The following is a 70,891-nucleotide window of genomic DNA, read 5'->3' on the forward strand; positions in this document are numbered from 1 at the left end:
TTTTTTCAGGACGCAACAGGAACCAAACCTGGGACCTCCCATGAGGGAGGTGGGCACTCAAGTGCTTGAGTCACATCCACTCCTCCGAGCAATCAATTTAACCAAGGAAGTACAAGACCTATATGCAGAAAACTACAAAACAATGCTAAAAGAAATCAGTGAAGGCCTAAACAAATGGAAAGACATTCCATGTTCATGGATTGGAAGATTAAATATCATGAAGATGTCAGTCCTACCCAAACTGATTTATAGATTCAATACAATACCAATCAAAATGCCAACAACCTACTCTTTACAGAAATAGAAAAGGCAATTACCAAATTCATTTGGAAGGGAAAGTACACCTGAATAGCTAAAAGTATCCTAAAAAATTAGAGCGATGTGGGCGGACTTTCACAACCTGACCTTGAAATATATTACAAAGCTATAGGGGTCAAAACAGCATGGTACTGGCATAAAGATGGACACCTCAATCAGTGGAATTGAATTGAGAGTTCAGAAATAAACCCTCACCTCTACAGTCAACTTGTTTTTGACAAACCTACCAAGTCCATGTTAACAGTATAGAAGAGCCTCTTCAACAAATGGTGCTGGAAGAACTGTGTATCTAAAACCAAAAAAGGGAAACGGATTTTGGCCCAGTGGTTAGGGCGTCCGTCTACCATATGGGAGGTCCGCGGTTCAAACCCCGGGCCTCCTTGACCCGTGTGGAGCTGGCCATGCGCAGTGCTGATGCGCGCAAGGAGTGCCGTGACACACAAGGGTGTCCCCCGCATGGGGGAGCCCCACGCGCAAGGAGTGCGCCCATGAGGAGAGCCGCCCAGCGTGAAAAGAAAGAGCAGCCTGCCCAGGAATGGCGCCGCCCACACTTCCCGTGCCGCTGACAACAACAGAAGCGGACAAAGAAACAAGACGCAGCAAATAGACACCAAGAACAGACAACCAGGGGAGGGGGGGGAATTAAATAAATAAATCTTTAAAAAAAATAAAAAATAAAAAAATAAAACCGAAAGAATGGAAGAGGACCCCTATCTCACTCCCTGTACAAGAATCAACTCAAAATGGATCAAAGACCTAAATATGAAAGCCAGGACCATAAAACTACTAGAAGAAAATGTAGGGAAATATCTTCAAGACTTTGTGTAGGCATTGGTTTCTTGGACCTTATACCCAAAGCATGTGCAATAAAAGAAAAAATCAATAAATGGGACCTCCTCAAAATTAAACACTTTTGTACCTCACAGGACTTTGTCAAAAGGGGGCCAATTCAATGGGAGAAAATATTTGAAAATCACATCTCAGATAAGGGTTTACTATCCACGATATATAAAGAGATGTTACAACTCAACAATAAAAAAACAAACGACCTGATTTAAAAATTGGGCAGGGAAGCAGATGTGGCTCATGCCATTGAGCTCCTGCCTCCTATATGGGAGGTCCCGGTTTGGTTCCTGGTGTCTCCAGAAAAAACAAAAATGAAGAATTGGGCAAGGAAAAAGATGTGGCTCAAGCAGTTGAGCACCTGCTTTCCACATGGGAGGTCCTAGGTTTGGTTCCCAATGCCTCCTAAAAAACAAACAAACAAGCAAAAAAAAACAGTGAACAAAAGAAAACAACTCAGGGGAGCTGATGTGTCTTAGTAGATGAGCACTGGCTTTCCACATACAAGGTCCCAGGTTCAATCTCCGGCTCTGGTACCTCAAAAAAAGAAAAAAAATAGGCTAAAGACTTGAATAGGCATTTGTCCAAAGAAGAAATACAAATGGCAAAAAACAGATGAAAAAATGTTCAACATCATTAATGATTAGGGAAATGCAAATCAAAACTACAATGAGATATTTCATACTTATCAGAACGGCCACTATTAAGAAGATAGAGAACCACAGATGTTGGAGAAATAGGAACACTTATTCACTGTTGGTGGGAATGTAGAATGGTACAGCCACTGTGGAGGACTGTTTGGCAGTTCCTAAAGAAGTTGAATATAGATTTGCCACATTATCCTCCAACACCACCACTGGGTATACACCCAGAGGAACTGAGAGTAGTGACACAAGCAGACATTTGCATACCAATATTCACAGCAGCATTATTCACAATTGCCAAAAGCTGGAAACAACCCACGTGTCCATCAACCAATGAGTGGATAAACAAACTGGTGTATTCACACAAAGGAATATTACACAGCTGTAAGAAGAAATGAGGATAGGGAAGCAGATGTGGCTCAAGCAGTTGGGTGCCTGCCTCCCACACGGGAGGTCCTAGGTTCAGGTCCCAGTGCCTCCTAAAGAAGACAAGCAGACGAGGGAGCCGTCTCGGGGAAAGGGGTGTTTAAAAAATATTTTTTTTAAATGAGGCATAAAGCATATTACAATATGGATGAACCTGGAGGACATTATGTTGAGTGAAGGAAGCCAGAAACAAAAGGACAAATACAATATGATTGGGCTACTATGAACTAAATAAATTATGTAATATATGATATGATTTTGTTTATATAAAATGTAAAAATAAATCAATGTATAAAGATGAAATTGGATTAGTGGTTATGTAGGGCTGGGGAAGGCATGCTAAGAGGTATGGAGATTTTCTTTTTGGAGTAATGAAATGGTTCTAAAATTTTTTATGGTGATAAATGCACAACACTGTGTTTATACTAAAAGCCATTGATTATATACTGTGGACAGATAATATGGTATGTGAATATATCTCAATAAAACTGCTTAATAAATACACAATTGTATAAGAATAGCTAGAAATAGCAATGAGGCACAGCAGGAAAAACAGAAAGATTGAGAGGTAAAGAATTTTCTTGTTTGTCTGGTTTTTTGTTTATTATTATTATTATTGAAATAATGAAAATGCTCTAATAATGATAGAAGTGATGAATGCACAACTATGTGATTATACCAAATACCATTGCTTGTACACTCTGGATGAATTGTAGGCTTTATTAATATGTATCAATAAATTGATTCTTTTTTTTTTGGTAAAGATTTATTTTTATTTATTTCTCTCCCCTTCCCCCCATTGTCTGCTCTTTGTATCCATTCGCTGTGTGTTCTTCTGTGTTCGTTTGCATTCTTGTAGTGCAGGACCAGGAAACTGTGTTGCTTTTTTGTTGCATCATCTTGCTGTGTCAGCTCTCCATGTGTGCGGCGCCACTCCTGGGTGAGCTGCACTTTTTTCGCATGGGGTGACTCTCCTTGTGGGACGCACTCCTTGAGAGTGGGGCTCCCCTACACGGGGGACACCCCTGTGTGGCACGGCACTCCTTGTGCGCAGTAGCACTGCCTATGGGCCAGCTCACCACTGGGGTCAGGAGGCCCTGGGTATCAAACCCTGGACCCTCCATAAGGTAGGCGGATGCTCTATCAGTTGAGCCACAACTGCTTCCCAAAAAATTGATTTAAAAAAAAAAATGGGGAAAAAAAGAAAGTCCTTTACAGGGGAACGGGTGTAGCTCAGTGGTTTGAACACCTGTTTTTCCCGAATGAGGTTTCGGGTTCAATCCCTAGTACCTCCTGGGGGAAAAAAATCTGGACATGTTGATGAGGGTTAGGGTGGTTGTAATGGACGCTGTTGGTGCCCCACCCAGATTCTCTTTACCAGACGTTGCTCACCCATCCTCCAGCTGCTGTGAGTATTGGCTGAAAACCAATACTCACAAGAGAACTGCCCGTGGTCAAACAGCAGCCAGCTAGCCACAGAAACTATTCCTCACTCCCTACTCCCCTAGATTGTGCCCATGACTGACAGCACAGGGGTTCAAGGCTAGACTGCTTGCCTCAAGGTGGGACCAATTCTGTGGTGCGTGCGGTTTGTGCTCCAGAGCTCCCTGGGGGATCAGGCTGAAGCCAGTCTCCAGCTGAAACCACATCCTCTCTTAGCCTTTTCTTTCCTGCTTTCCCTCCGCCAGTCTCTTCCTCCTCAAAACACTCCCCCAACAAAGAGCTTAAACAAAAATCACCAACTCTAGCTCTGCTTCTAGGGAACGTTATCTAAGATAGTTCAGTTGATCATCACAATCTAGAGAGTGGAAAGGGCTCTACTGATTACTAGACCAGGACAAAAGATGTAAACCATGATTGTTCTGCCCAAACCAGGATGCAGCAACACCTTAACTGACCATGTGCTGGCTGTTGCTTCTTTATATCCAGCTCATCTTCTCTCCTGTTCCCCCGGGACACACACCTAGTTTTTTGTTTTTTGTTATTGTTATTGTTGATTTTTCAAAATATTTAAAGGCCCTGTGGTCCATGAAGACTACAAAAACAGTAAATATTCACACAGAGTTTTACTTCTTTCATGCCCATTTTCACACGGGGATCAAGGACATCGGGTCACCTGGGCTCCTTAGCAGATGATCTATTGGTGACCCGGGCCTGCAGCCTGATTTCTGAAACAACCCAGTGAAAAGGCCCTGAGGTTGAACTATACCTCCTACAAATAAAGACATCCTCCTATGTCGGCATTTTTTCCAAATAAAATGTACATGGGAATCCCCTGAAGATGGTGTTAAAATGCAGATATTGATTCAGTAGGTCAGGGGTGAAGCCTGAGATTCTGGATTTCTTCTAGGCTCCCAGGCAGTGTCGATGCTGCTAGTCTGCGGCCCACACCTTGAACAGCAAGGTCCTATGGAACCACAATGCCATTATCACGCCCAAGAGCTTCTACATTTGTGCAATAATGTTATCTAATCAATAGTCCACAGTCAAATTTCCCCACTGATCAGAAATTTTTTATTATAGCTTCTTATAAGTTGAATTGTGTCCCCCAAGAAAACACATCAGAGTCCTAACCCCAGTGCTGCAACTCTGACCTTACTTGGAAATAGAATCTTTGACTATGCTATTAGTTATTCCGAAGAAAATTTGTGCATCTATATTCGTAAGGGATAGTCATTGTAATTCTCTTTCCTTGTGTTGTCTTTCTCTGGCTTTGGTATCAGAGTAATGCTAGCCTCACAGAAAGAGTCAGGAAGAAATCCCTTCTCTGTTTTTTTGAAGCATTTGAGAAAGACCAATGTTAAAGTTTCTTTATATGTTTGGTAGAATTCAGCAGTGAAATCATCTAATCCTGGGCTTTTCTATTTCTTCTTAAATCAGATTAGGTAATTTGTATGTTCCTAGGAATTTATCTGTTTAGTCTAGGTTTTCTGAATTCTTGGCATATAATTGTTCTTAACATCCTCTTATAATCCTTTCTATTTCTGTAAGGTCAGTAGTAATGTCCCACTTTCATTCCTGGTTTTAGTTATTTATGTCCTCTCTCTCGTTTTCTTTGTCAGTCTAGCTAGAAGTTCGCCAATTTTATTGATCTTTTCAAAAAAACCAACTCTTTGGAAGAGGCCCTGCTCCCGCTGTGGGCTACTGGATTCCCCAGCAAGGGCCTGCCCTGAGGGCCCCCTGGCACAGGTGAACATGGCATGGCAGCTGGCAGGGAGCGCAGGGACCACGCACGTGGGACAGTACGTGTTTCCGCCCCCAGATTATTTGAAAGATGCCCCAAAAAAGATCAAAAGTGGGCCTATGTTTGTAAAATTGGTTAACCTGTGTACAGGGGAAGGCACCATTTACTGCTCGATATGTGTCAACTGCAGCAGTTTGAAATAAAAGTTTTCAAGGAAAAACTCCATCCTTGTTTATAAATCAATCTGTTCAATCAGAAGGTCATCTCCACTTAGCCACACCAATGGATCCCTTATTTCTTTCTTTTTTTTTAAAGATTTATTTATTTCTCTCCCTTTCCCCCCACCCCGGTTGTGTGTTCTTTGTGTCTATTTGCTGCATCTTCTTTGTCCGCTTCTGTTGTTGTCAGAGGCACGGGAATCTGTGTTTCTTTTTTGTTCCGTCATCTTGTGTCAGCTCTCCGTGTGGGTGGCGCCATTCCTGGGCAGGCTGCACTTTCTTTCACGTTGGGCGGCTCTCCTTACGGGGCGCACTCCTTGAGTGTGGGGCTCTCCTACGCGGGGACACCCCTGCGTGGCAGGGCACTCCTTGTGCGCGTCAGCACTGCGCATGGGCCAGCTCCACACGGGTCAAGGAAGCCCAGGGTTTGAACCGTGGACCTCCCATGTGGTAGACAGACACCCTAACCACTGGGCCAAGTCCACTTCCCATGGATCCCTTATTTCTGATTCTCCATTGTCTTAAAAAGGTTGATAAAAATGGAAAGTTTCCACCTCCAGATCATCCAATGGTGGATGACGTTTTTCTAAATTGCAGCTTGTTGCTGATAAGTTACTTCACCATGTGACAGAGGAAAAAGAAATAGCAAGTAATATAAAAAATACAGCAAAGAAAAGACATTAAAGTGGCTGGAAAAAAGGTTAATCAGACTGCAAAAGCATTAAAAGTCAGTAACTGTCAATGGTGGAGTGTGGGTATAGTCGGCTGCATTTTTGTCTGGTGACAGGTTTCCAGTGATAAGGAAGAGATTTATACTCATTATGCCCATAGTCTGGCATCTGAATACATTCCTAAAGAATTAAGTGATGACTTAGCTAAATACTTAAAGCTTCCAGAACTTTTTACTTCATTGCCAAACCCTCCATCAAAGGAAATTAAGTTACCGGATAAACCTGTAGAAGCAAAGGAAGATTACACTAAATTTAACACTAAAGATTTAAAGATGGAAAAGAAAAATAGCAAACCAACTGCTGCTCAGAAGGCTTTGGCTAAAGTTGACAAGCATGGAATGAAAAGCATCAACACCTTTTTTGGTGAAAAATTTTTTTTAAAAATTCGAAAAGATTTGAAACTTTGAAAATGAAATCCAGCAAAATTTATTTTTGCTTTTTATATGTTCCATCTTCATACTTCTTCTATGCCACTGTACTTCCTGAGCCCTAATTGCCACTTTTTGAGGGGGAAAAGGTAATAAATGCTCAAGAAAGATGCTGAAGGGCAATTTTCAAATTAAAATAAAACAAACAACAACTTTTGGTTTTGTTGATTTTCTCTATTGTTCTTCTATTCTCTATTTCATTTATCTTTGCTCTAACCCTTACTACTTCCTTCCTTCTAACTTTGGGTTTAGTTTGCTCTTTCAGTTCTAGTTCCTTTAGGTGCGAAGTTGGCTTCTTGATTTATGATCTTCTTTTTTATTGTCTTTATTTTTTTAATATTACATTCAAAAAATATGAGGTCCCCCTATTCCCCCCACCCTCCTCACCCCACTCCTCCCCCCATAACAAAAATCTCCTTCATCATCATGAGACATTCATTGCATTTGGTGAGTACATCTCAGAGCACCACTGCACCTCATGGTCAATGGTCCACATCATAGTCCACACTCTACCACGTTCCACCCAGTGGGCCATGGGAGGACATATAATGTCCGGTAACTGTCCCTACAGCATCACCCAGGACAACTCCAAGTCCCGAAAACACCTCCACATTTCATCTCTTCCTCCCATTCCCTACCCTCAGCAACCACCATGGCCACTTTCTCCACACCAATGCCACATTGTCTTCGATTACTACTAATCACAATAGTTCATGAATAGATTATCAGTAAGTCCACTCTAATCCATACTCTATTCCACCATCCTGTGGACCTTGGAATGGTTGTGTCCACTCCACATCTGTAACAAGAGGGGGCTTAGATTCCACATGGATGCAATCCTTCTGCTTTCAGTTGTAGGCACTCTTGGCTCCATGGTGTGGTGGTTGACCTTCTTCAACTCCAAGTTAGCTGAGTGGGGTAAGTCCAATAAGCCAGAGTGTAGGATCTTCTTTTTTAATATAATGTTTAAAGTTATATTCCTGAGCATTGTCTTTCGTGTATCCCATACATTTTCGTTTTCATTCATCTAAAGATATTTCCTAAATTTTCTTGTAATTTCTTCTTTTTTTTTTTTTTAAAGATTTATTTATTTATTCAATTTCCCCCCCTCCCCTGGTTGTCTGTTCTTGGTGTCTATTTGCTGCGTCTTGTTTCTTTGTCCGCTTCTGTTGTTGTCAGCGGCACGGGAAGTGTGGGCGGCGCCATTCCTGGGCAGGCTGCTCTTTCTTTTCACGCTGGGCGGCTCTCCTCACGGGCGCACTCTTTGCGCGTGGGGCTCCCGCACGCGGGGGACACCCCTGCGTGGCACGGCACTCCTTGCGCGCATCAGCACTGCGCATGGCCAGCTCCACACGGGTCAAGGAGGTCCGGGGTTTGAACCGCGGACCTCCCATATGGTAGACGGACGCCCTAACCACTGGGCCAAAGTCCATTTCCCTGTAATTTCTTCTTGACCCAATAGTTGTTTAAAAGTGTGTTGTTTAATTTCCACGTGTTTGTATATTTCCAGCTTTTCTTCTGTAATTGATTTCTTGCTTTATTCAGTTGCGGTCTGAGAAGATATTTGGTATGATTTCAATATTTTTAAATGTATTAAGATTTGATTTGTGGGCTAACATGTGGTCTATCCTGAAAAATGTTCCATGTGCACTTGAGAAGAATGATGAAATAACATTCTGCAGTTGTTGGGTGGTGTGTCCTATATATGTCCTTTAGGTCTAATTGGTTAACAATGTTGTTCGAGTCCTCTATTTCCTTACTGAGCTGCTTAGATATTCTATCAATTATTGAAAGTAGTGTATTGAAGTCTCCAACTATTACTGTAAAACTCTTTCTCCCTCCAGTTCTGTCAATTTTTTTTAAAGATTTATTTATTTCTCTCCCCTCCAACCTCCACCCACCCTGGTTGTCTGTTCTCTGTGTCTATTTGCTGCGTCTTCTTTGTCCGCTTCTGTTGTTGTCAGTGGCACGGGAATCTGTATTTCTTTTTCTTGTGTCATCTTGTTGTGTCAGCTCTCCGTGTGCGCGGCACCATTCCTGGGCAGGCTGCACTTTCTTTCGCGCTGGGCAGCTCTCCTTACAGGGCGCACTCCTTGCGCATGGGGCTCCCCTACGCGGGGCACACCCTTGCGTGGCACGGGACTCCTTGCGCGCATCAGCACTGCGCATGGGCCAGCTCCACACGGGTCAAGGAGGCCCGGGGTTTGAACCGCGGACCTCCCATGTGGTAGACGGACGCCCTAACCACTGGGCCAAATCTGCTTCCCTGTTCTGTCAATTTTTGATTCATTTATGTTTGGCCTTCATTGTGAGGTGGAAATGTTTATAATCATTATATCTACTTGCTGGATTGAACCTTTTATCAATTTATAATATCCCTATTTGTCTCATAATATTTTTTACCTATAGTCTGTTTTGTCCAAAAATTATATCCAAACAGACTCCAGCTGTCTGTTGATTATTGTTTGCATGGAATATCTTTTCCCACCCTTTTACTTTCAACCTATTTGTGTCTTTTTACCTGCAGTAATTTCTTCAATAAGTATCTATCTCTGTTTAGCATGCTATATGCTAACATCCTATAGACTTTATATTTTATTATTTATCTTGTTCATTCTATTAATTGTCTTCTCCCTCATCCCACCGCAGCAAAATGTAAGCGTCATGAAGGTAGGAATGAATATGTGCCTGTATTCATCCCAGTGTCCATAGAGCCAGAAGAATATCTTGTGTAGAGTGGAACCTTCAATAAATATGAAAGGAGTGAATAAAGGATTGAATATTGGGTGAGTGCATGCATAACTAAACAAATTCTTAGAATGAGAATTTGTGGAGGGTGGACTGGGACCGGGGGATAGGGTCCTCAGGTGTCCCTCGTAATTGATACTCAACGCAGTGGTCCAGAGTTCTTTCCCGACCCACTAGCTAGTTGCTTAGCAACCACTACCCCGCCCTCGGTCACCACTAGAGGGCGAGCGGGAGGGGGGCGGTGAACCGGGACGCGCGCGCGTGTGCGTACAGCGTGCACTGCTCGGGCCGGCGTGTGGGGTACGTCACTTCCTGTTGCTTTAGGGGAACGTGGCTTTCCCCGCAGCTCCGGTCTGCGTTTGGGTGTCTGCTGCAGAGCCCGGAACTGGAGTCGGACCCTGAGCGCAGCCTCGCCATGGACCCGGCCCTCAGCGACCCGCATAACGGCAGCGCCGAGGCAGGCAGCCAGACCAACGGCACGACGCGGCCGCCCTCCACTCCCGAGGGCATCGCGCTGGCCTACGGCAGTCTCCTGCTCATGGCGCTGCTGCCCATCTTCTTCGGCGCCCTCCGCTCCGTGCGCTGCGCCCGCGGCAAGGTAGGGTCAGCGGCAGCGGCAAAACCGGGCGCTTTCCACCTCTCACCTTGGGACTGACACGAACCTATTAACCCCAACCCTCGGACACCGACCCCTCCCAGCCTTGATCACCAAAGCCCCGCGCTCAGGCCTGCATCCGAGAGCTGGCCTTTGAGCTCCGGAAACTGGCACCTTCCCCCAAAAGGGTATGGACACATTCCCCAAATTGGGATTGGCTTCTACCCCAACACGGACCCTGACACACCCCTCCAGGCATCAGGTACGCAGCTGGGTACACTGTCAGCTGAGCCTCGCACTGGGATTTCGGCATTGATGGTTTGGAGCTTACTGGACCCAGCCAGACCAGCCCCACCCCTGGCTCTGAGGCAACCAGATCTGTGTTTGATGGGACACAGGTCGCTGAGAGCTCCTGAATGGTCCCTGTCATTCCTCAGTTAGGAACCCTGCCTCAGCCCACCCCAGGGTTTATTCTGACATCCAGACCCACCCTTAGACCCTGACTCTTGGCTAGCTGGAATCTGTGGCCTGTTGTGTGCGGCCCTGGACTCAAATCACGCTCCTGCCCCTGTCTCAAAAAAATTAACCCAGGAATATAGCCCAAGCTCAGCCCCCAATAAGGCAGCTCCTCAGAGCCTGACCCCATGATGCCTCTTTTTTTTAACCAGGCACAGACCCCCTTATTTTATGGTTTCCTCTCCCTAACCACTGCCCAGCCTTGGACCTTGCCTCTTGCTCCAGCCAGAGCCCAGACCCTGTTCCTAATCCCTCATTCCCACCCCAGCCCCTGACTCTGCCTCAAAGTGGCCTTTCTCCCCATCCCACCTAAGACAGTCCTTCCACCAAATTGGACCTAGCTGCTGGGTCACTGAGCTGCTGTTGACCTCTCTTGTGAGACTGGGCCAGGCACACAGTCTCACAAAAGAGACTGTGGGATGCCTAAGACCTCAGTACCTTCCCTCTCCTGCCTTCCCCACTTCTCTATATTAAGCCCTCTCCAGCCCATTGTACCAATGGCAGCTTCTCCCCTCCTCCACAACCTGCTGATCTGATCCTCCACCCCCACCCAGAGCTTCAGGCCCAAGCGGAAGCTGTCTTGCCTATAGAGGGCAGGCCCACAAAGCAACTGCCACTTTTGAAACTGCTCAAACCTGGGTTCTGGAAACATTACCTAGTTTGAGCAATGACTGAGGCCTGCCACATTCCCTCCCCAAGAGCAGAGAACTTGTTGCTGGCTCACTCGGTGATCAAACACAAAGGGGAATAGTCAGGCAGGGCTTATGCCAAGAGACTGAGCAGTAACCCCGTTCTCCTTTCTCTTGTGCCCCTCCTAAGCAGGATCAGGTGGCTTTAAGCCTCCTTGCCATGTCTATCAGGAAGACACTTGGGGCAAGGAGAAGTTCTGAAATAGACCAGACAAAGAGAATGAAGGGGAAGCATGGCATAAGACTGTGGGGGCAGCTTGGGCTGAGTGGCTTCCAGAACTGTCTGAGGAACTCTCCTTGACATCTCTATACATGGATCAGTAATCTCTTCAGAAAACTTCTAGGCAACAGAATTTCCTCAACACCCACTGCTGTCTGGGTGTGTCAGAGCCCTGTCACTGACAAATTTAGGAGTCTGGGTGAGGGAGAAATAATTAGATCTGTGATGTAATACAGATAATGTCTTGGAGTTTAGGGAAAAAGATTGAGCATATCTGGGGCAAGCAGAGAGGCTTTGTGTTGGAAGGGAGCTGGAACTTTGGTACAGAAGCAGAATTTCAGCCAGAAGAAGACTTCTAGGCAGAGGAAACCAGTTAAGCAGAGGTGCAGGAGCAAGACGTACAAGGCAATTCAGGAGATAACGGGAGGTCTAGTGTGACTGAAGCAGAGGGGATGCATAGAAGAGAGCATAAGATCCACTGTAGCCTCTAAGTACCTCCCTCCCAAGCAGCTCCTGTCTGGACAGATGGAAGGCTGCATGTGATGTTGCCAGCAGGGCCTAATTCTTAATAGCCTCCCACCACCAATAACCCTGATGCTCACTTTAAAAGCTTACAGAGCACTTCATTGGCCTTTGATCCTCACAGCAACTGAACATGTTAAGCAGAGCCAATTTTATTATCCCAGTTGTACAGAGAAAGAAACTGAGGGTCAAAGAAATAACTTCCCAAGATCACTGTGAATCAGGAGTAGAACCAGGTGTGCCTAGTCCAATTCCAGGGCTCTCTGCTTGATATCAGGTATCTCTAAAGATCCACACGCATGGCATTCTGCCTAGCAATTCCCTTTTCTACACTGGAGACAAGTTTCCCTTGTCAGATGAAAAGTTAGTGCAGGGACCCACAACTTCTGATTTCCCAGTAGTGTTAGACCCCAAAGCCAACTGAGAGAGGGCATATGAGGGCAGAATTCTCCCAGGAGCCAAGGAGTCCTATTCAGTAGGGGTCCATAGCAGGCAGGGCTAATTGTGAAGTCGTGGGGAGAGGAGGCCTTGGGAGGAGCCATCTCAGCACAGGACCTGTCCCTGCCAGACACCTATCTCTCTCAGAATTCTAGAACTCTGCCCAGATAGCTTGGGGAGAATAGACAAAGCACTGTCTCAATCACTCTTCCCCAAAGGGAGAAAATCCTGGTCCTAGCAGTAGCTGTACATCAGATTGGTCCACAGTCCCTGGGGCCTATGACCCAGAGGAACCCCTCGGCCAACAGGACTGGGTGCCTGCTCTGTGTCAGGCCCTGCGCTTGGGTACCAGGGGTACAGGGACAAACCACACCCTGTCCTCACAGAGCTCACAGTTACACAAGGAGAGGTGGACATGTGACCAGCCAACTAGAATATTGATACACTTCCTGCAGGAGGCAGCATTTGCCTTTGCAGGGATGGATAAGACTTCAGCAAGCAGACTAGGAAAAGGAGGAGGTGTGGGACCATCCGGGTGTTCGGGAAGGCAGTGAGTAGTGCGACATGGCCCCAAGACGAGGGCTTGGATGCAGTGGCAAGGCGCTTAGGGAGCCTGCAGCCTTTCTGAAGAACAGAATCCTGAAGGCAAAGCAACTGCTATCTTGATAGTTAGAAAAATACTACACACTTGTCTCCAGTGTGACAATTCCAAATACCAGCCATTCTAAAGCCTGAGTCACTTTGCCTAACAAGGTATTACCTCACTGAAGTTTTATGATAATCATTGCCTTGGTAGAGGAGTGCTACAATTTCTATAGACAATACAGAACAAATAATTTGTAAATTTGAATTGAGCCAGTTCTCTAATGAAATAGACATTGAAAAGAGCAAGTTGCAGAAAGTCAAATATAAGGTATCATTTATGTAAAATTTAAATTATTTATTGTTTGTGGCTTATATATGCAATAATTTTTTAATACATAGGAATAATAATATCTTCCTTAAATAGATATTCCCTCTGGAGGAAAGAGTGGGGAAGAGATGGAAATGGGCTTTAGTGATATCTGTGCCCTTTTATTTCACAAAAGCCAAATGAGCAGGTGTAGCTCAGTGGTTGAGCACCTGCTTCCCATGTACAAAGTTCCAGGTTCAATTACCTCCTTAAAAAAAAAAAAAAGCCAGCATGCACATTCTGAAGCAAATACGGCAAAATGTTAGTATCTGTTAAATATTGGGTTATTTCTCTGTATTCCTGAAATAACTTCTGTTTTAAAATTTTAAAGAGATAAATGACCAAATAAACTGAAAATACATTTTCTTAAATGCAAATAATGCAGGCATATAAAGGAAAAGCCTCCCCGGTACTAACCCCTAGAAGTAACCTGATTAGCTATTTGAAGTGTAACCTTCAGATCACGTGTAACCTACAAATATTATATATGTGCTTGTGTGTATATACTTACATGTTTTTATTTTTATAAAAATGGAATTATTCTGTACATGTTACTCTGCTGCTTGATTCTTTTTTCCTTTAACAATATGTCTTGGTATCAAGACAATGATCTACTTCATTCTTTTATGGCAGGGAGGGTAGGTAATGCATGACTTCAAAAGGTATGAAAGGATTCACAGTAAAAGTCCCACCCCAACTACCCGGTTTCTCTCCAGAGGCAGCTCCTGTTAACAAAGAGATTCTGTCTTTACATATAAATGTTTGCTTCCCCCCAATTTTGTTATATAACTTATATTTTGTACCACCCTTTTTTTGCACCTTGCTTTTTTCACCTAATACATGTTGGAGGTCAAACCATGTCAGTCTAGATAGAGTGTTTGTCTTCTTTCCTAACAGCTGTGTAATATCCCACCTGTCCCCCACAGTTTGTTTAAAGCAGTGATTCTCAAAGTGTAGTTCCTGGACCAGCAGTCTCAGCATCACCTGGGGACTTGTTAGAAATGCATATTCTGAATCAGAAACTCTGGGGTTGCCTATATGGATACTAATAAAATAAATTCCATTATATGTATTAGATCTTTAAGATGATGAAAATTCTAAGTTTGTGTTTAATGACATTAAGTTAGGGGAGCAGGTGTAGCTCAGTGGTTGAGCACCTGTTTCCTATGTACAAGGTCCCAGGTTCAATCCCCAGTGGGTAGAAGTTAAGTTAAAGAAGAGAGTGTAGATCTGCCCTAAAATGAAATAACTAGTTTTTCACAGAACAGAATTAGGGATGTAAGACAAGACTTAAATCGATATGGAAAAAAGTAAAAAGACTTGTAAAAGTAAAATTTGTTTGTTGCTGACTGTAATTTAATAAGCTTACTTAAAGGTGAAATTTGTCTTAACATGAAATAAATAGCCTATATGGTTATAAATGGTTATAAGAGGTTACAGGAAGTTATAGGTTGTAGGAAGTTTATAAAAGCCTTTTCTAAATTGAAGGATTTCAATGTAAATGGCTGATTTGGGGGAAGGCATTATTAAGTAGAAATCTATAAATTGATATTGATAACAAAGAACTTCATAACAGAGAAACCTGTCAGATGCCACCTCAATCTGCATATTAAGGTGGTGGTAGGGCAAATATAATCTTGATTCCATTGGAAATCTTAGGTTTTTGTAAAATAAGTGGGAAAATAGTTTTTTTCTTCTGTTAAAGTTTATTCATGAATAAAGGGAACAGCGTGGAAGCTGTTCATTTTAATCTAAAGTAAAATATCTGTTAACATAATCTTGGTAAACGTGTAAAAGTAAAATGAAACAAAACTTATGTAGTCTATAGTTAATGATTTCTAGAAACAGCTTTATTTAAAATACGCATAAGGAAATTAGGGCCTAGATTGTACATTGCTACAGCAGCCACATTTACTCCTGGGCTCTGATCTCTAATTGTTATTTCTAAATCCTGAGATGATTTACTCTTTGTGTATAACCTAATAGCTCCCTAGAATTTTTAGGTACCTATATGACACCTGGAACTCAGAACTAAAGCTATCCATCTCTAAAGGTGCTGAAGAAGAGAAGCCATAGAGGAGCTGCCATGGGGTGGCACCTGGGTAAAGCACTAGGCATCCGCATTAAATATTCTGACCTGGTTCATACTATACATGATTGTGAGGCTAGTTCATGGTTCATACTGCTTTCGGTGCCTTACAGCAGTGGGCATGTGCTCAAAACCAGCATAGACTTAGGGCCTGGCAAATAGAATCATACATTTAAACACTATCTTATTACCGCACATAGTGTCTCTCCATTTGAGTTACTGGCATTGCCAGTTAGTACAGCCCTTAAAACAATAAAGGTACCTGTACATCACCTGGCCATGCCTCCAAAGTGGATGCGAACACACTGCTGCTGAAGACTCCTGTGACTTTGCCAGCAGGTAATGGCTCAGTCTCCCTAGCCCTGCAGTGGACATTGCCTCCAGACTGGCTCTATTTTCATAGTACCAGAGAGTGCTATGCAACAGGCCAGTGGAATATTGGAGCCAGCCTTCCTGTTCTCAATACAGTGTGCCAAGTGCACGAAAGACATACCTATAGGGGCAGCAATTGTCAGAGTGGTGTGGGTAGAACCTAAAGAAACGCATTTGGCATTACAACCACTCCTTTGAAGGGTCAACGTGTGGTATTGTAAGCCCTGATGCTGCCTGCTCTCAGCAAAGGTCCTAGAGCCGATGGAAGAAAGTTCCTCTTACTTTACTCACCGGAAAAGACCTCCCCCTCCAGGTACCCACTAAACATTTTGGCTTGCACCCCTGAGCTTCTCTTTCTGGCTCATACTGCTTTGTCTAACGTCTTCCTTAACTGAGCTGTCACTGTGACAACAACCCACAATAAGTCGGATTGGGTGTGCAGATATGCACCAGCATCTGGCAGCTCTGGTCTCCCCTGGAATATCCTTCCATTATCTTTGACAAACTGGAGTAATTGACTAAAGACTGCAAATAAGAGCTGCCCTTGTAAGTGGCAACTCCCAGAGCCCACGAACTCCTATAATGACTAGTAGCCATTTGCATGTCTTGTTTATATTGTAGCCTTATATTACAGTACTACCATTTATAAACCCTCCATTCCATGCTCAGAGCTTCATGCAGAAGAGGTGGCAGAAAGATTGGAAAAGTTGTAGGATGGGATGGATTGTGGCATATGACTTTGTATTTTCTCCCCCAATTCTTCTAGTTCTTTCCCCTTCCAGTCGCAGCAACACTCCATTCCTAAGTAGTTAAAAAGCTAACCTTGGGAACTAGTTGTGAACTGGTGATTCATCAGTAAATATCACAACATTGCATTCTTTAGAAGTCCTGTCACCCCTCACAAACCTTCCCTATCTGCTCATAGACATGCATTATAAAAGACCCCTCTCATTTTGCAGCGGGGCAGATGATTGATCTCAGAAAATGGCTGTCTCTCTTTCCTGCCACCAGGGATGAGAACCCATGTAAGCTTAAATAAATGATCATTATTCACTAAAAAAGAGAGAGATTGAGGGTTCTGTGTGGGTTTTTAAAAAAAAAACAAATCAGTTTTATTGAGACATATTAAAGCTACAGTCCATCCAAAATTTACAATCAACGAGCAATCTGTTTTAACGAGCCCTCGTGGTGATTCTGATGCTTGTGTTTGAGGACCACTGCTTTAGAGTTCTCTTCGAGTTATTTAGGTTATGTCAGTCTTTTGCTATTAGAGACTGTGGCTGAAATTAATATCCTGACACATTTGTCATTTCACTTCTGTCTTTGCATGGTGTATTAGCCAAAGGGCTGCTGATGCAGAGTACCAGAAATCTATTGGCTTTTATAAAAGCTGTTTATTTGGGGTAAAAGCTTACAGTTACAAGGCCCTGAAGAGTCTACCTCAAGGCTGCCTTCTCACCAAAGTGTTGAAGCAAGATGGTGGGTGATCTCTGCCTGGCCTCTCCTTCCTTCTTCCTCTTAAGGCTCCATGGGCCCAGCTTCTTCAGATCTCAGCTGTAGGCTGGCATAGGGCTTATCAGGGCTTCCTATATCAGCCTAGCATAGGGCTCGTTTCTTTCCAGGCTTGCTCAGCTGCTCGCCTACAGTCAGGCAAATCGCTTATCCCTCCCTGGGGCTCCAGGATCAAAACTGACAAAGTTCTCTCTCTGTTCCATGTCTATGGAGCTCTCTCTCTTCCCATGTCTTCTTGAGTGAGTACCTGTTAATATCTGCCCACCAAGGGTTGAGGACTCAACCCTTAGTCATGGCCTACTGATGTGGTCTAATCAAAGCCCTAATCTTAACAGGTAATTTAATCAAGACATGTCAGCTGAATTTAATGCATTCAAAGGGTATCACACCCAGAGAAATAGATTAGTTTATAAACATAATCTCTCTTTTGGGGATTCATAAATAATATCAAACTGCCACACCTGGGTAGAATAAATTCCTGGAAATTGATTTGCTGGGTCAAAGACTTTGTTTTATTTAGGTAGATTTTTACCACATTGCCCACCATAGAAGTTATATCAGATTACTCTCCCACCAGCAATGATCTCAGTTGTTGTTTACTGGCCGCTTAGTAGTCCATTCATTCTCCAAAAGTTTTGTTGTTGTTTTAAGATTTATTTTTTATTTCTCTCCCCTTCCCCCAACCCCGCTTGTCTGTTCTCTGTGTCCATTTGCTTTGTATTCTTCTATGTCCACTTGTATTCTTGTCAGCTACACTGGGAATCTGTCTCTTTTAGTTGCGTAATCTTGCTGCATCAGCTCTCCGTGTGTGCGGCACCACTCCTGGGCAGGCTGCACTTTTCTTCACACGGGGTGGCTCTCCTTACGGGGCGCACTCCTTGCATGTGGAGCTTCCCTACACATGGGACACCCCTGTGTGGCATGGTACTCCTTACCCACATCAGCACTGCACATGGGCCAGCTCATCACCGGGTCAGGAGGCCCTGGGTTTAAACCCTGGACCTCCCATGTGGTAGGCAGACACCCTGTCAGTTGAGCCAAATCCACTTCCCTCTCCAAAAGTTTTTAAGCAGGCGTGTCATACAATCAGGATATGTAAACGCAGGAGGGAGAACAGCAAAGAGGCTGGTGCCATGATCTGGTGAAGACAGCAGTGGGAGCCAAAGGGTAGGGGCAGGAGAGGATTCAGGAGATGTTTAGGAAGCAGAATGGTGAGGAGTTAAGTCAGTGACTATGGTAGTGAAGGAAAGAGAGGCTGGAGTCTCCAGCTGGGGCAACATAACTGAATGGTCTGTAAATTCCAGATTGTTTCTAGGGAAGCAGTAATCCCAGAGCTCAAAATGAGCCAATGGCTTAAAGCCAGGTACCTGACTTCCCTTACTGCTTCTGCTTCCTCCCCAATAACTGAACATCCAGAGCATCATTGGAAGTTAAATTTATTTCTGGCATATGTGTCAGCTTTTTTCCCCTCTATAATTATGTTTTGTATTTCAGACCTGTTGCATTTGCATAAGTACATCAGGTTTTAAAAAATACAGATTGAATTGGTAGAGAATCCTAACTCACTTTTGTGCATCCAACTGAAATTTCCGCATAGAAAGCGTAGATAATTTAGAGAGTAGTAGCCAAGAGTTTGGGCTATGGAACCAGACTTCCTCAGTTTGACTCCTGACTGCCATTGCCAGCTGTGAGACCTTAAACAAGTTGTTTCACTTCTCTGAGCTTCAGTTTCCTTTTCCGTAAAATGGAGCTATTAAAAGTACATTCTTGGGAGTGGATGTGGCTCAGGCCCTTGAGTACCCACCCCCCACACAAGAGGTTTCTGGTACCTCCTGAAAAAAATAAAAGCAACCAGCAAAACAAGCAAAAAAACCTACTCAGGGAAGCCGATGTGGCTCAATGGTTGAGCGCTGACTTCCCACATACAAGGTCCCAGTTTCTATCCGCAGCCCCTAATACCTAAAAAACAAAAGGTACATTCTTGAGGTGTTCGTGAAAGCTCTTGGTGATGTTATTACTATATTTCAGTCAGGTTTCAAAAGTCTTTCACTCTTTGTATGGCAGCATAAGAGAAGAACAGGCCTCTTCCTTTATGATTCAAATATGATTAAGCCTCTTCCTACCCAGGGTACTGAGCTGGCTTGAAAGGAAAATGCAGAAATGAGCCGAAACACTGGTTTGTAGGTGAAACCACAAAGTCCCGTGTGTGCTGTCACACCCCTGCACCTCTGACTCCCTCTACCTGGTTCACACTTCCCTGCCTCGGACATAAAGCAAACGCCTCACCTCAGTCAGCATTTATCTGGCTCTCTCACGATCTGCCAGATCATGTTGGCCTTCAGGGCTTTGCCCCAAGTGACATCTGCCGTAACTGCCTCTGACATGCCCTACTTCTCTGTGTAAGCAGTGTCTTGTCTGCTCTCACACAATCCCCGTGTTCATAATCATAATGCACATAGCTTTTGCAGCTTGAGTGGCTTATTCTAGGCACAGTGCTAAATCTCAGGGCAAAAATTATAGAATCCTCACAATCCATTCTACAGCTGAGGAAATCAAGGCTCTGAGAGAGAAAGAACTTTCCCAAGGTCCCACAGCTGGGTAGAAGTAAAGCTAGGGGTCAGGTGAGCTTCCTGACATCAGAGCCCTCTCTCTACCATTTGGTACTCATACTGTGTGTCATACCTTTATACGTGTCTCTTATTTTGTCACGTGTCACCTGTGTCATAATACTCTGTTTACATGTCAAGTTCTTAGCCTGTGAACTCTTCAAGGTTGGGAGCTGTCAAATTCATCTTTGTACCCCCAGTACTGCTGCACAGGAGATATATTGAGTTTGTGAAGGTTCACAGAGTGGGTGAGAAACTTGCCCAAGACATACAACACACTGTTGCCTAAAACAGAAACCAAGGGCTGGGAGAGAGGAGGAAAGGAAGAAAACTCTGCCTCTCAGTGTCACTATTGCTTGCTCACCCCACCCCACCTCCCAGCAAAGCTGCCAGAGAGTGACTCACACAGAGCTACCTCTGATGGCTCCAGAGGGGAGGGTCTGCCTTCCTTCTAGCTCTGTGCCAGGGCTGCCTCTGCCCTGTTGTGGTTTGGTTCAGGGCTCCCTGTTCGCCTCTACTTGATAATCACAGCCCCTCAGACAGTGACGATACTTGACAGTGTGCCAGGCTCTTGTACATCCGTTTGGTTTGACCCCCTTGGCCCTTTTAGAGGTAAATACCTAGAGATTGCTATCCCATTTGCCCGATGAATAGACTGAGGCTCAGAGAGCAAACCTCAGTCACCCAGCAAGCCATTAGCAGAGCAGTGAATAACCTTAAGTATCCTTTACATACATCATTTTCCATGTATGTGAATTATGTCTGTAGGAAAAATTTCCAGAAGTAGAATTACTTCATCAAAGGGTCTGAGTGTTTATATGTGACTTTGGCATGTGTTGCCAGATTGCTGTCCACAGGAAGGCCAGTCACCCTCCTGTCAGCCGTGGAGGAGAGGACTTCTCCCCACAGCTTCATTTTTAGCAAGATAGATTTTTGCCATTCTCATAGGTAAAAAATGGAATCTCGGTGCACTCTTATTAAGAGTGAATCTGAGGAAGCAGATGTGGCTCAAGTGGTTGGGCTTCCATCTGCCATATGGGAGAACCCAGATTCAGTCCCTGGGGCCTCCTGGTAAAGGCATGCAAGATGATGACGCAACAAAAAAAAAAAGAGATGAAGGGGAGAGTCAAAGGCGAGAAGCAATAGAAACCAGGAACTGAGGTGGCACAAGTGACAGGGAACCTCTCTCTGCATCAGAGTTCCTCAGGATCGAATCCCGGTGAATCCTAGAGGAGAAAACGAGAAGAGAAGACAAAAAGAGAAGTAGACACCAAAGATCACACAACGAGTGGATACAAGCAAAAGATTTTTAAAAAAGAATGAATCTGGGGAAGCTGATGTGGCTCAAGCTATTGGGCTGCTGTCTACCGTATCGGAGGCCCAGGGTTCCGTTCCCAGGGCCTCCTGTTGAAGGCACACTGGCTGGCACACACAGTGCTGGCCTGCACAGTGAACTGGCCCGAGCGGAGTGCTGACCTACGCCGGAGTGCTAGCCCCCGAGGAAACTGGCCCACAGAAACTTGGTACAGCAAGATGACGCAACAAAAAGAGACAGAGGATAGACTACGAGAGATGCAGCAGACAAGGGAACTGAGGCGGCGCAAGAAATGAGGACCTCTCTCCCGCTCCAGAAGGTCCCAAGATCAGTTCCCGGTGCTACCTAAAGAGAAGACAAGCAGACACAGAAGAACGTACAGCAAATTGACACAGAGCAGACAACGAGGGAGGGGGAGAAATAAATAAATGGATAAATCTTTAAAAAAAAAAAAATCTGAAAATTTTTTTCCCTTTGATTAAGAGCCATTGATGGCTCCTGTTCTGTGAATGACAGTGATGGTCTTTTTGTATCTTTGGGCATGTGCACGTTACTATTTGATGCATCCTGTCCAATTGACCTCCCCAAAAGGCTGGACCACTTTGTGCTCAAGCCAGTGGTGCCTGCACATCCGTTCCCCACACCTCCATCTCCTCATGATGGTTTCCTGATCCTACTGCCCTGTGCCCCACCCCTTCCCTTTGGCACCCTTCTAAAACCCTGGGGGGCATCAGGGCCTCCCTAAGCCAATATCTACCTTTTCCCAGCAGCTTCCCCCTTGCACCTTTTTTCCTGTGAGGCCAGCTGTGAGCCAAAAATATGAGTGAACCTCTCCAGCTGAATATGCTATAACTCCAAGGGACTTTAACTCTCCAAAGGGGTGGGGTGATGTAGGGATCTCAGGCTTTATGATTAGCCTGTGGCTGTTGGGGAGAGAACTTCTCTTTGACATGAGAAGTCTAGTCTGGCGTTGCTAGGACTTTTCGTATTTATGATATAAAATAAAATCAGAAACATAAAATGCAGTGGAAATTGAAGTTGGGGAGCAAGCCTGTCCCCAGGGGGAAATCTGGAAGGGCTTCATGGCAGTGGCATTTGAACTGAGTCCTTGAGGACTGAGGATTTTGCCTACCAGAAAGAAGACATGGTCCTGAAAGCTTTTGACTTTGTGTTTAAATACAGATTTGAGCCAGAACCATACCAGCCTTGATGAATTTTTATTAGAAATCTTTTGGCATGAATTACATGAAACTATGTTGTACTGTTACCTCATTTCCCATTTTTTTCCATTTTCCTAATACTGAAATTCTCTTGATTGCATTCAGGTTTTCTTCGTGTAAATATTTACCTTTTTCTGTAGGCTCTTTACTCACATCACATTCTTGCCAACTCTAGTGTCTGCCATTGTAAATTTTATTGAGGCTTTTTTTTTCTTTTTTTTCTTTTTTAAATAGAAAACTTAACTCAGCAGTTTATTTTTTTCTTTTTTTTCGATGATTTACTTTTTTTTTTTTAAGATTTTTTATTTTATTTCTCTCCCCCCCACCCCCCCTGTTGTCTGCTCTTTGTGTCTATCCACTGTATGTTCTTCCTTGTCCACTTCTGTTGTTGTCAGCGGCACAGGAATCTGTGTTTCTTTTTGTTGCGTCATCTTGTATCAGCTCTGTGTTTGTGTGGCACCATTCCTGGGCAGGCTACACTTTCTTTCGCGCTGGGCAGCTCTCCTTACGGGCGCACTCCTTGCGCGTGGGACTCCCCTACGCGGGGGACACCCCTGCATGGCAGGGCACTCCTTGCGTGCATCAGCGCTACGCATGGGCCAGCTCCACACAGGTCAGGGAGGCCCGGGGTTTGAACCGTGGACCTCCCATGTGGTAGACGAATGCCCTAACCACTGGGCCAAGTCTGTTTCCCTGTGGCTTTTTTATCATATTCAACTTTCCAGTCAAATTTAAGTTTTGTCAAGATTTGCTTCTCCCATCAATTGGTAATCTTCCCTGTGCAATTTCAGCCTAGTCAAGTTTTGTTTGTTGTTAGTTTATTTCCACTCATAATGTTCATTACCCACTGGTTAAAAGACTAATCATATTTATCTCTTAGCTAATCCATAAGAAAATTGGAAATAATTCCCAGGAGGGCTAGGACTGTTCTGTTGTCACTAATTTCCAGCTTTTTCTTTCAGTTATTATGGAGCACAACTGCCTCTACAATTGCCCTTTTCCCTAGATAAGCCACAAGAGCCCTGGGTCCTCCTTGGGCTGTTCTTGTTGGGATCCAGATCTCCTCAGTGGCAAAATGGTGCAATCAGAGCATCTTGCTGTGGGGTGGAATGCCCAAAGGCAGGAAGGCATGTGGGAGCCTCTGAGGCCTCTATCTGAACTAGGGCAGAGAGGGGGAAGGCCATGAATGTGCCACAGGACAGCAGACTCCCCCAGTATCCAGCTCGTGGCAGGCAGAGCCACTCCCCCTGCTCATCTGGCACCTTTCTTCTCTGTAGAATGCCTCGGACATGCCCGAAACCATCACTAGCCGGGACGCCGCCCGCTTTCCCATCATCGCCAGCTGCACACTCTTGGGACTCTACCTCTTTTTCAAAGTAAGTTCTTTGCCACCTGTTGTGTCATTTGGTTTCAATAAGCTTATTTTGTGTTGTTTTGTTTTTCCTGTTACAGGAGCCATGCATGTTCATTTATAGAAAATAAAGAGCAGGGGAAAAAATAATCATAATAAACCCCTAGACCCACTACCCAGAAACTACTGATGTTAATGTTTGGGGTTCTTCCCCAGCAGTCTATTTTCGCCCTCCATGTAGCCTTTTGATTTGATTTTGTGATACTAGTTTTGGTTTCATTTTACCATTTATGTGGGATGGGGATAGTTTGTGTTCAGACATACCTCTACCATACTAATTGCTTTTTTTTTTTTTTTTTTAATTTATCGAGGTTTATTTTCCCAATAAAAATTACAGAGGCTCAGTGTTGAAAACCTGGAAAACACAGAAAAGTAAAAAGGGAAAAACAGCAGTCATCCAAAACCCCACTACCAGAGACAGTCACAGTTTCCTTTTGGAGGTGTGTCCCTTCCACTATTTGTCCCATGCATGGTTTCTCCATAGCTGTGACCACATGGTGTATTCAGTTTTCACTTCACATTATTAACATCATAAGCATTTTCTCATTTCCTGCAGACTGTCCTCAAACATTTTTTGAAAATATAACTTGTACTATTTTCTGGTGGTAAAGGCAATATATGCAGAAACCTCACAACACTGAGATGATCACTTAACATTTTGGGATATCTCCTTTCAGACTTTTGATAAACGTATTTTTGACAGAATCATAATCAAAACCATGGTATTGTATCTTTAATCTTTAATAGCACATCACAAGCACTTTTTTTCTGGTCATTAAAATTCTTCCACTGAGCACAAGTGTTTTATACATTGATCAAAGGGAAAATATATGCTAATGCAAAATAGAGAAACTTATGTATATAAGAGCAGGTATATAGGAATTCTCTACTTTTTGCATGATTTTTCTATAAACCTACAACTGTACTCATAAAAATTTTAATTAAAATTAAGGCATTTCATATCATTAAGAAAAAAAAATTTTCTTCCAAAAAAATTCTTCAAGGATGACTTTTTTTTGGTAAAACACACAGTTTTATTAGAAACACTCTTCTGAGTGATGTGTCACTTGTCTCTATTTTTTAAAAAAAATAGTATTCCATCATCAAAAGGATGACTTTAATTTACACTTCAAAAATACATGTAAATCATTTTTTTTTAATTATTTATTTATTTTTTTTAATTACATTATGAAAAATATGAGGTCCCATTCAACCCCACCGCCCCCGCCCCCCACTCCCCCCACAGCAACACTCTCTCCCATCATCATGACACATCCATTGCACCTGGTAAGTTCATCTATGAGCATCACTGCACCCCATAGTCAGTGGTCCACATCATAGCCCAGACTCTCTCACGTTCCATCCAGTGGGCCCTGGGGGGATCTATAATGTCCCGTAATTGTCCGTGAAGCACTATCCAGGACAACTCCACGTCCCGAAAACGCCTCCACATCTCATCTCTTCCTCCCGTTCCCCACACCTAGCAGCCACCATGGCTACCGTTCCCACACCCATTCCACATTTTCTCTGTGGACATTGGATTGGTTGTGTCCATTGCACATCTATGTCAAGTGAGGGCTTAGATTCCATATGGGTACTGGATGCACTCCTCCCGCTTCCAGTTGTAGACACTCTAGGCTCCATGTTGTGGTGGTTGATAAATCATTTTTAAAAATTTTCAACCTTAAGGAAAAGTACAAATGAACCATAATCCTCCCTTAATACAGGTTCATGTGACTCTTTCTGTTATGCATTGATCTACATTTGTCAAAATTTCAAAACAAATATAGGTATCAGACCTATATTTCTTACTATGGGACTCTTTCTATATTAGCACAGTCAGATCTCACTCTGCTCATGTGCTGGTTTGTGGATGTACTGCTGAGGGCTATTTAGATGTGAACATCTTCATGCAGATACGTTGGCACGTTTGCAGGTATATGTGCAGTGGGATTACCAGGTCAAGTAGCAACTCCATCTGTCAGTTGGATAGATAGTGCCAAACGGCCCTGCAAAAGGGTTGGACCAATTTACATTCCCACTAACAGTTATGAGCATACTGTTTCCCTGCACTCTCACCTACATTGGGTAGCATTGAAATTTTTCATTTTTACCAGTCTACAAGTGAGTGAAAAGCAGGATTTATAGTCCCTGTCTTCTGTTGTCTCACTCCCTCACAATTGTTGCATCAGAAATACTCTTCTGATTCACAGTATTTCCACAACAGGCACACTGCAGTTTACTTACAGCATCCTCACATTAAACATTTAGTGTCATTTTGATTTTTACTCATATAAATAAAAATAACATCACGTATTCACCGTTGTTTTTTTTTTTCCTGGACTTCAGGTACAGAGCTGAATTTATCAAATGTCTTAATTCATCAAAGCTCATCATTAGTCCATGCAGGGTGCCCCCTCCTTACTTTTTCCTCCCCCTTCGCTGTGAATCCTACTTCATTTCCTTCTCTGCCAGAGGCATCTGCTCTAATGCTTTTGGTTTCTGTCCTTAGATGTGTATTTCTCCTTGTAAAAGATGCAGCATTAGTGCATCTGTGTATATGAGTGAGCATCTAGTTCCCACAAAGAGAACTATGCTATACATGTCTGTTTCCTTTTCCCATCTCCTATACTTTTGAGAACACACTACATCTTCATAAAATAAAACGCAATCCATATGCCAATGGAATAAATTCATAGATCTGTTTTTATTGCATTCACATGATAGGACACTTCATCCATTCGGTTATTCTACAAATATTTATTGAGTGCCTGCTATGCACCAGGCTCTGTGCTAGGGACCCCATGGTGAGAGAAACAAGTGGCCTGTCCCTGCCCTCAAAGAGTGTCTTGTTAAGTGGTGGAGATAGACACCAATCAAATAATTGTGCAGATAAATATAGTGTTGCACTTTAAGTGCTGTGAACCCCACAGAACCGCCAGCCAAGGTGAACCCCTGCTCCTGCCTATCCCCCCATCTCAGACAATAGCACCTCCATCTCCCCTGTGGTCAGCCAGAAGCCTCATGAACCATCTTTCTTCCTTCTCTTTCCCTCAGCCCTCATATCCACCTCTGCACATCCCACAACTCCAAGTCTAGAACAGATCTGGAATCCGATCACTGCTCCCCACTTCCCCTTCATCCCCTGGCCCAAGGCATCGTCGTCCTTTTCTGGATGATGCAGCACTCTTCTCACTGGACTCTGCTGCCCCTCTTGCTCTGCCAGGGTCTTTTTTCCACACAGATCTTCTTGGTCTGTCAGCTCATGTCACAGCCCTGCCCTCAGTAAAATCTAATGCCCTTTCCACAGCCTTCAGGCACTGCAGGGTCCAGCTCCCTCTTACCTCCCTAGCCTCATCTCCTGGCACACTTGGCACCAAAGCCACAGGCCCTTGCTATACCCTACACACGTAAACACGCACCTACCTCAGGACTTGCACTCACCCTTCCCTCTGCCTCAGATACACTTCCCCTGCTGCATATCCACACAGCCTGTCTGCTTACTGTGTCCAGAGAAAGTGTGGTGTGAACCGTGCCTCGGGTCAGTGGAGGTCAAGGTGAGGGTGCAGGCCTTATGAGAGCAGAAGGAAGCTATTCAGAGGCTTTAAGCAGGGGAGTATCATGATCAGACAGGTGTTGAAACAGCCAGTAATCACGCTACTTCACAGTGGCCAGTGTTCCTATACCCCACACAGTAGCACACCATTCCTTCCTGGTGAGAGACCATCACAATCACAAATCCAGTGAATGTGACAAACATGAAGCGATATGGCATCACCTTCCCAAAGTTTGCTTTGGAGCATTGTGGAAAGGGACGTTTCTCAGTCTCACCTAATAATAGTTGAAGACAAAGAAGCAGCTGTCAGGGTCTGATGATAACAGCATGGGAGAAGTCGTCCAGGAGGCCAGCGTGGAAAAGGGAGAGAGGCACAGATAATTGTAACTAGTGGACAAGGGCCTTGGCGGGAGGGGGTTGTCAGAGGATTTGTGAGCAGGAACAGAGAACCTGAGAAGACTGAGTTCTGTGACTCAGTTCTCCTGCAGATTGGCCCCTGCCCCAGGGTCCCCACGTGGGCACAGACATGATTTTGCCTCTCTCCAGCCGAGCCCCCACCACATGTAACTCTGCAGACTCCTTTAGGAGATACATCTGGAGGCTTGAGGTCCCATCTTTTGCCCCATAGCCACAGAGACCAGGAGGCCCCTAGTACTCTCAGAGATTCTTGCTGACACCATGCCCTACTCCCGAGGGGTGAAGCCAACTTCCAGAGAGAAGCAGGGACCCTAGTTGTAGCCACCAGCAGCCCTGACCTCCTGTTTCTCTTTGTATTTCTGCCTCAGATATTCTCCCAGGAGTACATCAACCTCTTGCTGTCCATGTATTTCTTCGTGCTGGGAATCCTGGCCCTGTCCCACACCATCAGGTCAGAAGGCATCTCTCTGCAACATTTGAAGCAGCGTTCTCAGGAGCCAGTACAGGGTCTTGGATGAGAACATGACCTTTAGCGTCATACAGAGCCAGGTTTGAATCCTGGCTGTAAAACCCAAGAGCATCTTTGCCCTGTTTCACCCGTGAGTGACCTAAAACAAAACCTGTAACCTCTCTGGACCACAGTTTCCTTACAGAGAATGATCCAGTGGGCGTTGTTAGTAAGAATAATGTCTGTGTTAGTTGATAATTCTGAGGTGAGTAATATGAAGGCCGCCTACCAAATGTGGTTGCCCACTGAGCACCAAGCACTGGGCTAGGCTCTTTACATGTGATCTTAATAACAAGAGAGAAGCAAGAGCGAGAAGTTACAAATGCAGGCTCTGGAATTTGACCACCTGACTTCAAAACCAGACTCTGCCACTATAACAGCCCTGTGACCTTGGGCAAGTTACTTAATTTCTCTGGCCCCAGTTTCCGTGCCTGAAAGTGAAGGAAAATAATACCTTCCTCTCAGGGTCTTGTGCAAAGGTCTTGGCCTGGTATCCGGCACTTTATATGTGTTCAGTAACTTAGCTGCTATGATTATTTTCTGTCTTAACCTGCCAGTTAACCCTAGAAGCTTAGCTTTTGCCTTGAATCCTGTTATATATTAGGGAAACTGAAGCTCAGAGAAGTTAAGACATTTGCTAGGATCACACAGCTGATAAACAGCAGAGCCAGGATTCGATCCCAGGTCTGCGTGGCCCCAAAATCCATGTTCTTCCCGCTGCCATGCTGCTGCAGATTGCCACATGCTCATGAAGACACCCTGTCATCTTGGTGGGGTGGGCAGTCCAGGCCACTGTTCTCGGAGGACTGCTGTTGACATTTGGGCCAGGCCGGTTCTCCATTGTGCATCTCAAGTCTTTTGGCCTTCCCAGTGGCAGCTGTGCCCCACCCCCAGGTTGTGACTACAGAAACATCCCGACTTTTCCATCTGTTCCCTTGAGGTGGTGCAGCCTCCTGCCGAGAACTACTCATGGGCTGGGAGGAGACTGGCAGACCAGAGCAGGCTTCCCAGAAAGGAAGGAATGTGACTGGCACGGAGCTTGAAAGAGTAGGAAAGCTGGAAGAGGTGCCAGGGCAGGAAAGGCCTGGCGCTGGGAGGTGTGTGCACATCAGGGACATAGTCAGGGTCTTCCCAGAGCAGCTGAAGAGAGGGCTGGAAAGATGGAGCAGGAGCTGCTCCCAAATAGCACAGAAAGCCAGGGGAAGTTTGGCCTCATTCCTGTGGACACGGGCTCGGGAGACAGTGAGTGGGCTCAAGGCCTGGCTTTGCTGGCTCTGTGATTTGTGTGTTAGTCTCTTGGAGCATCAGTATCTTCACCTATAAAATGGAGACACTAAGAGTACCTCCCAGGAGGGGTGTGGTAAGGATCGAATGAGCTTCTGGCAAATGTGCTGAGAGTGCAGTGCCAGGCACAAAGGGTGAGCAGCTGGCCCAGTGACCCACAGCTGGGACCCGAGCTCTAGTCTTTTGACTGAGTTTGGTGTTGTCTTCATCTACACCTACCCTTAACCCACAAAACCTCATTCTAGCCACCTTGGAAGGATTCCAAGAAAGAAGTGAAGGCACCTAGCAAGATACTGGCAGACCTAGTCACCCCTCCTGGCAGGACGGACCTCTCCTGCCGTGATGCACAGGGTGGGAGGGACTAGGCCATCCCTCCCAAGCACTGGGTCCTCCTTTCTCCATGCTCATGAGGCTTCCCTCCCCAACTCCAGCCCATCCCACCAGCTACCAGGGGCCTGAGACCCCTCAGTACTCCCTACAGCCCATACTGCTTGAGAAGGAGCAAATTTTGAAAGACACTGCCAGGCCACGTACTGAGGAACTGATTCTTTCACTTTGTCTCATCAACAGCCCTGCAGGAGAGATCTGATCTCCATCCATCTGCCTGCATAGGGCATTTTGACCTTTGTTTTCCTTTAAACAAAGACATTTGTTTCTTTTAGAACAATGACTGAGGGATTTTGTCCCAAATTTCTCATGGATTAATTAAGAAACAGTTGTCCACCTGTAGCCAACTCATTATTTTTACTGAAAGAAAATATCATCAGAAAATGAAACCAACAGCAGCTAAAACTACAAATGGTTAAATTGTTAGTGACTAAAAATTAACAGACTAATCATTTTTTCTTGATAAAATTTATAGCATAAAATACAACCTGGAAACGGGACATTTTAAGAAAAATGTATGGCCATAGACAAAAGGAACACTTGCCATGGTTGAAGCTATCCTAGGAAAAGTCCGAATGGGCCAGCAACTGTTGGATGAGTGAAATCTTTATTGTAAAATGTACATGGAAAAGAACTGACCTCAAGGAAAATAATTTTAGTATATGGGGGGAGCATAATTTAATCATGCTGTTTAGAAAGTGGATCCAAGAATTAAATTGTTTTCTTCTTCATTTAAACTGAGTTTTTTTAAATACTTTCTCAGTGAAATTGTGCAATATTTGTTAGAATTTTGATGAACTCTTTGTAGCCACAGACTCACAAATCAGACCTTCCTCAGGATCCAAACAAGATGCGAAGGTTTGAGACAGGAAAATTGAGGCCCAGGGCATTACAAGTATTACCACCAGAACTCACGGCTGGTGAAGGCAGAGCAAGCACTGAAGCCCAGACCTGACCCCAAAGCCCCTGTTCTTCCCAGGTTTAAGAAATGAAGGGGAAGAGAGTGGAGGACAGAGGGATCTACCCTCTGGCTGCTGAAAAGTTAGAAAGAACTAAGCCCCCTCTATGTCAGCCCCACACTGCAGAGCTCTGCAGATCCCTTCCCCAGCCTCTTTGGGAAGACACCACAGTTTGGGATGTTGGGGGAAGATGGGCAGGGCAATCACCAAGGCTCAAACCCAACCCAAAACTCTGACTTCCTCCCTGCCAAGGAAACCTCAGCTTATTTTTACCACCTCTGAGCTCTTGCCCCACCCAGCTGACCTTTAGAGGAAAAAAAATCCAGGATGCCAAAATCTGCCTCCCCGGGAGGAGGCCACATCACCAGTTGCATTGACCCTCGCCTTCCACTCCCAGGCAAGAAGGGCAGCAGGATGTGGTTTCTCAGCAGGAAACAGTGACTCTAGGTTTGGTATGAGCCAGCAAGGGCCAGAAAGAACCTCCCTGCCTGCTTCCAGTGTCCTTGGGCAAGCATTGACCAGCTGTCTCCCTGGGTCCAGACCTTGCATGAGATATGAAGGTGATGAAGCAGGGCCCCTGCCCTGGAGCTCACACAGTCACCTTAGCTGGGTCACTTGACTCTTTCCCCATGTTATCCAGCAGCCCCACTGCTCTTGGTGTAACAAAGACATCAGTCTAGAGACTCCTTACTTAAGATTGAAACTGCAATCAGTCAAACTTTATTTAGCTTACAGTGTGCCAAGCACTCACTCAGCCTTCTTATTTTTTTTAAGATATTCTGCTTTTATTTTATTTTATGTTTTTAGATTTATTTTATTTCTCTTCCCCTCCCCCCCCTCGCCAGTTGTCTGTTCTCTGTGTCCATTTGCTGCGTGTTCTTCTTTATCTGCTTCTGTTGTCAGTGGCACGGAAATGTGTTTCTTTTTGTTGCGTCATCTTGCTGCATCAGTTCTCCATGTGTGCAGCGCCATTCCTGGGCAGGCTGAACTTTCTTTCACACTGGGCGGCTCTCCTTACGGGGCGCACTCCTTGCGCCTGGGGCTTCCCTACGTGGGAGACACCCCTGTGTGGCACGGCATCCTTGCACGCATCAGCACTGCATGTGGGCCAGCTCCACACGGGTCAAGGAGGCCCGGGGTTTGAACCGCCGCGGACCTCGCATGTGGTAGACGGATGTCCTAACCACTGGGCCAAGTCCGCTTCCCTCACTCAGACTTCTTAATAGCCACTGTTATTGTGGTTCTCTAAAAGAGGAAAAGTTGCACAGAGCAATTAAGTAACTTTCCCAAGGTCACATAGGTCGTAAGTGGCAGAACCAGGATTTGAACCCAGGAAGTCTCGTTCCAGCGTCCATGTTCCTAACCAAAATACTCTGCTGGTTAGGGAAGCGCCTAAGGAAGTAGTCAGGCTGGAGTGACTGACTTCACTCCTTAAGCCTTCTCTCTGCCTTCACCCTTATACACACCCTCAGGCTTCAGACCCGGAAACGTGAATCAGCAGACTGAGCTGAAAGTAGCTTCCATCCTCATCCAGCCCAGCTCCTGCCTCTGGAAGCTTACTGCTGATTCCAGCGTCGTGCCTTCCACATCACTGTTCCCAGAGGCCTCTCATCCATTCACACTCTGGCCCTGCAAGGTGGGAGGGGTCGGCCCTTTCACTATTGGAGAAACCAAGCCATGAGATGGTTTTCAAATCCATGTCTTCTTTCTCTGGGCCCCAAGGTCTTAGAAAGAACCCGCCTTTACCACTATGACCTGGGTATCTCCTTGCCTGCCTCAGCTTACCTGTCTCAGTTGGGAAGAGCATACCTGAGTTTGCCTCCCTCATTACTGATACCTGTGTGATCTGATGTAAAATGCTCTCCAGCTCAGGCTCTGGGTGAGAATGCCACAGCAGGAGTTCACAGTTCTTCCATCCGGGGTCCAAAGCTGGGCTGAGTGTCTCACCTGCATCTCTCATAGCTTCACAACAGCCTCTTGAGTCAGGTATTATTTTCCCCACAGACAGGTGAGGCGACTGAGGCTCAGGAAGGTGAAGTGGCTTGCCCATGGCCCACAGCTGGTGCACGGCAGGGCAGGCTTTAGGGCCTGCTCATCTAGCTCTGAAGAAGAGCCCAGAAAAAGTCCCCATTCCCTGCCTGGCCAGGAAGTGTGGTATGCTGTGTTATCAGAAAGAATGCTTCCAAATCAGAGCGGTGCTGGCCTTGCAGAGAGGGTAAATGTGCAAGTGCTCCACCCGAAGCATCAGGGGCCGTGATTCACTGGCCAACTGTGTCACCTGAGTGTGTAAAGAACTTGGGCCTGTTGCTGGAGAGCAGTGGTTCGTGAGGTGGGATGTGAGCAGGAAGCGACTGTCAGGACATCAGACCTGGGAGGTCCGGAAGGAGGTCTAGAAAGTGCATTCTTGACAAGTAGCTTAAGGAATTCTCGTCCAGGTGGTCCACAGACCAGATTTTGGAATCCATTGCACTCATAAAAATGGACCTTTGCATGGAAGTTTGGGTGTTTGCTTTGTATTTCTTTTTTTTTTTCCTTTTTTTAAGATTTTTTTTTAATTTTCTCTCCCCTACCCCTCCGCACGCTGTTGTCTGCTCTCTGTGTCCATTCGCTGTGTGTTCTGTAACCACTTGCATTCTTGTCAGTGGCACTGGGAATATGTGTCTCTTTTTGTTGCGTAATCTTGCTGCATCAGCTCTCTGTATGTATGGCACCACTCCTGGGCAGGCTGCACTTTTTTTGTGCAGGGCAGCTCTCCTTACAGGGCACACTCCTTGCATATGGGGCTCCCCTACACAGGGGACACCCCTGCGTGGCACAGCACTCCTTGCATGCATCAGCATTGCGTGTGGGCCAGCTCAGCACATGGGTCAGGAGGCCCTGGGTTTGAACCCTGGACCTCCCATATGGTAGGCGGACGCTCTATCAGTTGAGTCAAATCTGCTTCCCTGCTTTGTATTTCTTCAGTGATAACCAAGAGCCAGTGTAGAAAACACTGGACTAGGAGTCCAGAAGCCCAGGTTCTAGTTTTGGCTCATATATTCACTTCCTATATGACCTTGGGCAAGTCACTTAGGGTCTGAGGCCTCCGTTTCCACATCTGTAAAATGGTATATTAGTCAGCCAAAGGGGTGCTGATGCAAAATACCAGAAGTCTGTTGGCTTTTATAAAGGATATTTATTTGGAGTAGGAGCTTACAGATAGCAGGCCATAAAGCTTAAGTTACTTCAGTCACCAAAGCCTATTTCCACATGTTGAAGCAAGATGGCTGCCGACCATCTGCCAGGATTCAGGCTTCCTGGGTTCTCTCTTCCCAGGGCTTGCTTCTCTCCGGGCTCACGGTTCCTCTCTTCCCAGGGCTTGCTTCTCTCCAGGTTCAGGGTTCCTCTCTTCCTGGGGCTTGCTTCTCTTTCCTCACAACCAAGTTCCTCTGTATGCTCACTTCCTGGGGCTCCAGCTCAAGACTCCAGCCTCAAAGTCCAACATCAAAACTCCAGTTCTGTCCTTTGCCATGCCTTTTGTCTGTGACTCCCCACCCACCAAGAGGTGGGGACTCAATGCCCTGCTGACATGACCCAATCAAAGCCCTAATCATAATTTAATCACACCCAGTTTACAAACATAATCCAATATCTATTTTCGGAATTCATAGCTATATCAAACTGCTACAAATGCGAGCAATAACACCTACTATCAGGGCAGCCTTGAGGGTGCAGAGGGATAACGGGTACATGGGTACCAGGTAGGGTGGGGTTGGGCTCTGATTGCCCACAGGGGCTCTGTGTGCCAACCTGCTTTGTCTTTCCTTCCAGCCCCTTCATGAATAAGTTTTTTCCAGCCAACTTCCCACATCGCCAGTACCAGCTGCTCTTCACGCAGGGCTCTGGGGAAAACAAGGAAGGTCAGTGCTTTCCCCTGACATGTGCTTTGGGTGTCTTCCCCCCCCACCCAACTCCCCTTTGTCTTTCCCATACTGGGGCTCTCCAGTAGAGCAAGTGATGGACAGGTGGGCTCTGGCTTCCTGTTGCCTGGTTCACATCCCAGCTCTGCCACTCCCTAGACTGGGGGCTCCAGGTAAAGGCCCTTATCTCTCTGAGCCTCGTGTGTTTTGGTGGTGGTATTTTCATCTGTGAAAAGGAGGCAGTCATCTAGCATAGGGTTTCTTAACTTTTTTTGTTCCATGAACCCCTTTGCCAGTCAGGTGAAAACCACAGACCCCTTACTAAGTCCGCACTATACCGTATATTATTTAATAAACATACCACACCCGCCACAACACGTCCCCACAAGAATAATGTTGTTGTTCTTTTCATTTCAAGCGCACAGATCCCACATTAAGAATCCCTGGTCTAGTACCTCCTTCCTAGGCATGGGCAGGTTGTTAGGCCTGAAGAGTGAATTGAGTGGAAGGCGCTCAGCACACTGCCTGGCTCGTCGTACATGCTCGGAAAGCGGAGACTGTTAGTGTGGTTACTATCCCACATAATAAAATTTGGGAAGCGGATATGGCTTGAGCAGTTAGGCTTCCACCTACCACATGGGAGGTCCCAGGTCCGGTTCCTGGTGCCTCCTGGAGAAGGCAAGCTGGCACGGCAGGCAGGCACGGCAGGCAGGCACGGAGAGTTGAAAAAACGAGACACAAAGAGGAGAGAGAATGAGAGACAACAAACCAGGGTGCTGAAGTGGCCCAGGTGGTTGAGTGCCTGTCTTCCACATGGGAGTTCAGTTCCTAGTGCTTCCTAAAAGGAAGATGAACAGACAGAGCAGACAATAGTTGGGGAGGGGGGCAGTGATAAATAAAATAAATCCTTAAAATATATGTATTTAAAGAAAAAAAAAGATTTTAAAATTTGAAAAGGGAGTTCCTTTTGGCTTTAAAAAAAAATAAGGAAACTGTGGGGAATTGAGGAAAGCCTGGGCTTTGTGGTCTAGTCAGGGTATGAGTTTGAATGCTATAACAAAACTACCAGTGCCTTTTTCTGTCATATAAGAGTTGAAGTTTGTAAATAATGGCTGCCTCACCATGCCTACCTAGCATTTTCTGCCGTGTCCTTAGAAAGCAGTGATTTTATCTGATTCCTTTTTGCATTACTGATACATCTGTGCCCAGTAAAAATCGAAGCTTGCACCACGGTCTTCAGGGTCACAGGCTCCTTCTGTCTCTTGTTCTGCTGTACTTGGGGTGGCCCTTGGGGTTCAGGATTGCACGTCATCACTCCATAGTCAGGCCAGGGGAGCAGAGTACCCCAAACCCTTTAGGCCCAGGGTGCTGAACAGGGGCAGCTGGAAAATGTGCTGGTTAGTCATCAGCCCCATGTTCAGCTAAAACTAAAGAACAGAAATTGGGGGGTGACCAGCAGTCTGCTGCACTCTACACTTTGAAAAGTAGCTTCTCTGCATGACCCTGGGCAAACGCCACCGCCTCTCTTGGCTTCCTTGTTTGGAGATGTAGGTGCGATCGCGAGCGGGTCTGTGTGAGGATGTCTACCACGGGGTTTCCTGCAAGAGCAGCCCCAGGGACTCCTGCCTTTTCTCCAGGCCTCCTCTGGCCTCCATCTCTCACCTTCCCCTTCCTCCTCTACGAGTGAAATAGGGCTGCCAGCAACCTTTTTTACTCCTTTAGTGGCAAAGTAGAAAGATTCCTGAATGAACTCAGGCCTTGCTAAAGGCCTGGGCTTGGTGGCAGCTGGCAGGGATTGAGCTCCGCTGCGTACCAGGCCCTGTGCTGAGCGCTTTGTCAGGGCCAGCCCACTTACTCCCCACAGCAGCCCTATGAGGTAGGTGCTGTATCCCCTTTTTACAGATGAGGAAACTGAAGCTCAGAGAGGGAACTGCCTCCCCCAAGGTCACCCAGCTACAAGTGGCAGAGCCCGGATTCAAACCAGGTCTGTCTGACCCCAGAGCCTGTGCTTCCAACACCATGGACCACCTCCCACTGACCCTTCACCAGGCCTGTATTCCCTCTGGGCCTCCATTCCCTCCTCCAGGAAATTTGAGGGGCCAGCAGTGGCTCCAGTGAGCTGTCCCCCTCCTGAAACTCCCAGCAGCGTGGAGCAGCCAAGGCTGAGCCCCACCCCCAGCCTGTAGACCTCTGGCAGCCCACGGCTGTGCCCTCTTCCACCCAGGGCCTGATGGGGGGTTGGGGGACAGCCCAACCCTGGGAGTGGACTGACCCAGCCTCTCTGCCCAGAGATCGTCAATTATGAGTTTGACACCAAGGATTTGGTGTGCCTGGGCCTGAGCAGCATCGTTGGCGTCTGGTACCTGCTGAGGAAGGTAAGGAGCCAGGGCCCAGGGCGGGGGGTGGCTGCCAAGCGCGAGCTGGCCTCACGCCCACCTTTCCCCAGCACTGGATTGCCAACAACGTCTTTGGCCTGGCCTTCTCCCTCAATGGGGTGGAGCTCCTGCACCTGAACAACGTCAGCACCGGCTGCATCCTGCTGGGCGGGCTCTTCATCTACGACGTCTTCTGGGTGAGTCAGGCAGGGACATGTGGGCTGCGGGGCACCCTCGCCCTCCTGCTCACCTGCCCGCGCAGGCCTGGAGGCAATAAGGAGTCTCACGGAGCCAAGCCCCGTTCCCCTCACCCGCGAATGGGCCAGAGGAAGCAGATTCCGCCCTTTGCCGAGAGTCCGCCCTGTGCCGTGCCTTCATGCTACCGTCACAGTGGTCCTGGCAGGGGTTTACTTCCTCCCATGTCTCCCTAGCCAACAGGGAAGGTGGGGCAGGGGTAGGGGTTGGAATGCTGAGGGTGGTGACCAACGAGGACGGGGCAGCCACTAATAGCAGGCTCTGATTGCACCCCAGCCCTGGACTAAGGGACTGCCACACTACCTCCACGAGGCATCCACTAAGGGACCGAGGCAGACCTACTCAGGCACCCTTTCCCTGGCCCCAGGCGGCCTCTTCTCCTCTTGAGAGGGAGGTGAGGGAGGATTGTTTGTTTATCTCTTGGGAGGGGCAGAGTGGCAGGGGCCACTCGGGCCTTCCAGACTCCTTCAGATTGCCCTCTTTGTTGCCAAGAGATATCAAGATGTCCATATTACCAGGATGAGAGGCCACCTACCCTCAGCGTCCAGTGCTCTCCAGAGCCCCTGCCAGCTCCTGCCTCGCTGGCTGTGGGGCTTGGGCAGCAGCACACCCAGAAGCCCAGGGACAGTTATTACTTCCTGCCTAGCCCATCACCTCACTCCAGACTCCTCTCCTCCTAGGTGTTTGGCACCAATGTGATGGTAACGGTGGCCAAGTCCTTTGAGGCACCAATAAAATGTAAGTGACCACCCCACCGCAACCCCAACCCCAACCCCAACTGGCTCCCCACCTTATGGTCCCTGTTTTGGTCAGTACCACTCCTTAATCCCTTCCCCATAGACCTCTCCCCCATCCACGTTCTCCGTGCCTCTCTGGCCCAGCTTCTTTCTCATCGTTGGTTCCACTGAGCAAGCAGCCACCCTCTGCCAAGGCTCTGGTCTGGGGCCACATAGTCACAGTGCACAGTGGTGAGGGACGAGCTTACAGGAGTGAGCATGTCTAACCTAACCTGCAGTGGGGGTGCAAGGGCTTCCAGAAGGGAAGACCCCCACACTGAGACCTGAAGCCCCCTCCTCCCCTAAGGATTGGGTGCTGTCCCTCACCTCTTACGCTGCCCAGGCTTTATTCTTCAGTCATATCCATTGGGAATAACTACTAGGACATCCAGCTATAGACACCATTAAACAAGGAGAAAATGTTCTCTCATGAAAGCAGGCCCAGTGGTGGAACAGCTCAGGGTGGGTTAGTTAGTGCCTCCATGGGAAAGCAGGATTAGCTTAGAATCTAAGCCTTAACCTCCTGGGATCTCAAAGGAGGGGAAGGAATCCATCAGGATTAGCAAGGGAGAAGAGGAAGCTCATTGCTGGGGGTGGCAATCAGCAGCGAGTGCTGTGGGGGGCATTGGCACATGGTCTTGGGCTGTCAGGCTGAAGTCAGCTTCAGAGAGTCAAGAAACAGCTGTCTTTCTCATGGTCTGTGCTCTGCCACCGCAGACAGGTTTTCTGTGTGAGCTGATAAAGAAGCTCATGGCCACAAACGGCTCCTTGATTCTGTAGTCCCAGCTCACTGACCCCAGAGGAAAGCAAGTTTCTCCCAGCTCTGACTTGAATCTCTCTAAGGGAACTGGCCTGGGTGCTGAGCCGGCCACTCTGATTGTGGAGATGGAGGGTTCTGGTGGGCAGGCCTGAGACACTGCCCTTCCTGCTGGCTGGGGCAAGAGAACGGGATGCTGGGCAAGCCAGATCAATAGTTGTTCCTACCATGCTTTGACGGAGGAGTCAGGAGGTGGGAGAGCCCACCTAACATGTCAGGGGAAGCTTTCCTGGGTTGTACAGGATGAATAAGCATTTTGGGGGCAGAATATGGGCATTTGAAAGAGGGTATAGCTTCAGCAAAGGGCCAAGGCAGGAAAATGCATGGAGGGCCCTGGGAGCAGGGGGGGAGTGTGGCTGAATGTAGGGGAGCAGCAGGGAAGAGGCTAGAACAGAGAAGTGGCAGAAGCCAGATTTGGGGAAGCCAGAGCTGCCTTGCCAAGGAGCTGGGACACTGCCCAGTAGGTGGTAGAGGAGGCCAGGGGTTTCTGAGCAGAGAAATGACACTGGCATATTTGCCATTCGTACTTGGAATCTGCGGGAAAGGGCCATTGCCATCTTCTGCTCGGAGTAGAGCTCGGAGGCAGAAGAGCAGAGTGGTTAGGGACATACATGCTGGCCCCAGGCTGCCCAGGCTAGAATCCCAGCTCTGCTGTTGACTGGCTGTGTTAGGGAGACAGCCTCTCAGGGCTCCATGGTTGGTAAAAGGTATACAGTACTCTGTGCCACTCAAAACTGAGTGGAGCTAGGATGGGAAGGAGGGAATGAGAGACTTTGCAGATTGTTGTCCTCTGTGCATTCCAGGCAGCCAACAGTGGGCAGCACAAGGGCAGTTGCATTTATGAGGGAAGCAAAAGCTTAATTATTCATAATAATTCATACCTATGCTGACTTACCATTGGCCAGAACTGGGTAACATGACCACTCAGGAAGTCAAGGATTCAGGAAACCAGATTGACCCAATTGGCTTAGACTTAGGCATACAAGCTCTGGTGTAAATGATCTCAGATTCCTCCCACACTTACCAGTTGTGATTCCAGGCAGAAACATTGCCCTTCAGTCTTTCAGCATCCTCTTGCCTCCCATTCCCCCACCCAGAAATACAAGTGTGTGTGTTTCATATAGCAGGGTGGGGGGCAGGGAAGTGAGCAGGACACCGGCCAACTCCTCACTCCCCACCTCCCCCTGCAGTGGTGTTTCCCCAGGATCTGCTGGAGAAGGGCCTCGAAGCAGACAACTTTGCCATGCTGGGACTCGGAGACATCGTCATTCCAGGTGACCTGCCAGGATGGAGGCCACCCACAAGGGGAGGGGGATGGGGCAAAGGGGTACCACGAAACAGCCTCACCCACTGGGACAGGTAAAAGGGTTAGGCTGGGTGATTCCAAAGCCCCATCACTGGGTCAGCCCAGGGTTTAGTGAAGGACTCAACTTCAGCACACGTGTGCATTGCCTATAATGGGTCAGGCCCATGAGCAAGACTCGACACAAAGCTAATGAAGATCTACAAAAAGTAGTGTGTAATCAGAAGCAGATGTGACTCAAGCCATTGAGCTCTCACCTCCCACATGGGAGGTCACAGGTTCGGTTTCTGGTGCCTTCTGAAAAAGCAAAAACAAACAACAGGCAAAAAAAAAACATCTCGGGAGCTGATTTGGCTCAGCGGTTGAATGCCAGCTTCCCACATACAAGGTCCCGGGTTCAATCCCTGGCCCCCAGTACCTGAAAAAAAAAGTGTGTAATGGCAGTCACAAAGGAACCTGAGCCCTCTCACACCCCCTCGCCTCTTTCCAATTTGTGCAGATGTAACACACATGCTAGAACTGTCCAGGTCCCTCTGCCCTTCTCTTCTTTCACTGGCCAAGCCCTGGGGAGAATGCACACCTGTGTGTGGACACATGGGCTCCTGTCTCCATGCTCTGGGACAAAAGCACATGGACACACACACAAGCTGGCATCTGGGCACCTCTCCTTACACTGCCGGGTGCCTGCAGACCTGACCGTGGACATACATCCCTCAGGGTCCACGGCCTTGCCTCACCTGTCAGGCACCTGAGGGCAAAGCTGAGCTGCTGCTCTGTGGGCTGCTGATACAGTGTCTGCAGATCTGGTCCCAGGGATGAGCGCATACTTGTTCTCCTAATCCCAGAGTCTTAGACAGTCAGCAGTATCCCTGGTGCTTGTTCAGAAGACGAAAGTTTGAAGCAAATTAAAAGCTGCCTTATTTTCCACTATAGGAAATAATAGCAATTCTGCTAATAACCTGAAATGACACAGGCTCTTCTGTTGATATTCTCATTTGATTACATGTATGTAGATGAAGCAGAGACCCCCGTTTGATGAGGAAACTGAGGCTCAAAGAAGTGAAGGGATACACTAGCAAGAACATAACCATGTCTGTCTGACTGCAAAAAAACTGTCAGAACCGCTCTTATAACAGATAATCACAGCAGCTACCACTTGTCTTGCTAGCCCAATAGAGTAGAGGGTATTTCCATTTTACAGATGAAGAAACTGCGGTTCAGAGAGAAGAGTTTGACTTGCCTAAGGCTTGTGGGTGGGCATGGGGGTTCTACACCGATGCGTGGGTGTGGCTGTGTCAGATACTTAGCAAATCTTTCAGCAATAACAATAATTGTAAGGAAATTGAACCCTCGCAGCACCTTGGTGGTTTTCCTCAAAGAAGAATGGTTGCACGTCTGTTTTGAGGACCAGATGAGGTATCGAAAGTTGAGAGCCCTGGCCCCTGGATTAGGTGAAGAACAGTTGTAGAGTTCGTCCACCAGGGGGCGGCGAGTTCCCGGCTTTGTTTCCAGAAAGGCAGCCTTCGAGGTCGGGCCCCTCCACCACCACGCCCCTCGCTATGCGCACGCAGTCTTCCCTGAGGACGCTCATTTCCGTCTTTAGGATTAATCGTGTTGTAGTTGGTGCTTCTGGATTAGCTTCTGGGCTTGGGTGGACTGTTGCTTCTAGAGAATCTGCTCTCGGCTGAATTATACTCGAGGGAGACAGACCCGCTGCTCAGTGGCGAGTGTGCACCTCCAGAAGTCAGGCTGTCCGGCTGGGTCTGGGAGCCTTCCGGCTTCCGAGGTGTCTGGGCATACAGTGGACGACAAGGTCGACCATCCTCTCCTAAGTGCCCACAGAACCGCCTCCTCGCTTCTACTCTGCCTCCAGCCCGTCCTCAGTGTAGCCACCACGGGAGTCTTTTTCAAAATCTCTCCAGGTCGTTCTGCTTAGAACACTCGGGTGGTCTCCCTACTCCAAGACTCAACTCCTCCATGCCCCGTGGGACCCCATGTGGCCGGCCCATGCCCTGCATCTCCTGCTCTGGGCTGCATCCTTATTGGCCGCCTCCGTCCCTGCCACACTCCCTGTGCCTTCTTTCCTCAGTGCCCTTGCACATGCTCTTCCCTCTCCCTGACAGGTGCCACTGCCTCAGAAAAGCCCTCCTTCCTTTCTGCCCACCACCCTCAGCCTGGGTCTCATCCTCTGTTATACCTTCCCATGCCACAGGAAGTGCTCTTTCACAGTTAAAATCTAGTGTGTATTTTTGTTTCTATTTGACTAATGTCTCTACCCCAGGCCCTCAGCTGAGCTCTCTGAGAACCGTGGTTTTGCTCACCCCTGGATTGCCTGTGGTGCTCGGTACCTCTTGGTAAAACATTGGAGACAGTCATTTGCGTACATGGACTCAGCGTGACACAGTGTCATGCTGTCAAGTGCTGGGTTGGTGTGGTCCCAGGTGGACACAAAATCATGGGACCTTCTTATTGGTCTAGGTGGTCTGCTGGTTGCTGGTCCCCAGGGCCGGGACATCAGGGCCCAGTCAGTGTGTTAATTCACTGCCACTTGCCTTCCCTGACGCCCTCTGACCCTGACTTTCTCCCTACAGGGATCTTCATTGCCTTGTTGCTGCGTTTTGACATCAGGTGAGCTATTTAGGCACAGTGAGTGAGGGCCTGCCCCAGGCAGGGATTTCCCAGCAGCCCCTCAGGAACTCAGAGGAGGTACCATGGGAAGCCAGAACTCCACCCCCACCACAGCCAGAGCAGTTCTGCTTTTATCCACGTTCTTCATTTTGAGATTCTGAGTATTCACCCACTGAAGAAAGAGCCTGTGGCCAAAAATAATCACAGGCCGAGAGATTTAAATCCAGCAGGGCCTGGTAGCACCTGTAGTGCTTCCTCGTACATGACCATGACAAGGGGCTTTTCTTTCTGAGCCTCAGGTTTCTCATCCTTAAATTTGTGGTAAACTTAGAGTTTCTACCTCAGGATTACTATGAAAATCTGAAGAGAGTGCCAAATACAGGCTGGTCCCAGAAGCACTCCAGGACCCAGCTGCTGTGGTCATCCTCATCACCATTTGTTTTCAGCCCAGGGTCAGGTCCCTGTGTGCCAGCTGCTCTCGCTGTTCCCCACCCTCTCCATACTCAGACTTTCTTCAGTCTCTTCTAGAAAGTGAGCACAATGGAGAGGGGAGGGGGCCAACTTAAGTGTCCAAGTTAGTACTCCAGAGCAACTGGGCCCGCTGCCAGCAGGTGGTGTCAGCCATCACCGTGGGGGGCTTGCTATGGGTGCCCTTCATTTTGAAGTGGTTTATGAACTTTTTTTTTAACATTTCTTAATCTCCTCATGTGCAACAATTGCAAAAACAGTAACAGTGCTGGGAGCGGATGTAGCTCAAGTGGTTGAGCACCTGCTTCCCATGTACGAACAAGGTCCCTGGTTTGATCTCTGGTATGCCCTAAAAACAAAACAAACAAATGAAAAAACCAACTCTCCTTAGGGAGCAGATGTAGCTCAGTGTTTAAGTACCTGCTTCCCATGTATGAGGTCCTGGGTTCAATTCCAGGTACCTCAAAGGAAAAAAAAGAACAGTGGTGCTGACAATGGTTATGAGAAACCCAGTATCAGTATCATCGAAATCCAGTTTGCATGTGAAACTTAACTTTTCTCCACTTGCATGCATCTGGATTGTTTGTATAGCTCCACTGTGGATCTTTTGGACACATGGGTTTATAGGAAGAGAACGAACCTGTTTGTAAGTAGAGGCACATTGTGCCAGCCAGCTCTGTTCCCAGCCATTCAGAAGACATGCAAAGAGAAGCCCACAAGAGTCCCCAGGGCCATTTGCTAGAGACACAGGTTTAGCTGCCAGCACCTCAGAGGTGGGATATCAGGCGAGCTCTTCAGAGCTAGTTCTAGAATCTACAAAATTTTAACAGCAGTTATACTCCAGCCTTTACCATAGACTAGCCCTCAGTGTCCTGGCAGCTCAGGTCTCATGGATTTCCCATTCTGCAGATGGGGGTACTGAGGCTGAGAGAAGGAATGTGACTTATCCAGAGACACATGACTAGGGGCAGTCACAGCGTGCACATCCACCTCCAGGCTCCCAGTCACCCTCTGCAGCCTCCAGGACCCCTTGACTCCCTTCTCAGAAGGGGTGTTGCTGCCCCAGTCCCCCCATCTAACCCTCCTCTTTGCCCCCACGCCTTCCGTGCAGCTTGAAGAAGAACACGCACACCTACTTCTACACCAGCTTTGCAGCCTACATCTTCGGCCTGGGCCTCACCATCTTCATCATGCATATCTTCAAGCATGCCCAGGTGAGATGCACTCAGTGTATCAGGAATATTTTCACTGCAAGTACCAGGGACTTACATAGGGTTTCTTTGTCACGTGTACAAGCAGTCCAGAGGTAGTTGACTGCTCATGGTGTCAAAGCAAGCACATCTGTGATTCTCTTGGCTGCTGCATGATGGTTGACACTGCTCCAGGCTGCACATCCACGTTCATGGCAAGAAGGAGGAAGAAGCGGTATAAGCCATACCCGTTGCCTTCTTCAGGAAGGCAAACATTTTCCCAGAACCCCCTCAGCAGACTTTTTGCCCATGTCTCATGGGCCAGATCAGTGTTCCATGGCCACCCCACCTGTAAGAGAGTCTTATTAAGAGAGGATTTGGCTTCTTGGCCTGGGTAGTGGGGGCAGACAAAGAAGGGATTGGGCATGGGTGTCCCACAAGAGCCTACCCTGCCTAATGAATGATGGGTGCTGGGTCCCTGTACACTTTCCAAGTAGACCAGAGCTGCCTCCTACCCCATCAAGATGGGTGCTGAGCTGCTGGAGACTGGAATGGTATTGAGGAAATATGGCAGGTTGGAAGCCACAGAGTGGCCTGGAGCAGGGAAGACTAGGAGGGGAAAGGGGACAATGGGCAGGATTACTCTCTGCTGGAATTACTAAACGCTGCTGTTTGTTAGGCGCCTCCTGTGTAGCCAGGCCCTGACCTTGATACTTCATGAGGGTTTTCTGAACAGATTAGGGAATGCACTGAGGTGCCACACGGCAAGGATGTGGTGGGGGCCGGATTCAAACCTGTGTTGGCTTGAAAACCAAGCCAGGCTCTGAATCACTGGCCACGGGAGAGGCAGTGTAGAATAGGGGCTAAGATGGTCCAGAGCCAGGAGCCCTGGGTGGGGTCCAGGCTCCTTAGCCACTGACTGTGAGACTGGGCACCTTGCTGACCCTGTTTGGTTTCTTTGCTGATTGATAAAAAGGATAAATAACAGTAGCCACTTGGGATTGTTTGAGGTACTCAGAACTAGGCCAGGCCCGGTTTGTATTAGTTGCTACTGCTGCTGCCGCTGTGCCCCCAACCCCCTCACTCCCACTTCCTCCCCTTCCCTCACCCCCTCCCCCAAGGGCACCAGGCACAGAAGAGCTGCCTTCAAATTAATCATAAGAGCTGCGTGTGGAGCACTTACCCTGTGCGAAGCACTGTGCCAAACCCTTTGCTCACTAACTCCTTTAGTCCTCCCAGCACCCCTGTGAGGTAGGTACTAGTCATAGTCTCTGTTGTACAGAAGGGTTTACAGAAGGGTGAAGGATTCCCCCAGCTGGTGAGTGGGGAATCACCTCATTCACCTCTGTTCCAAATGGCCTCAGTGAATAATGCACTCCTGCTTCGGGAACTGCATACTGAGGGTGGCATGCACTTGGCAAGGTGGTCGCTGTACGGTTGGCCTTGGATTGGGGTCAGGCTTGGCCTTTTGGAGGTCTCCAGCTTTCAGCTGGTTAGTCCAAGCTCCAGCTGTTCCCCCAGCGGCCAGCAGGTGGCGGTCTTGTCTTCAGCCCTGGCTGAAGGATCCCATTAAGCACTCCTGCAGCACTGGGAGGAGGATAGGACAGATGTTCCTTTCCTCTTGGGGAAACTGCAGCCCAGGGGGAAGAGGAGAATTCCCCAGGTGATGCAGAAAGGTGGGCCTCAGGTGGAGCCCCGAGCCTCTGACTCCCACCCCCAGGCCTGTGCTGCTCCCAGCACATCTCCCTGGTCATCTAGGTGGGAAGCTTCCTGAAAGCCCTTCTTGGGGAGAGGATCCAGGATCCAAGGGGAACCTCTTCCATGGGGTCCCCCTCGCTTTCCAAGACACAGGCCCAGTGCCAGCACTGCTCTAGGTAAAAATGCCACCTCTCCTAGTGTGACCTTCAGCCCGCTTAGCCTCTGTCAAAAAGCCCACCCAAGCCATGGGGTCTGGAGCCCCCCAGAAAGGCCTTGGAGATGACCAGGAATAGGGTCCCTTCATTATAAGGAGAGAGGGAAGGTAGTGAGGCCAAGGTAGGATGGAAAGCCAGGAGCCCTGATCCTCAGCTCACTGCTCCACCCTGTACAACCCCAACTTCTTACCACTGACTCTTTGGAAAGGTCCTCTGGTGCCTTAAGAGGAGAGAAAAGAATAAAGGCTTATATCCCTCTGATAATTGGGGACTCACTGACTCCCAAAGGAGCCCCTCACATTGGTCCCAGGGTCAGGTCCCCGTGCCCCTCAGTGGCTGCCAACCTTCAAGTTAGACCTGGGAGGGGGTGGGATTTAATCTCCCTGACCCCATCCCACCCCAGGGAAAGCCCTCTACTTTGCCCAAGCTGGCATTGGTGAAGAAGATACACTGACTTAGAGACACAGGAAGCTGGGTCCAAATCCTAACCATCTGTGTAACTTAGGTTAGGCTCTTCATTCCCCCATGGATCCTCAGTCTCCACATCTGTAAAATGGGTATGAGATCTACTTTTCAGAAATTATATTTGAATAAGCTTGTGTTTACTTCATTTTCTATTCCATTAGTTTCTGCTTTTGCTTCTTTTATCTTTCTACTCTTTGGGCAGGGGGTTATTTTGTTCTTTTTCTAGCTTCTTGGTTTGTAAGCTTAGATTGTTTCAATTCTCTCTGATTTTCTATTAAGTATACCCAAGGTTATAAATTTTCCTCTGAGCACTACTTTGGCTATCTCCCACAGGTTTTAGTATGGACCTTTGACAATGCTATTTGTTTTGTTCTTGGCCCAAAGCCTATCTCATAGCAAAGACCTAATGCAGTGGGAGCAGTATAGCCACCCAGGTTCAGATCCCAGCCCAGCCATTTACAGTGTCCTCTGTGGCTTGGACAAGACCTTCCCCTCTCTGGACCGCAGTGACATCATTGGTAAAACCTGGATACTAATATTTAGGGTGTTATTCAGACTCAGGAATAACATGAATGAAGTAGTGTGGTTCACAGCTTACCCACAACAGGTGCCAAGAAATGGTCTCATGGTCAGGCTGTTAGGTCTTGTCCCTTTCTCCAAACCCAGCTGCATCAGGGGTCTCAGGTGCTCTGGAGCCAGACCACCTGGGTATGAATTCTGACAGAGCCAGTGACCACTAGGCAACCTTAATACAGCCACAGCAAGTTGTCATCATCATGGGCATTCTTATAAGAGCATCTCCCGGGACATTGGTTTAAAGTACAGATTTCTGGTACCCTAGACCTAGGGAAGCAGGGTGTCTGGGGATAGGACCCAGGAGGTTCATGTTTTAACCTGATGTCCCAGGTGATTCAGATGCTGCCAGGGGGGACCAGGGCTCCTGGTGGAAGCCCTGCATGCTTTGAGTTTCTTTGAGTTTCTTTGGGTTTCTTGCGTTCCCTCCCAGCAGGGAGCAGCCTTGGTCTGGGAGTCAGGAGCCCTGGGTTCAGGCCAGCCCCTGACTTTCCAGTCACTCTCCCTCTGCCAGGCCAGGGAGGTAGCTACACCCAGGAGACGGTTGGTATGCCTCACATGCCCCCATTGCCTGACCAGTCCATGTCCTCCCACAGCCTGCCCTGCTTTACCTGGTACCCGCCTGCATCGGCTTTCCTGTCCTGGTGGCACTGGCCAAGGGAGAAGTGACAGAGATGTTCAGGTAAGGCAGGGCGGGAGGCACTTGTTCACATGGGCACAGGTGCACCTGGAGGCAGCTCGCAGGGCCTGCGGGGGTGTTTGTACACTTCTCCATAGGAACATTGTTCCTGCCGGCCCCACCCCTTGCCCTTTCTGCCAGCACTTGGGTGCTGCCTGGCCTTTGGGCACTGGTGGGAACCTTTCCCTTGGCTGGAGCCAAGGGAGGGCAAGGCCTTGGGGCTCTCTGGGCAGCCCCTACACCCAGATGCCAGCTGGGTCTTGAGAGGGACTGGCTGGTATGGATTTTTCTCCCGGCTGCCCCATGGGCAGCAGCCCTGGGTTCCCAATCCAGCTCTCCCACCATGTGCTTTCAGGCATGTCCTCCTTGCTCCACACCTCCTCCCCAGCATATGTGGGTAATGGAAAAAGGATGGTGTGGAGGGACCCTAGTATGGTGAAAAGTTCCCCAGATTAGAAGTCAAGTGACAATCCCTGTTCAGTCCCAACCAGCTATGGGACCTCAGGCACACCCCTTCCCCCTCAGGGACTCAGTTTCCCCAGGTACAGGGGCCCACAAGACCTACCTATGGCTACAACCTGCATCTGGTTTCTCTGTCTCGCTCGCACACATGCCCCTTCCCTGTGGCCATATCCACACCTGCCACACCTTGTGCACAGCCCCACCCATACCCCAAAGCCTGCGTGACTCTGACAGGTGCTGCTCTGCGGCACCGCCCACCAGGAACCCAGAAATCACTGGCAGCTGCAGTTGAAGCTGCCCACTCAGAGGCCTTCCACCCAGCTCCACCTGCCTGGCCTCCAAGGTGTCCCTCTAGCAGCCGCCAGGGCCTCCTCTGCACCTGTGTGCCCGCCGGGGAGCCTGTGACTCACCCCTCCCCTGTACCTGCCTCTGCCCTGCCAAGAAGCCACAGGCTCCCAGCCGCTTGCCCGTATCTCCTGTTCTGGCAAAGCCCCTTTGTGGCCTCTGAGGCAAGTCAGGGGGTATGCCCTCGGTGACAGACCTGGGTAACTTTTGGGGCAAGGATGAGGCCTGGTCCCCTGAGACAGCACCTGGTCCTCTCTCCCTCTGGCTGTCATCCAGCCTTGGGCCCCTTTCCCCTCTCCTGGGAGTCGCCTCCCCAGTCCCAACTCTGTTGTGTTCTCCTCACACAATTCCTGACTGACTAAGCACCAGCACTCCCAGTCAGCCAAGGCAGAGGGTGCCCCTCACTTACTGGATGCTGGTCGCTCTGAGTGACCTGCTGTGTAGACAGCCTGCCCCACCCCCCTTCTGCCTCCCCTACCCAGAAGGTTCTTGCGTTGAGATAAGAAAGCAGGAGGTCTCTTCTCTTCCTGTCCATCTCTCTTTCCTGATTATCCACCTCATCCTTGTTATACTTTTCCCTTTCTACGTTCATTGGCTTATTTTTAAATAGGTAATATACTCACATGGTTCAAAATTCCACAGCTATGAGAGGGAGACCCTCATGGCCCAGCCTCTGTTTCAGAGACAGCCCAAGACCTCTGCACCTACAAGCAAATTGTGTACACATGTTCCCACAGAGGGAAGGGCTCATGAATATCCCACCTCTTGTTTTTCTCTAAGGTAGAACAGTCTACCTTAGAGACCTTAGAGATACTTAGAGCAGCACAGATCTTGTGCACGGATGCACAGTGTTCCTTTATAAGGTGCATCCTTTTTTATTCTACAAGTGATGCCAGCTTCTTTCCATGAAGTCTGAAAGTACAGAGATCAAAGTAAGACACAGTTCTGCTCCCTGCTCCTTGGAAGGGAAATCTCACTCTGTCTTTCCCTTAGTTTTTCCCTTTCCATCTCTTTTTTTTCTGTCTTTCTGTCTGTCACACAGCTACGAGTCCTCAGCGGAAATCCTGCCTCACACCCCAAGGCTCACCCACTTCCCCACAGTCTCGGGCTCCCCAGCCAGCCTGGCCGACTCCATGCAGCAGAAGCTAGCTGGCCCTCGCCGCCGGCGCCCGCAGAATCCCAGCACCATCTAATGCCCGAGGGTGCCCTCCTGCCCGCTTCCCCCCACCTGCCCCAGGGCCCAAGGTAGGGCAGATGCTCCAGCGTACAGGGCAGGGAGCATTGCCAGGGGTGGGCCGCAGGAGGCAGCTCGTCCATAGCCCCCAGGCAGCCATGGGGCCCGGAACCTGAGTGTTGTATCAGTAACGTGGCACTCACACGAGAGTGGCACTAAGCCGCCCTGTTGAGCAGCAGTGGTAACCCTTACTGCTCGCTGGCTCTATGTGTATATAACCTTGGGCAAGTCACTTTCCTCTCTCTGAACCTCTCTGTTCATCTCTAAGTGGGCACATTCCTGCCTCACGGGGTTGATCTGGTGAGGAAATGTGTGTATTGTCCTTGGCATGAGCTTAGTTGCTCAATAAGTGAAGCCCATAGCAATAGCTAAGCCGAGGTGTCCGCCTTCAAGAGCACCCCTCCCCTGCTCCCACCCCTGGGACTGAGCTGTTTGACCCCTGCCAGGTGCCCTGGGAGGCAGCCTACCTGCCACAACCTCAGCCTGGCCACCCCGTTTTTCTACTTCCTCCAGCAGAAGCTGCAGGAAGCTTGAGGTTGGTCCACACAAGCCCAGGCCCAACCTCTCCTCCACTGCTGCTGCCCTTGCCTTTTGGCACTGCCAGGCACAGAGACGGCAGAGTTGCCTGTCTAGAGGACACCCAGTGGGGCCAGGGCCAATTGCTGGAAGATGTGGGGCTGATGTTCCGCATGTGCCCGGGGGCTTCCAAGAGGGTGTGAAGGAGGGGGGCAAAAGAGTCTGCTCTCCTACTATAAATGTGTTGTTGTTTGGCTTTTTTTGGTCAGTTACGAGGAGTCAAATCCTAAGGATCCAGCGGCAGTGACAGAATCTAAAGAGGGCGCAGGGACATCGAAAGGGACGGAGAAGAAGGAGAAATGATGCAGCTGGTACCTGACCCTCCGAGGGCCAGACCAAACAGCGGGGGACGGACTGACACAGGCGGGCACAGGGTGCAGGAAGCCGAGGGCTGCTCCAGGAGAGGGGACCCCGCTGGAGCGGGGCCTCTGTGGCTTCTCCTCCCCTTTCTCTCGCCTCCCTCTGCCCCTCTGCATCCCTTACAGGCAAAGAAAGCCCCTAATCCCAATCTCCAGGCATCAGGTGGGGGGGAGTGGGTGTGATTTTTAGATTTTGTATTGTGGACTGACTTTGCCTCACATTAAAAACTCTTCCATTGCCAGGGCGGGCCATGCTCCTGGAAGGGTGCTCTGGGTGAGCATCAGCAGCTCGCACTGGGTTTACTGGTCCCCCTCCCACCCAGAGGCTTCCTAGGGAGCGGGGGGTGAGGCCCTGACCTCTAGGCCCCACTGTCTACCTGGATGCCCACCCCAGTGCCTGGCCAGCGTGCCAGCACAACACCCAAGGACACCCTTCAGCCAGCAGAGGGGGCCCATGTGCCCTCTCCTCAGCTATCAGGTTTTTCCCCCACTTTATTCCTCCACATACTTGGGGTGGAGGGTGGACATGGGACACTAAGGGTGTTGGGCAAGTGCTCGCTGTGCCCCCACCCAGCCTGGTGACTGGAGACAGGGAGGACCGAAAGGCCAGCCTGCCTCAGCTTGGGGACCACCAGCCCCAAAGCCAAAGAAATGGGCAGGGCCTCATGGGCCCCAGAGGAGCTGGAATTTTATTTCCAGGCTTGCAGAGGCCAGCTTCCCGGGGCTGAGAGCCACATGGCTGCAGCTGGAGGGGGCCTGGGCTCTGAGGTGCCCTGGAGCCCAAAGTCCTATCTCCCATTCTGTCCATGGCCCAAGTTCCCCAGATGAGTACTCAGGACCAGAGGTAGCTCGGCAAGGGCCATCGAGCCCGGAAGACAGGGCCCCTGAAGAGCCCCAGGGTGGGCGGGGGTGACTTGTGCCGCCACCAGTTTCTCCACAGGCACAAGACGAGCACTGGGCCCTGTGATTCAGAGAGGCCACAGCCTGCGAGCTGAGGTCCCAGGGCCAGGGTTTCCCCAGAAGTGGCTGGAGGTGGCAGCTCTGGCCTACAGGAAAGGCCCCAGTGGACCAGCTGAAAGTGGACTCAGCCCTCACCCCCTGCCTGGTGCAGGGTAGCTGGGGAAACTGAAGTGGGAAGGGAGGGCCTGAGACTTGTTCCAACTCCTACTCCAGGGCTCTCTTTTGCCCAAGCTTTAGTCTCAAAGGCTGAAAACAGCAATGGCTTCCAGGTAACCTGGAAGAGCCAAAGACAAGCCAGCACAGAGAATCAAGAACAACATTGTAATAATCTTACTAGCTAATGAATATTGAGCTGTTACATGGACCAGGAACCTCAATATAGGATTTTACTTAGTCATTCTTAGGCTACAGGTACTGTTAACACCCCACCACCACCACCCCATTGTGCAAATGAAAGAACTGAGGCCAGCTTGCCAGTGGACATCAGTTTGACCTCATACAATCCAAATGGAGCGCAATGTTCCTAAGGACTGCAACACCCCCCACCCCCACAATCCCCTGGGCCCGAGTCACTGTGGCTGGTGTATCAGGTACGCTTGAGCCAGTCACCCAGCTTCTCCAGTCTTAGGAAAGAAAGGGTAGGAAGTCTCAAAGGTTTCTCCTGGCGCTTTTCAGGGGCTTTTCAGCCCTCTGCTGGCTCTAGTCACCTCTGGAGGGGAGGCCGTGTGGTCCTGGAACAAGGCCCCTCTGAGGGAGGCAGATGGGGTGGGCGGCCCAGGCACACAGCAAGGCTGGCCCTGCGGCCCAGGGCCCACAAAGGCCCCATTGAGTCACTGCCGGCCCCCGGCGGAGGCTGAGGTGGCGGTGGCGCCGGGCGCCTGCCACCTAATGACCATCCTGGCCAGGCCAGATGTTCCACAGACCTCAGCAGCAGCCATCCAGGGCCCGCCCGGCCAGCCAGCACTGCAGAGGCCACTCTAATTCCAATTAACCAGCTTCAGCTGAGCAAACAGCGGGCAGTGGTGGCCCAGCCCGGGCGGTAGGCCCGGCCCGCAGAGCCTCCGAGTCTAGACTCCAGATGTGAACCGCCACCGCCAGAGTCCCATGGAAAAATGGCAGCAGGCCGGACATGGATTGGGCCTGCATGCAAGGGAGGCAGGGGTGAGGGTGGGTCCTGGGGAAACTGCATCACCCCCCCTCAAGTTCTGCCCTGATTTACTAAGTGTCCCTTTCCGTGCCTCAGTCTCCCTTAACTCCAACAGACGGGAGGACCTCCCATGGGGTAAGACCAGCCCTGCTGAGACCCAAAACATTCTATTGTATTTAACATGTATGGCATTATATACTGCATATTTTAGAAATATTTAATCTTCATTACAACCCTATAAGGTGGGTACCATCATTTTTAAAAATAAGAAAACGGAGGCAGAGAGACATTAAATCCATGGGGGCATTTGAACCCAGGGTGCCAGGGCTTCCAAAGCCTTGATGTCCAAACGCCACAGCTGACATAAATCAGGATGCTAGATTCCTAGTTTTGTTTTTTGGGAGCAGCATTGGAGGAGACAGTGATGGCTGGGTAGACAGCCTTAGGCTGACAGCAGGGCTGGGTTCCCCAGTGTGACAGCAGTTCTGGCTACTCTGTTTCCTCAGCTGGGAAATGGATGAGAACCTCCCTCCCAGGCGGGTTCAGCTTTCTGTCTGTGGGGGAGGAACCTTGAGATGTGACTTGGGCAGGTCAGGAGACGGACTTGAAATGGCTCAATAAATTGATTAAGGTTAAGTCAAGAGACAGGACATAATTAAGGCAGGAAAGGGGCCTCTCAGCTCCCACAAAAATGTCGGGGGTCCCTAAGGGGCAAGGCAAGGGCCTGGGAGATGGCGAAGGTCAGAGTTCAGTCATCCTTACACAAACGGGGAAACTGAGCCTCCCCCGCCGAAATAAAAAGCAAGGCTTGCCTGAGGCCCCACCAGGAAGGGACAGCAGCGGCGGGGCGTGCTGCTCCATTCCACCCCCCTCTCCCACGGCTTGGATTCCCCCCACTACCCCAGGCTGGGTGGTGGGAGGCTGAGGAGGGGCTGGAGGCGGCTGCATCCTGCCCGCGTGCGTCAGGAAGGGCCCAGCGAGCGGGAAGGGAAGCACCACCCCCACCTCCGCAGCGGCCACACCTGGGCTCTCCCGGCGGGCAGGGGGGCCCGGGCCGGCGCCTGGCTCCAGCGAGTCTGGGCCGCCTCCCCGCGCCGCCCCGTGGGGGCTGCCAGATGGGCCGGCCGCCCGCCCAGCGACGCCGGCAGGAAACGGCCGGCCTCGGCTGCCAGGAACGCGGACGCGAGGGCGGGGGGCGAGGGAGCGGGGGCGGGGCCGGCGGGAGGGGCGGGGCCTGGCTGCCGCCCCGCCTCCGACCTGCCTTCCCAGCAGCCCTGCGCGCGCAGCCGGCTCCCGGCTCCCGGCACTTAGACCAGGCGGGTTTCCTTGGACAAGTCACTTCTCATCGCTGTGCCTCCCTTTCACCCGTCAGTGAAGTAGGGCTGATTATCCCAGCTCTTTCCTTACTGCTTTGTGACCTCAAAGCAATCTTTTTCCGTCTGTTCCTCAGTTTTCTTACCCAGAAAACGGGTGAGCAGTCGCACGTCCCTTGCTGATTGGTTATCTTGTAAGCCCTGCGAGGGTGAGCCTTTTTTTTCCTCTCCACGGCTGTAGCCCCAGTCCAGCCCAGTGCCTCAATCAGGGAATCCTCAGTGTTTGCTGAATGAATGGATAGAAAGGGCCAGACCCGATCGTACAGGCCGGTAGTCAGCAGGCACGCACCGCAGTGGAGCTACAGCTTAGCAGCTGTGCAGCTTTGGGAAAGTGGCTTCTGTCTGTGAGCCTCAGTTTTCTCATCTACTGCAGGGGAGGCTGTGAGGATTAAGTGAAATAATCCACGGGAAGCACATCCTCAATAGATGATTATTTAAGAAACAGGCTCCAAGATGTAAAAAAGAGAGATGTTTAGGTAAATTGGGGGCAAGGAACATTCAAAGAAATCGGTTGGCTTACAGAAAGATTTTTGTCGGATATGTGTTATTTTGTACGGTTTGTGTCTTTTTTATTTTCAATCAGGTGAACATATTTTTCTAAAATAAATACAATTGGAAAATAAATCCAGCCCTAGAAAAAAGAGATATCAACTATTATCTAAAACTCAGGGGAAGCCCAGTTGGCCCAATGGATAGGGCGTCTGCCTACCACATGGGAGGTCCAAGGTTCAAACCCCAGGCCTCCTTGACCCGTGTGGAGCTGGCCCATGAGCAGTGCTGATGCACAAGGAGTGCCCTGCCACGCAGGGGTGTGCCCCGCATAGGGGAGCCCCACGCACAAGGAGTGTGCCCGTAAGGAGAGCCGCCCAGCGCGAAAGAAAGTGCAGCCTGCCCAAGAGTGGCACTGCACATGGAGAGCTGACACAACAAGATGACGCAACAAAAACAAACACAGATTCCCGGTGCCGCTGATAAGGATAGAAGCAGTCACAGAAGAACACACAGCGAATGGACACAGAGAGCAGACAACTGGGGGGGTGGGGAAAGGGAAGAGAAATAAATAAAAAATCTTAAAAAAAAAAAAAATGTCTCCCCCTTCCACCCTTAAAAATGTGCTAGGCAGCCAGCTGGGACCCCTTTCCCAACATTAGCAAGGGAGGGAATAATTCATGGTTGTTGTTGTTGTTTGAGATTTATTATTATTTATTTATTTCTCTCCCCTCCCCCCCAGTTGTCCACTGGCCACGTGCTCCTCTGTGACCACTTGCATCCTTATCAGCGGCACCAGGAATCTGTTTCTTTTTGTTGCATCATCTTGTTGTGTCAGCTCTCCGTGTGTGCGGCGCCATTCTTGGGCAGGCTGCACTTTCTTTCGCACTGGGCGGCTCTCCTTATAGGGCACACTCCTTGCCTGTGGGGCTCCCCCACGCAGGGACACCCCGCGTGGCACGGCACTCCTTGCGCACATCCGCACTGCGCATGGGCCAGCTCGGGTCAAGGAGGCCCGGGGTTTGAACCGTGGGCCTCCCATGTGGTAAGCGGACGCCCTATTTATTGGGCGAAGTCCACTTCCCAATAATTCATGGTTTAAAAAGTAATTGCACCAACTAAATCTTTTTCTGCCAGGAGCGGCCCGCAACTATATCTGGGGACCTATAATCCGTTATTTTCTCCCATTTCTGTTCTCCCATTTCCTTAATAAACTACTGGCCTAATTTTAAAAAAAGAAGAAGGAAAAAAAATGTGCTCGGCCTCTGTTGGTGCCTGGGTTCGTTCTGGGCCCAGGAAGAAGCCTAAACTCCCAGCAGCTTTCAGCTGAAGGGGACCAGAGGCCTGAGGGTGCCGGGCATAGAGAACTGAGGATAGAGCATTTCCGCAACCTTGGGGTGTTGCAGAGAAACGGGCCTGTAGACCTGTTTGCACGCACTTGAGCATGCAACTGTGATGCCCCACACACAAGTGCTATGTCCTCATGCGACATCCTCGTTTTGGATGTCACCTGTCCTGTGAGCCTGCCTAGGCACCGGCCTAGGGAACTCGTGTGTACCGTACCCCTCCCTGCAGGCACCCAGGTGTCCCACGTGCCCTGGCCAAGAACCTTTGTGGAATAATAGTAACAACAACACCCACCGTTCCTGAGCCTTTACTGGGTGCCAAGCACTGTCCCACATGCATTACAACTACACCCTTAATGTTCTCATCGCCCGGCCCCCGGAGTAGTGAGTCCCCAGTATACAGATTTGCAAATAAAGGCACAGAGAAAGAAAGGGACCTGTCCATCAGTCAAGAGCCTTCCCAAATCCTGGGCTCACATTGGGCCACCACCCCATTCCAAGCCTGCCTGGGCTCCTCTCCCTTGTCACTTCCTCATTATATACTCAGTTATAAAAAATCTTTTATCACAGAAGCTGTGTACATGCCTTGTAGAAAATCAGTACAAAAAATAGGAGATATTCCCACCGCCTATTCCCATTGTTACTGACAGTAACACCTTAACCTAGGTAAGTAGGATTTTGGGGGGGGGAGCGGGGTTAACCCAAATAAGATCTATGAAGCATACTACTTTGAACCCATTTTGTTTCCACCATTGACAACCTCCTCCTTCCCATTTCGATCAGGTGTCATCCCATCTGATAAGCAGACAGTATCCCACCTCTTTGTCATTTTAAAGCTGAACAGGCGAGACAAGGAGGTTATCTGCAAGTGAAGGCAGAACCCTGCTGTGGCCGGTGCGAGGCCATGCATGGGCCCTTCCTCCCCTCCTTCCCCCGCCTCCCCAAAGCTAAGGAGTGGCCAGCCCGAGGTCCCGGTGCCCCTTGGGACCAGCCCTGAGGGTGGGCGGGGTTGAGCAGGAGCCCAGCTTCCTCAGGCAAGGCCTCCACCTTCCCGTCCTGTCAACCTTCGGGAGGTGTCCTCCCTTGCAGCCCATAGCTGGGTGCCCACCCCTTCCTAGGCTGCCCCAGGCACCAAGGGGAGGGGAGACAGAGGCACACAGGGGACACATGGGGTGACACGTGTCCCAGATGGTGGGAGAGGCATAGAGAAATCCCAGGGGATGGAGGCTTGAAGGTCAGAGTTGGGGGGAAGAGCTGAGCCCCTTTCTGCTTGACCAGGGTCCTTTCTGCGCCTCAGGTTCTCTGCAATCACAAGTCTTGTGTGCGAGAGTGTGTGTGCTTATGAGAATCTGGGGGAGCATTTGGATTCATTCAAGCGTGTGGGTATAAGGGTGCTGACATCTTACGAGGGCATCTTACGAGATGTGTTTCTACCTGGTTGTCTTTGTGGACACATGCTTACATGTTTGTGTCTCTCTTGGTGTGTGTAGGAGGGTTTGTGAGGATATTTGTGAGCACTGAGGTGAGTGTGGGCATGTGCGCATGTGTGTGTGTGTGTGTGGAGGGGAGATCGTGACCGTGGACGTCTCTGGGAGTGTTTGGGTTTGTTGGGGGTTTTTACAGAGGCTTCGCTGGTGTGAGCTGTGTGTGCGGCTGGCCCTTCTTTCTGCCCACAGTGTGTGCGTGTGTGGCAGGTCTCACTCTGGCCTGTTCTCCCCTCTGCCTCTGTCACTCCCCAGTCTCCGGGTCTCCACCAGCCTCCCTGGGTCTCTCTCACTGTGTGAGCCTCAGTTTCCTCATCTGTATTATGGAGATAACGGGGCCCACCTCAGGCAATGAGCCCTCCTCACTGCCCGGGGCTGGGGTGGGGGGTGTTATTCTGATTATTATTATTCTCTCTCTACTTCCAGTCTCTTTCCTAAACCCAGACCATTCCTCTCTGCTTGGCCGAATTGATGACTCCTTTGTTTTTTAAGCCTAAAACCTTCTCCTATTTGCTCAACAACAGTTCATTAATCACCTTGGATGTACTTAGGAAATATGTGAATGGAAGAGCCATTTAAAGCATAGGAAAAAAAATGCTTCTGGAAAATTCCCCACAGAGATGCTCATTTGCACACGCTCTGAACAGTCCCACTTTAACTGTTAAAGCCCAATCTGCAGCGCATTGGGTGGGAAAGTTGCAACTGAGAGGGAAAGAAAAGGTTTTTCCCCTTAAAAAAATTTATTTTTGTTCTCGATCTGTGTCTCTTTAAGCCCCACAGGATGGAGATGGCCTATAATAAGAAATTAAACAAGAAGGGAAATCCCATTATCTGTTGTTTCCAAAAAAAAAAAAAAAAATGGGTCCCTCAGGATTCAGCAGGGACCCCCTTCCCAGCTGCTGTGTGGTCCGGGCCTGAGAACGCGGAGCCCCCCTGCCCCGCGGCCCACGCTCACCCACCACCCAGCCCAGGCGCCGGCTTCCCAGGATTCACATGGTAATGAAGGCATCCGTCTTCTCCCAGACGCACTCTGGGCCCTCCCGGCCCTCCCCGGCCCCCGCACAACGGCCCCAGCGCTCCGGCCCCACCACCTGTTAGATTTTCCCAGGGAAGGGAGGGAGGAGATGGCGAACCGGAGCCCCTTCCTCCCAGCCCCTGGGTCCACTTGCGCCGGTCCTGGGAGACAGGCAGCTAAAGCAGCCACGCCCTTGGCCTCCTTGTCCAGCCTCCAGAGTCTGCACCCTCAAGTTTCCTCATCTGCAAATGAAGCGATGATAGCCGAGCCGCGGCTTGGCTGGAGGATTGCGACAGGTGAGAAGCTGGCGAGCTGCGAATTGACAGACAAACGGAGATGGGGTTGGGAGGGAATTCTTGGGAATCCTCACGGCTTCCAGAGGGCTTATGCTGGACCAGACAGGGGACAGGACATGGCATCACTGGTCACAGTGTGTCCCCACATAGGGTGGCACTGTTGGGAAACCACTGCCAGAAGAGAAAACTGAGGCTCAGAGGTCAGTTGCCTGCCCAAAGTGCCACAGCCCCCAAAACATGAGCCAGGAGTTAAACCAGTTTTGCCCACACACAGAGGCTAAACTCTTAACCACTGTTATATCATCTTCATTACTATTATTATTGAATTAGATAATGATCCTGGAAAAAGCCACACGAAAGTCCCTAAAGAAGCTGGGAAAGGAAAGATACCTAAATATCACTCACCTCTGTCTCCCTAGAACTTGGCCAGAGCTGGCGCCCAGGCAGGAGGGAGAGAACACCCTTTCTTTTGAGCACACTTCTTTATTCTCTCGGTCGCGGAGTTTGAAGTTTGCTTGGTTAATCATCTATTACATTCTGTTGAGGACTTACTAGGTGCCAGGCACTATGCTCTGGCTGGTTTCAAACTTCTCCCACATTGCCTGTTCTTTTTTTTTTTTTTTTTTTTTTTAATGTTCTATCATAATACCTTATTTCTTTTTATTTTGTCTTTATTTTTTTAATGTTACATTCAAAAAATATGAGGTCCCCATATATCCCCCCACCCCCCTCACCCCACTCCTCCCCCCATAACAACAACCTCCTCCATCATCATGAGACATTCATTCCACTTGGTGAATACATTTCTAAGCACCGCTGCACCTCATGGACATTGCCTGTTCTTAACTGAGTGATGCTGGAATTGTTTCCATTTGGGATTAAATTCCTTAGGAATTAAAGTGCCCATGAGTTAAATGATTCCCCAAATAAATACACACTCCCACCTGTGTTAAGTGACTGATTAATGGGAGAAGGGACATTCAGGACTAATGGGAGACATTTATCAATTACAGAAAATCAAAATCATTGCCTCTTCGAATGGAATCTTGGAAAACATCGGGTTCCCCCTGCTGCTCCCCAGCGCAAATATTGCCTCTCCTGCACCCTTGCCCAAATCCAGTCCCATCTTCTGCACTTAAATATTCAAATGGGGGTTTTCTCAATGCAATTATGGACTAGAAATGGGATTAAGGATGATTTTTATTTTGTTTGGGGCTGATTTGCATTTCCAAATGCTCTAGAATGAATATATGCTACCATTTTAATCAGCTTTAATACAAGAAGTATATTATTATGAAAAAGCAAATGATACAGAGGTACATAAAACAAAAAGGGGAAGGTCCACTTTCCAACTGAGTCCCCTCCCAAGATCCTACTTTCCAGTCCCAAATACTACTTGCTGAGGTCTGTGTGTATGTTTTTCTTTCTTTCCTTTATGTGTGGATTTTATAAGTAAAAAGTAAATTCAAGGGAGTAGATGTGACTCAACCAGTTAAGCGCGGGTCTCCCATATGGGAGGTGGTGGGGTTAGTTCCTGGTGCCTCCTAAAGAAAATGAGCAAAAACAATGAGCAAACAGAGGAGGGAGCTATGCGGGGGGAGGGGGAGTAAATTCCAGATGAACCTTTAAAGCATTACATTAAGTATTAAATGAAAGAATCATTCACAAAATACCACATATTTTAGGATTTCATTTACATGAAAATATCCAGAACAGGCAACTCTATAGAAACAAAAGTAAATGAATAGTTGCCTGGGGGGTGGGGGTGGAGGGTGCTGAGAAGTCGGAAGAAATGGGGAATAACTGCTAACTGGTACCAGGTTTCTTTTGGGATGATGAATATGTTGTAAAATTATGTGATGGTTACACAATTCTGTGAATTTATTAAAAACCCACTGAACCGTACACTTTAAATGGATGAATTGTGTGATATGGTAATTATATCAAATAAAACTGAAAAAAAAAGTAAATTCTAGAAATGCTCCCATCCCATTGACAGGGAATCAGGGTGGAGTTCACCACCTCCAACCCCCCCCCCCCACCCCCGGGCCACTTCCAGGTGACTAGGTGAGCCTCTGGGGAAGTTGTACCCATTCTTTGTTCACAGACACCTCCAAATCACAGATCTCAGAATGGGGTGAAATCCCCAGGGACACAGCACACTACCATAAGTTTTCTGGGTCCACCTCTCCTCTTTACATTTTAATTTAATTTCATCTTTTGAATAAATTATACAGGCTCATGGTACACAATTCAGGAGATATGAAAGTCTCCCCTTTCCCCCCTCAGAGGCAGCTGCTGTGACCAATTTCCTAGAAAGAGTGGGCAGATGCATGCAAATACATATATAACCTTATTCTTTATTTTTCTTCTTTCTGCATCTTGTTCTGTTTTTTTCCACTTATCATTATACCTTGGAGAGCTTAGCATATCAGGATGCAGGGAGCTTCCTCACTCTTCCACAGCTGCCTAGTTTTCCACTGAATGGATAGAACATCCTTTTTTCAACAGTCTTCTAGTGATGGACATGTTTTTTCCCAATTGGTTGCTGTTCCTGTACATACATCATTTCACACATGTTGAAGTATATCATTAGGATAAATTTCTGGAAATAGAATTGCAGTCTTATGATTTCCCAGGGCCACATGGTATTTCATAATTTACTTAGCCATTCTTTTTTTGATGAACATTTAGGTTGTTTCCAATCATTCGCTCTTAAAAACACAGCTGTTGAGAAGCGGACATGGCTCAACTGATAGAGCATTCGTCTACCATACGGAGGGTCCAGGGTTCAGTCCCAGGGCCTCCTGACCGGTGTGATGAGCTGGCCCACACACAGTGCTGCTGTGCACAAGGAGTGCTGTGCCATGCAGGGGCGCCCCCACACAGGGGGGCCCCACGCACAAGGAGTGCACCCCGCAAGGAGAGCCACCCCATGTGAAAAAAAGCACAGTCCGCCCAGAGTGGTGCCACAAACACGGAGAGCTGACACAGCAAGATGATGCAACAAACAAGAGACACAGTTTCCCAGTGCCATCCGATAATGCAAGCAGAAGCAGAACACACAGCAAATGGACACAGAGAGCAGACAACAGGGGGGAAGGGGAGAGAAATAAAGAAAATAAATCTTAAAAAAAAAAACCACGCAGCTGTGACAAACACCGTTGGACATCCCTACCAGAACCCTTCAGCAATCTATTAGAAGCTGTGAATCTTTTCCCTCAGAAAAATGCACCGTTCTCCCAAATTTGAAACCCACCTGGGAGCCTCAAAATTAAGAAACTCTGATCTAAACTAACTGCCCTTGTACAAATGGAGAAATACAAGGCCCGAGACTGGAAGGGCCACGTCTCACACCAGGGATAATAAGTTTGCGTGAGCTGGGTCATAGTTGTCAAGATTCAGTGCAATGAGTAGGTCATAACTCCCCTCTGCTTGAAACCTCCCCATGGCTTCTGTGTCACCCAGAGGAAAAGCCAAAGCCCCTACCATAATGCCTCCCTGACCTTACTTCCTAGGATCCTCCTTCGTGCCCACTCAGCTGCAGCCATACTGGTCTCCTTACACATACCAGGCACGTGTCTGCCTCAGGACCTTTGCACTGGCTATGCCTTCTGCCTGGAGTGTTCCCCCCGCCCCCCACCTTCCAACAGCTGAAGGAAGTGAGGGAACAAGTTCTTTATTGAAATATCACCTTCTCAGGGAGGTTCTTGCTGACCCCCGTCCCCCATTTAAGATTTCAACCTACCCCAACCCCAGCTCTCCCTTTCCCCTCTTTCCTATTTTTCTCCATAATATTTATCACCAGATAAAATTATATATATTGCTCTTACCTTTTTCTTTTTGTGCCCTGACGCTCTCTCTAGAATGAAAACACTGCAGGACAGGGACTTCTGTTTTGTTCACTATAAAGTTTCAGGGCTGGCCCAGAACTGGGTACAAAGAAGGTGCTCCATAAATGCTTGTTGACTGAATGAAGGAATAGGGTGTGTAAAGTGTTGAACACAAAGGAAGCTAAAGGACGGTGGAATCCAAGAACCCACAGGCTTTGAGAGAATCCTGGACACCAATTCCCACTTCTGCCAGTACTTACTGCGTGACCTGGGGTAGGTCACTTACTGTTCAGGACCTCCTTGTTTAAAGTCCCTCGGCTGGAGGTGCTACTTAGAGCACATCCTGCGCAGGATGTGCTGCGAGAATTAAATCAACTAATGATTTAAAGCCCTGGTAAGTTCTCAAAAACTGTCAGCCAGCATTGCTGCTGTGATGATGATGATGAAGACCGAGGCTGATATCATGTAACACGCAGGATGCCGCACGAAAGCAAGGGAGGGAGGGGAGGGCACACGGGGGAGGGGGAACGGATTCAGGTCAGATTCCTGAGACCTCTTTTCTGGTACTTTGCAGCAAGAGGGTGGGAGGGTCGTGCGGCTGGGGGCGCTAGAGGTAAAATACTTCCTCCAGGGAAACCCCTCGATGCGGCCTCCGCTCCGCGCTCCCAGTTGCCCGGGCGGTGGCCGCTCTAGCCGCACCTTCCTCGCCGCGCGCCCGAAGCAGCCGCAGGGGGAGGGTGGCAGGAAGACGGCTGGTTTTTCCCAGGCCCCCCCTCCCGCTAACATCTGGCCACGAACATCTGCCCGAAGCCTTTGTTGCCCGGCCCAAGCCGGCCTCGCACCCATCTGCCGCCGCCCCCGGCCCCCGCCCCATCTGTGCGCCGGTCCCCTGGGGCAGTACCCCGGGTCCCCGCCCCCGCCCGGCCGGCTCGGTTCCCACGGGTCGAGCGCGGGAAACGGGCGGTCCATCTGCCGCGGGCGACTCCGGCGCGGCGGATCCAGCCTCCAGGCGCCCCCAGGGGGCGGGTTACCGTGCCGAGGAATGCTTTTCAAATGGGTGCGGGTCCCAAACAGAGCCCGGGGTTCGGGGTCTCTTCCCTCCCGCCTCGGCACAAACATGTGGCCCGAGGCTGCTTGCTGGGGCCACCGCGGCGCACATCTCTGTCCCTTACGAGGGCCAATTTGACCAGCTGCCCGCTGCCCCCTCACCCCACCACCTTCCTCCAAAGCCGAATACTTTGGGGTCCCCTGGCCCCAAACTTTGGCCTGCACAGGTCCTTCTGCCTGGACTATTCCTTTCCCTCATTGCTTGCCTAACTTTTTATTTTGTGGAATTTAAATCACAGAAATACAGTGATTTGTGTTACAAATACCATTCCCTCTCCCCCCCCCTTAAAGAATAATTTCTCTATAGCTAGTGCTAGCCTTTCTTTGAACAAGTACCCCTTCCTTTTTCTCCAAAGCTATTTGCCACTCCTCTGGCACAATTAATGTCATGACTTAGGCATATTTTCTTCTAAACCATGTTTTTGTTAAACTTTTACTATAAATAAATGTATTTGTGAACAACAGATAGTGTTGTTTGTTGCACACTTTAAAATTTACACTTATTCTGCGTTTTCCCTAAGCAAGATCCTATTTTTGTATATATTTAGAAGAATGCATACTGACCTAGTTCATTCCTGTTAACTACTGTGTACTATTCCATTGTCACTTTATTTCCCAGCCCTCCAGTACTTTTCAATTCACTGCTCTTGTAGACGCAGCTGCTGCGTCCTTGCCCATGTCTCCTACAGCTCGTGCCCAGGACTTTAGGGTAAGTCAGTAGGAGTGAACTGCTGGGTCATAGGTTGTTCAACTGTTCACTTTTACTCAGTATTGCCAAACTGAGCTACAACTGATCTTACCAGTTTACCCACCCACCAGCAGTGGATGAAAGCGCTTGTTTTCCCTCCGCCTCACCAAAGTGTTCTATTAAAGACTAACGTTTTTTGCAGTTAGATATGGCATGCGTCCCAGAGGTGCAAATGGTGAGGCTCAAGGGCATCTGCCTCATCTTTTTTCATCTCATCTTTTTTCATCACCTCCTCCTGTAGGAAGGCCTCCCCATACTCTCACGGCTGAGCCAGGAGTCTCTCCAGGGCCCTGCCTCCCACAGCCCCTTACTTCCCTGTCACAGCCCTGGGAACTTGGGAGGTGATTGTTTGCTTACAGTTGGTCTCCCCGCCAGCCTGTGAGCTCCCCAGGCAGGGCTCATGTTTGCAGAGCCACAGAACAAGCTATGAGGAGCATAAGGATGCTTCAGACCGTGCTCGCGGGGAGGGCACTGCGTCCACACTCAGTGGAAAGAGCGCCTCTTTTTAGTTCCTACAAGGGGCTCCTTGGGTTGGCATCTGCCCACATATCAGTGGCTCCTCTGTGTCCCCAGCACAGGGACACAGCAGCCAAAAGCCAACCATGTGGCTGGTGCCATTTATTCCCATTTGGTTGTCTGCCACCTAACCTGGGCTCTCGGAAGGCACCAGTCTGCATTTGGTCTTTCCCTGAGGGGCCCAGCACACCATAGGTGCACACTGATTGCTGATGGGATGAAAGATTGGCATTTAATGGTTCTAAAGTTCTGGAGTTCAGTGTGGAGCAGACGCCCAATACTTTAACAGGGTTACTTCTAGGAGAGGGGGAACAGCGCACTGATGTTAACAACTAGTGTCTCTGGATCCCTGACTGTGCCAGGCACTGTTCTAAGCTCCGTGTGACTCATCTCTGTTGATCCTCAGAGATATGGGACCTCTTACCACGCCCACTTTAACAGATGGGGAAACTGAGACCAGAGGAAATGGGATATGCAGCCACACAGCTCAAGACCAGCGGAGGCCGGATGTGAACCCAGGGCTCTTTGTTCTGTGGAAGTCCTCACTGTTATCTCCCCAGGAAAAGTCTCTTTCCTCCTTAAATGTTTCTGGGAGGTCTTAACTTCCTCTTAACCAACTCATCCCTGCTTTTGCATCAGCAAAAAATAATAAGACTTTTCCAAAGAAGATTTAAGAGATTTTCATGAGTCACAGGATTAAAACTTGTGGCCGCGCCCCTCCCCCCCCCAGGCCTGAGGTGAGGGAGCAGCTGGAGGTGCCGCCCCCGCCCCCCGGTGACAGGGTACTCACAGTTGGGTGGGGCCCACCCCGGGTTTCACAGGGCAAGCAGGGAGCAGGGTGGGACCTTGAGAGATGCCCGCTCAGCCAGGTTCCGGGTTGCGGCCCCAGGGAGGGGGTAGGGAGGCAGGTGTGCTAGAAGTAGGTGAGTCAGGAAGCCTAAGAGGCGGGGCAGGGCACCACGCGGAGGAAGGGGCGCTACTTAGGGGGGTGGGGGCAAGGGTCTCTGATCCCTCCTGTCCATCCCAGCTTGGGTATATGGGGAAACCTCCGAGCCCCCCCAACTTCCCCAAGGCCTCTTCTCCAGGCTCCCACTTCCCACAGCACGGTCTCTGCGTCAAGACCTGGCCGCTGAGGCCCGGTCGGGCTTTGCTGAAGGGTGCGGCGGGGCGGGCTGTCCTCGGGGTGCTCCTGGCCCCAGCCCTCCCTCCCGCTGCTGCCGGGGTCAGGAGAACTCCCACGCCTCCACCCTGGGCAGGGCCCGGGCCTACATTCGTGGGCGTGAGAGGCAGAGATCTGGGCTGGTGTGGTTGTGTGTCTGTGGGACATAAGCAGGATTCTGAATTGTCTGTGTTGGAGGAGGGGGGCTGTCTACATTCAAAAACACTGGTGGGAGTGGGGGGCAGTTTGGGGTCCTTGAAATCATGTAAGGTGTGTGTTGACTGGGCATGTGCATCGTGGGAGGGCAAGCTTAGGGGAAGCTGATGGTTGTCTGTTTGCATCTTGGTTGTTCTCAGTGAGGCCGGGTATTTTGCGCATCAGCATCTTGATGTGGCTGGGGTTTCTAGGAAAGCAATATTGATGTAGGTGTGTGTTCTTTTGGGTGAATACTGTGTGCAGGACATATGCATCTGTGTATTGTGTTTGTTGAGGTGTGTTGGTATGTTACAACTCTGCTCTGGTATGTTGTCTCCTTGGTCTCTGTTTTTGTTGGCGTTTTTGCTGTGTGGACTCATTTTGATTGTGCATTGTGCATTGAGGTCGGTGTGTTGATTGCACAGAATGGAGTGTTGCTGTGTTGTGTGTTTTGACATGTTGCTCTGTTGGTTGTGTGTACGAATGTGTTGCTCTATGGTAGGTGTAACAGTGTCTTGCCCTGCAAGGTTTGGCTCCCTGAGATCTGATTCCATCCCCCTTTGTCATCGGTGACCCTGGGGGCAGGCAGAGGACCTTTGTCCGCAGGAAGGCCCTCCCCCTGCTGGATCTGCAGGGGACCCAGGGAGGGGCCCAGACTGGCAGGCTCCAGCCTCCCGTCCGTCCATTGTTCTAGGGCCTCTTTGGAAAACAGGATGGGAGGCGAAAGATGGTTCCAGGCCTGGGTCCTCCCCAAAATCACCCAGGAGTCCAGCACAGAGCCCATGAGATGGAGAGCCGCAACAGTCCTCATTTGACAGATGGGGAAACTGAGGCCCAGAACAGAAAAAGGACTCAGCAGAGGTTTCACAGCCTGTTAAGAGCAGAGAAATTGAAGTCCCCCACCCCCACCCCCACCCACCCAACGAGTCCCTCCATAGCCTCCTTCTGGGGTTGTGAAATAGAAAAATGAGACTTCTGGAAGGAGACAAAAAAATGTCTGTTCTGCCTCCCTGTGTGATAAGTACTGAATCTGAAGTGTTACAACTCTGTGGGTTGAGTTCAAATTTAAACCCATTTTGCACATGAGGAAACTGAGGTCCAGAAAAGCAACAAATTCATTATTTCAACAGATAGTACTCTAAGTATTACTCTATTCCAAGTACTATGCTGGGTGGCCTCTCTGGGCCAGGCCCAGTGCTCTCCTCTTAGGGACACACAGTGACGGAAGGAGACTTGATCCCTGCCCTCTTCCAGCTCACAGCCTGGTAGGGATGGGAGGGAGGTGGGGAAGCTGGACAACACACAAGAAACAAAGGTCATTTCACATGGTAATAAATTCGATGTGTTTTTGTTTTGTTTTTTAAAAGATTTATTTTCTTTCTTTCTTTCCCCTTCCTCCGCCGCCCTCCCCCCCAATTCAATGAATAATTAAGAGCAGGGGATGGAAAAGAAAGTGAGCAGCCAAGGCGGGGTCTGAGAAGGCCTCATTGGAGGTGTCATTTGACCTGAGACTTGGAGAATGGGGAGCAACTAGTGTCGCAGAGATCTGAAGGATGAGTATTCTTGGCAAAGGTCCTGAGGAGACCTGGCCCGTTGGGAGAAGGAGGCCCCGCGCCCAGGTGAGGGAGGTGGCAGGCGATGCTGTGGGTGGTGGGCACGGCTGCAGGCAAGGGGAGGAGTTTGGACTGCCTCTGATCGACGGGCAGAGGCGCAGCGCTTGCAGGGCTCCCGGTGCCGGGGGGGCGGGGGCGGCGGCGCTTGTGGTCTCCGGTTACTGGGCGGGTGGAGGGAGCCGGGACAGCCAGAGCCAAAGGTCTCTCCCCCGCAGCTCCGGCGGTCCCAGCCCGAAGGCGCCGGCCTGGCGGCTGGAAGCCCGCGCCGCGCGGCGGGCACATCTGGGGAGCAGCTGCCGGCGGCCCGAGCGCGTCACGTGGCACGCGGGGCGGGGGCAGCACCGCCGGGGAGCCTGCGAGGCCGAGCTCCCGGGCCGTGGGGAGCGCGCGCCGTCCAGGGTGCCCTCGGCGGCCTGCACGCCCGCGCGCCAGCCCCCCGGGCCCACGGAGCCCCCGCCTCAGCAGCCAGCCCGCCTGGGTTCCACGCTGGGTGATCTGAAGGAAGTAACGCGATCTCTTTGGGCCTCGGCCGTGAAGAGGCTATAATATTACTACCTATTAGTTGTGTTTTCTCCCCCTCGATTTAACAAATACCTCCGTGTGTGCCGGGCGTGGCAGCCCGGGCCCACCGCCTGACGTAAATGCTTGGAGCCAGGCCTAACAGGGTACCTAGTAAGCTGAGCCATTGCCTCGAGCCCTGGAAGCCAGAGCAGAAGGGGTGGTGGGGGGACAGGAAAAATCACGACAAAGCCTTCCCCCTCCTCACCAGGGGCAGGGGCCAGCTCTTGGCATGGTTTATTTCCCTCTCCCAACTCTACAGAGAGGGATGAGCATTCCCAGTTTACAAATTAGGAAACTGAGACACAGCTTGTCAGTGGTAGAGCCAGGATTCGAAGGTGTGAGGGCTGGTCCCTTCTTTGCTCTGGGCCCCAGTATTCCCATCTGTGAAATGGGCTATTATTATTAGATTATAGCTGCTGCCAGTCCAAAGGAGCAGCTCTGAAAATCCAGTGGTTCCAAGTATGTGAAAAGAATTTCCTCTGAGATTCGTGAAACGAATCCTGGGTCAGAAGGTGGGGTTTGTCTTGCTGGCCATCAAAAGGGGTCTGTCTGTTTTCCTAAGCTGACCTGGGCAGGTAGGGCTGGGAGGAAACTGCACACTCCATTCACACTACCAAGGAGAGGCCCAGAAAAATGCTCGGTTTGGCAACAAGGTGAACAGGCTGTCTTTATTTACACTCCTTGTCAGGCCTTAAAAATGTAAAAGAACCCAGAGAGTACTGAAAATCTTCTGGAAGGAAACAAAGCCAGCGTTTTCCCTTCAGGCCTAGGTTGGGTATGTGTGTAGGGGGTGGGTATCATTATTTCAGCTGGGATGTTTGAAGGGACCACAGAGAAGGAAATGTTTCAGGGTGTCTGTAAACCTGTCCCCCACGGCTCACTAAAAACCTGGAAGCAAACTGACAACCAGTTGTGTCCCAGGGGCCTGACATGGAATTGAACAGATGCTTTTACTATTCACTGTTTACTGTGCTCCTCCTGGGTACCAGGCCCGTGGTAGGTGCTTTAAAAGCCTAATCTTTTTTTTTTTTTAAAGCATTTTTATTGAAGTATATTCATATATCATATAAAAGCCTCATCTTAATGACTTCTCGTAATAATCTGCATGGGAAGGTAGGAAGCTTTGTCATTTTGCCAATGAGGAAGCAGAGGCTCAGAGAAGTAAAAGGTCTTTCTCCAGGTTGGACAGCACACCCAGGATTTGAATCTTGAGCTCTTAGACCCCAGTCCAGCCCTTTCCACTATTCCCATGGCCAGTTGTTTCTCCCCCACAAAAAGCTTTACAGTTGTCCAGTCAACTGTGTCCCCCCACACACACACACCTTCATTCAAGCCATTTCTTCTTGTGTGTTTCCTGCATAAACTGCCCAGAGAATGTCATCTTTTCCAGGAAACCTTCCTGATTAACTCCAAGGCAGAATTCATTCTTCCTTTGTGTTTCTAAGGCATCTAGCAGGAAAGTTCATACTGTAGTCCTGATGTGAGAATAATTCTTCTCCATGGCCAGAGTGCCCAGCCCTGAGCCTGGCAGGGGTGGATGCTCACATATGTTTGATACGGAATCTCAGTTGTCTCGACTTTCTTTCTCTCCCATTTGTCTGCAGTGTCCTTGGCATTCTTTCTC

General features: G+C 49.1%; 1 protein-coding gene and 1 pseudogene across 3 annotated transcripts; both read left to right on the forward strand.

Moving 5' to 3' along the window:
- Nucleotides 1-5,426: 5,426 nt before the first annotated feature.
- Nucleotides 5,427-6,771, forward strand: LOC101423632 (ribonuclease H2 subunit B pseudogene; annotated as a pseudogene).
- A 3,053-nt stretch (nt 6,772-9,824) lies between these two features.
- HM13 (histocompatibility minor 13) lies at nt 9,825-51,667 on the forward strand. Of its 3 annotated transcripts, XM_071211628.1 has the most exons (13): nt 9,825-10,138; nt 23,864-23,962; nt 28,339-28,421; nt 34,919-35,007; nt 37,297-37,382; nt 37,454-37,579; nt 38,318-38,375; nt 40,421-40,504; nt 43,125-43,161; nt 44,741-44,843; nt 48,367-48,452; nt 50,299-50,501; nt 51,276-51,667. In XM_071211628.1, the coding sequence occupies exons 1-12, from the start codon at nt 9,956-9,958 to the stop codon at nt 50,447-50,449; spliced, it is 1,185 nt and encodes a 394-aa protein (XP_071067729.1). In that variant the 5' UTR covers nt 9,825-9,955; the 3' UTR covers nt 50,450-50,501; nt 51,276-51,667. The 3 variants fall into 3 exon arrangements, with proteins under 3 accessions (XP_071067729.1, XP_004464073.1, XP_058142835.1); XM_004464016.5 differs by lacking the exon at nt 50,299-50,501; XM_058286852.1 differs by lacking the exons at nt 43,125-43,161; nt 44,741-44,843.
- Nucleotides 51,668-70,891: the final 19,224 nt, after the last annotated feature.

Source organism: Dasypus novemcinctus, chromosome 24, assembly GCF_030445035.2.
Source record: "Dasypus novemcinctus isolate mDasNov1 chromosome 24, mDasNov1.1.hap2, whole genome shotgun sequence".
In the NCBI taxonomy this organism is placed as follows: domain Eukaryota; kingdom Metazoa; phylum Chordata; class Mammalia; order Cingulata; family Dasypodidae; genus Dasypus; species Dasypus novemcinctus.

What these genes read in the sequence shown, in the direction of transcription:
- HM13 (XM_058286852.1), top strand. Translation starts at nt 9,956, where the DNA reads ATGGACCCGGCCCTCAGCGACCCGCATAACGGCAGCGCCGAGGCAGGC. An exon ending in CTCTGGGGAAAACAAGGAAG is followed by an intron (nt 35,008 to 37,296) that starts GTCAGTGCTTTC and finishes CTCTCTGCCCAG; the next exon opens with AGATCGTCAATTATGAGTTT. An exon ending in CTTTGAGGCACCAATAAAAT is followed by an intron (nt 38,376 to 40,420) that starts GTAAGTGACCAC and finishes CTCCCCCTGCAG; the next exon opens with TGGTGTTTCCCCAGGATCTG.